This window comes from Tachysurus vachellii, chromosome 1, assembly GCF_030014155.1.
Source record: "Tachysurus vachellii isolate PV-2020 chromosome 1, HZAU_Pvac_v1, whole genome shotgun sequence".
NCBI classification, from domain to species: domain Eukaryota; kingdom Metazoa; phylum Chordata; class Actinopteri; order Siluriformes; family Bagridae; genus Tachysurus; species Tachysurus vachellii.
In genome coordinates this window covers 13,631,593-13,703,681 of record NC_083460.1, presented here as the reverse complement: position 1 = coordinate 13,703,681, position 72,089 = coordinate 13,631,593, and the positions used below count along the sequence as shown (strand labels likewise).

The following is a 72,089-nucleotide window of genomic DNA, read 5'->3' as shown; positions in this document are numbered from 1 at the left end:
CCAGATCAGCTCCGAGGACTGGTTTGTGACGATCGACCTCAAAGATGCTTATTTTCACATAAGCATTCTGCCAGAGCACAGGAAGTTCCTCAGGTTCGCTTTCGGGGGCGAAGCGTACCAGTATTGTGTCCTTCTTTTTGGCCTAGCCATTTCACCACGCACGTTTTTGAAGTGCATGGATGCTGCCCTGACACCGTTGCGTCTCCAGTGCACAACGTTCTTGGCCTTGGGTCCGATTCTAGGGGCGTGTCACCGTCGCAGGACTCTTTCGACGGATGCCTCGCTCTCGGGCTGGGGCGTGACCTTGGATGGCCACCCTGCCCAGGGCCTATGGGAGGGCCCCTGTCTCTCGTGGCACATAAATTGCCTGGAGATGAGGGCTGTGTTTCTAGCATTGAAACACTTTCTCCCACACCTCAAAGGCTGCCATGTCGTAGTGCGGACAGACAGCACTGCGGTGGTGTCCTATATCAATCATCAGGGCGGTCTGTGTTCACGCCCCCTGTTCAGGTTGGCACGGCAGATTCTACTCTGGGCAGAGACCAGGTTTCTTTCGCTGAGAGCGGTTTTTAACCCAGGGCGTGTAAATCGGGAGGCAGACTTCCTGTCGAGGCAGGCTCTGAGGCCCGGGGAGTGGCGTCTTCACCCCCAGGTGGTGGAGCGTATCTGGCAGATTTTCGGCCGGGCGGAAGTGGATTTGTTCGCCTCCGAGGAGTCGACCCACTGTCCGCTGTGGTTCTCCCTCTCTCATCCGGCACCGTTGGGGCTGGATGCCCTGGTATGGATGTGGCCGAGGCTCTGTCTGTATTCCTTTCCCCCGGTAGCTCTGCAAGCTTTGGGTCTGGCCCCTGAGGGGGACCAGCTTCTAGACGCAGGCCTCTCAACTGAGGTGACAGAGACTCTGCTGAATTCTAGGGCTCCCTCCACTAGGAAGCTGTATGCTCTGAAGTGGAGGCTTTTTCGCCTCTGGTGTGACAAGCACTCTCAGGATCCAGTCCACTGCCCGGTTGGTACAGTGCTGGAGTTCCTGCAGTCTTGCTTCTCTCGGGGCCTGTCCCTGTCTACTCTAAAGGTGTACGTGGCCGCGGTCGCCGCAAACCATGAACCTGTCCTTGGGGCCTCCTTGGGTAGGCACCCTCAGGTCTCACTTGCTGCGTGGTGTCAGATGGCTGAGGCCTTCCTCTAGACCACGCCTTCCTTCCTGGGACCTCTCTGTGGTCCTGGAGGGGCTGCTGGAAGCCCCCTTTGAGCCCATGGAGTCAGCCTCCGAGAAGTTTCTGACCAAGAAGTTGGCGCTGCTTCTAGCCTTGGCCTCTTTCAGGAGAGTCGCCGATTTGCAGGCGCTGTTGATTGCCCCCGTCTGCATGGAATTTTCCCCCGGCATGTCCAAGGCTATCTTGCACACCAGGCCGGGATACGTCCCTAAGGTGCCCAGGATGGCGGGTTGTCCAATCATCCTGCAGGCCTACTGTCCCCCGCCCCATGAGTCGGCGGAACAGGAGAGGCTGCACTTGCTTTGCCCTGTAAGGGCCTTGAGGGTTTGCGTCCACCGCTTTAGCTCGTGACGTAACTCCTCCACCCTTTTTGTCTGTTTGGGGGCCTGGAATAGGGGTAATCCGGTTTCCAAACAGCACCTGGTGCACTGGGTGGTGGAGGCCATTACTCAGGCCTATGAGGTGCGTGGTCATGCCTCACCTCTCGGCATCAGGGCTCACTCCACTAGGGGCATCGCCTCGTCCAGTGCCTTGGCCAGGGGTGTCCCCATTGAAGATATTTGTGCTGCGGCAGGATGGTCCTCTCCGCACACCTTTATCAGATTCTATGACCTGGACTTGGACCCCACTCCAGGGTCCCAGGTACTGCGGGGCCTGTGATGTTCTGTTCCCAGTCTGCTTGTGCTCTTTCACGGCCTCTGGCACAGTCATCGAACGGTGCATGGCGGCGTGGGTATTGCCATTCCCATAGCGTCAGCTCTGACGCAGCGTCGAGTTCCCTCGAAAGGGAACTACACCAGGTTACGTATCTAACCCGGTTCCCTGAGAAGGGAACGAGACGCTGCGTCGTTGGCCACGCCCTGGGCATCCGTTCGCGCTTCCTTCAGACAAATAGAAGCTGGAGCAGTGTGACATAGATGCCCTTATATGGACTTACTGGCGAGTAATTACTCCATCACGTGTCCTTTCCGAGCCATTAAAATGGCGTGTGTGCACACAGAGCTTCAGATACAACTTCCTCAAAGAAGCATTCCCATAGCGTCAGCTCTGACGCAGCGTCTCGTTCCCTTCTCAGGGAACCGGGTTACATACGTAACCTGGTGTAGTTTCTCTACACTCTAATAAAAATTAGAAAATCATTTTTTTTAGAGCTGCCTTGAGAACTTTAAAGGTTTTGTGTAGAACCTTACAACCTTATCCAGAGCACCTTATGGCAACTGTGGGTTAAGGGCTTTGCCCAGGGCAGGAGTATGGTGGACCTGAGATTCAAACTCACAACCTTCTGACCAGTAGCCAAGCACCTTATCCTCTAGGCTACCATGTTCTTCTTCACTCTCTATAGAATAAGTGGTTAGGGGTTTTATGGAGAACCGCACAATTAAAGGTCTCCTTATGAAGCGTTTGACTCTGGATCCCACATTCAGAGGGACTGCTCAGAAAATTAATGGTCCTTAGGATTCTAATAAAACGTTCTGCTTTGATCCTGTTCTGGAAACCCACTGCTCTCGGGTTTTACATACGCCCTTAATGGTTCAGTCTTCAAACCCAACAACAAAAAAAGCTTAAATGCATTACTATTAGTCCACCTGATGTTAGCTAGAATACTAACAAACTTTGTACTATGTAACATCAGATAGCTACTGCTAGTCTGTTAGGCCTGCAGTTAACTGAGTTAAGGGTTAACAATTCAAGCTTTTAAAAAACTCCCTCTGTTGTAGGATAAGAGAGTGTGTGTGCTTATTCAGTTTCAGAAATCTCACAGCACTCGTGAACAGCGAATGTGTCGTGTGTGAAAAATGCTTTGGTGGAATCAGGTAAGTGAAAAGATAATTAATTTTACTAATTGATGAGTCATTTAGCATTCTCTTATTATTAAGTACTGCCCTCAGGTGGAAGAATCAATTACTACAAATTTAGTTTAGAGTCTGACACATGATGAGGAAGCCAAAGTGTGTGTTTGGAGCTGAGGGATGAGGGAGTGTATGCCAGGTTCCTGCGGTTAGACTCCAAGACTCTGTACACTACCTGAATTCAGATTTAGAGTTAAGAAAAAACTTTCACCTCAAACTCGATATAAAAATGACCACGGAAATGCACCACACATTTTTAATTTGCTATTATTAAAGAAATACTTTTTATTGATACATACATACATTGTTCTGAAAGGTCTAGAAAATATCACAATAAGTTTCTCTGTCCTGAAGATGTCGGAAATGTTCCGGAAACGTTTCCTTCTCAATCACAATCTCTCTATCTCTTTCTCTCTCTCTTTGTTCCAAACCACTAACACTGGAATCTCCTTCTATAAACATATCCTTACAAAAAATTCACAATCTTAATTATTACACTGGTCATTTCATGCCATTTATATGAAGTGTTCAGGTGACTGTAAAGAAGCCTAGCAGGTTTGCTAATGTGAAAAAATTCTTAAAGTATCGGTTTGTATCAGTGTCAAAAATCTGAAAATCTTTATTCCCAGAGCACCAAACTGACATAAAACCACACTGCACCTGCTGAAAGAAAATTTTCAGCAATGTTACTGAGATGCGACTGGAGCATGTCGGAGATTAAGGCACAGATCCCCTCAGATCAACGGAACACAGCTTTAGCACGTATGTGGTTTAGCTTAGCATTACCTGAGAGTTTTATATAAATCTTTATAAAATGTCAAAGATGCAGGAGTGTCAGGTGTGAAGTCAGCACATTCTCAGCTCATCATCAAGCCCATACTTTACGGCAGACGATCAAAAGCGAGGAACCAGATGCTGACGCCTCATTTAATATGTCATCTGTGACAGTAAGTGTGTTACGCTAGCGTAGCTTGTCAGAAAAACTCTCATTCAGCCTGATGCTTTTATAGTGCACATCATCGCCTGTGAGGCTTTTCAGTATGGCCTGCCGGGTGTTTTCTGCATCTGGAGAGTGTGTGAGCCTTTGACTGGGATCACAAAGGGTCAGTGATGTTTTTCTTAAAGCTAAAGAAGCGACATAGCAGTGTGGAGAAATACATACAGCCCAGAATTATGTATTCTTCTGCACTGAACCATTGTTTGATGTTGACCTTGCCATGTGGTTATTTATCCTGCAGTAGCTTTGTTTTTAACTGCAAATTGCTGGAGCAAAGTTAGCAAGCTGGAAATCCTTAGCGTAATATTTCAAGGACAGCAGCTTTTTAATTATATATTTTTTAAATTTTTGTTTAGATTTTGAATATAACTGAAAAACTGAATAAGGCACTAAATGATGAGACTGAAACAAAAGTTCACACAGACTTCAAACTATGCAAAACTCACATGAAATAATGATTCTAAATATACTAAGACACTAGATAATAATGCTAATAAACATACTAAGACAAAATTTAACGTCAAAACAATAAGATTCTAACAAAAAAAAAATAACAAGATAACCATGAGCTACTAAGCCAAAATAATGAGATACAAACTTAAAAATGAGAACTCGGAACAATGAAATAGTATCTCATTAATTTGATTTAGTAAGACAATTTTGGTTATCAAAAATAGATCTAAAAAGGACTGAGATATTTACTCAAATTAATGATACAAACTTAAAAATGAGATAACAGCACAATGAGATACAAAATCAAAATAATGCTAAAACTTAACTTAATTAACTCAGAGCCATGAGATACTATTTGTCATGTATGGCAGTTTCAGAAGCACAGGCTTGAACCCAGGTCCTTGTTTAATAACAGAATAGAAGAACACATCGAACGATACAGGAACCATAAGCATGAAACGATGCATGAACACTCAAAACATAATCAAATACAAACCACAACCTGGCAGACTGAACACAACAGCAGACAACGACTCACAAAGACAGACACAAAAGGTCAGGTATAAATAAAGCTACACATTAAAGAATAATTACAAACAGGTGAACACTATCACACGACATTAAAAAAGGATTACCAAACCCCTGCCATCACCCCCTCTGGTGGACTGGCAGTGAATTGTCAAAAGATATCAACTAAAATCAATGAATACGAAGTCAAGAATAATGAGATACTTGCTTAATATAATGAGCTAATAAGTCAAAGCAGCTTTACAGAACATAAGAAATATTGCAAAAAGTACAACATTTTTAATATTATACAAAGAATATACAAGGATTCAAGATTGACTGAGGTGACTGTGGCAAAGAAAACTTCCGTTCTCACTTCCGTTCTAGCAGCTATAAACACTCCTCCCCTCTCTTTATCTCTTACTGACCAATCAGAATCCAGAATTCATGTCATTCAGCTACTCTGTACCTTCAGATTATACAGTAAAGATGGCATTTTAAGCCATTAAGCCATCACAACATTGTATCAACTTAGGAGAAAACTATATTTTTTTCTTTCAGGTTGAGTATTTTTGAGGCATCCGGAGATTAAAAGATGGACGGTGGATTCAGATGACACCAAAACTCACTAATTGGAACATTACCTGCAACCAACTGTTTATAATAATAAAATAAATGCATTAGATGAATGGCTTATATTTCACTGGATACAACAATGAACCAGGATATATGTATCCCCTTCAGACCAAATGGGATAGGGGATTGATAAGATATTAATAATTGAGATGGGAAAAAGTTTTCACACCCTTATTAAATGTGATGGAGATAGCCATTATTTTATAACGCTAATCAGACATAGGGGGGCACGGTGGCTTAGTGGTTAGCTTGTTCGCCTCACACCTCCAGGGTTGGGGGTTTGATTCCCGCCTCCGCCTTGTGTGTGTGGAGTTTGCATGTTCTCCCTGTGCCTCGGGGGTTTCCTCCGGGTACTCCGGTTTCCTCCCCCGGTCCAAAGACATGCATGGTAGGTTGATTGGCATCTCTGGAAAATTGTCCGTAGTGTGTGATTGCGTGAGTGAATGGGAGTGTGTGTGTGTGCCCTGTGATGGGTTGGCACTCCGTCCAGGGTGTATCCTGCCTTGATGCCCGATGGCGCCCCGTGACCCGAGGTAGTTCGGATAAGCGGTAGAAAATGAATGAATGAATGAATGAATAATCAAACATAGATGATCTCAGAGGTTTCTTTACATGGAATAAATGTACATTTGAGTAACACTTCAATACCTGGTACATTAACTTTTTTTTTTTTCACATTAAACTCATCCTGAAAATATTTCCTGTTAATTCTGTCTTAGGTTTTAGTTCACTGCCTTAGACAGTGACATTTAATCAATTATGTGCTTTATTAGCAAAATTTGTAAATTTGTAGATTTTACCTTTTTATTTTTGATAAAAAAAACGAATCGATTGCCCTTGAATTTGTTTCCTTCAAGGATCACTGAATAGTAGCAGGGTTTTGTGAGTCATGTGAGTTATGGAAGCTGCACCAACAGCAGTATTTTGTAAAACATACTGGAAAAATGTTCATTAAAAATAATTGAGAAAATAACCTGACAGGTGAAGCCACTGTTCTGTAGTTAGCAAAAATCTCCAAATTTCCCTCAGGCATTAAAAAATAATAAATAAATAAAATCCTCTTGAAACTTCAGAGACTCCCACCAGATGCTGCCTCCCCAGTGGACGTCCTATCCCATATGGCTAAAATTTGATGCCTTTTAAAATTCAAGGTGATGAAAATAAAATATTAATCTATATAATTGCATACATCGAGTCAAAAAGACTGGAGTTAGCGGAGATGAGTAGAGATTTTGAACATCTGTGCATTAAATAGGCTTCTATTTGGAAAAGCAGGTATGCGCATATTTAAATATCTACATCATTCATCTGCAATGAACCAGTCTTATACTATCACATATCTCATATACCGTACGGTACATTAAACACATTTGCAGTTTAAAAATTTTTCTCGCTGCTATGGTGGTACACATAAAGTCTAAGCTTCAGATTTTTCAGATATTGCAATTATTGGAATAGGTGAATAATTTTCTCTCTGCCATAAAGCCAGTTTACTGAAGGGGAAATGATGTGAGATGTCTGTCTATGTGACTTCTGCCAATACATAAAAAGGGAAGAGATGCTTATTTCTAAAAAAAAAAAAAATTAAAAAAAATTAACATTAACTCACCAGCATTAACTCAGTACACAAAGAGGTGGTCCTTTATGTTGTCTTATTCGGGGATGTGATTCCTGTAGGGTTTCTAAATATTTAGTCTTGTTTTCTTGGTGTGCTGCTTTTTTCTAGTCGGCGATACATTTGTGTTTTGTTGTGTTTTTTCCACTTACAGGCCACCGTTAAGCCATTCCTTACAATCCCTAGCGTAATTCTCACTCCGGTTCACCCTGCATATCGATTCCCTTTGACATTTTATGACCTTCACACCTGAGTGTATAGTCTGCACTCACAACCGAAAACATACAAACAACAATAGGAGGGATGAATACGTTGGTTCTCCTCTGCAGTTTTTGATGAAGGTCTTTTATACGCGTCAATGCCGTTGCCAGAATGATTTCTTCCATCCAACTGGCAGAGTTTGTTCACTAGAAGCAACCTGATGAGCGGAATCAAGAGCATCCAAAAGCACCTGAGGCAATGACGCTCGCCTGCTGAGGATGTACAACACCAAGCTGGCGGTGGAGACACCTGAGCCGGAGGCAATATGACCCACTTCTAATAACAGACGATGTTTCACCACCATTTACACCAAGGTTCTAGCTGTGATCATCGTCAAAGAGTGAGAGCTGGAATCTTGACAATTCCATAGCTGTCTATGGGCAGGAGGCCAAGAACATATGCTAATCCTGTTGTGTTTGTGTGTGGGAAGGCATTCTTTTTTCCCTGTTGATCAGAATAACACTCAAAGTGATGTAGACGCTAATGTCTATGATGAAGCACGTTTAAGTTCCTCAATATACCACAGCGCTGGACTCTAACTGGTCAGATGGAAGGTCTTGATTCATTTCCTATAACTGCAGCTCTTATCACAGGTTTATATTAATGCACCCGGTATAACACGTTATCGTTTCTATAGTAACAGCCTGTTACTATAATGAGGTGTTTGAACACAGGTCATTTTTGATCAATTGTGAGGGACGAATTGCTTCGTTCATAGGTAGACCAGCAAGCAGTGAGTTGCAGTAGTAAAGTCGAAATGAACAAGTACCTGAGCAGCCTAATGTGGACAAAAATGGTCGAAACCCACATGAAAATGTCACGGTAGTGACCTGTGAGGAAAAGGACAATTAATTGTCCATGGTGACTACAAGGTTGTGAGCTATGGCCAAAGGGGAGATCACGTTGTCGTGAGAGATCAGATAATGCAAGATCCTGACCTGGGGATGAATCATCAGGAATGACCAGGAGTTCAATTTTGCTGGAAATGAGTTTCAACCATGATGATATGTCCGTCAGACATGCTGAGATCTGAGCAGAAGCTGTAGTATCTGGGGGAGGAAAGAAGAAAATAAGTTGAGTGTCATCAGCATAGCAGAATACATAAATAATCAAAGATTTGAATTTGCATACTGGATGGTGATTGGCTCTTATATAATGATGTAATAACAGAGCTTTCTTTTTTTTTCTGAATCATGATGTTGAAGAAGTTCTTTTTCCCACTGGTGTAATAAATGAATATATTTTTAGAAACATGATCATTGAAAATGGAATATTTTGTAAATCTTATGGTAATTTTGAGGCTTGAAGACATGTAATGCATCAAGTTAATCGCATCACGAATTTCTATACGATAAGAAAAGTCCACAACTTTATTTTTGATGTACAGTACAAGCACCAGCCAGTTCTAAAGCTTGTTCTGTCTCAGGGACCAGCGTGTTCTCGTGATAAGCTACAGAAGTGTAAAAAGTTCCCATAAGAGCGTATTTTTTTTTTCTGTCTTTTTATTCGCAACTCCTTTTATTTTCCCAGAAGCTTCTGTGCTGCTGCTGCTTCTCAGGAACGCTAATTGCCTGTAGAAGTCGGCTTTAGAAGAGCGTGAGTGATGGAAGCAGCATGCATAATTCAGCCAGAGATGGAGATGTAGTTGGAGATATGAAGAACGATTGCAGTTAACAGAAGTGTGAGAGTCTTAATGTGTGTGTGTGTGTGTGTGTGTGTGTGTGTGTGTGTGTGTGTGGTCTAAAAAAAAGTACAGCACCGTCTGAGGAAAAAAAGGCGGCGTAATGAATTTGGTGCGGGCGTCGCCGCCGGGGCGAGATTATTAGCGTAGTAGACTGGAAGATGACGGCTGCAGAAAGACACACATGCTTTTTTCTTTCACGGCAGACGTTTGATTAGCCGCCTGAGACCCCGAGGGCTCCAGAAAGAAAACTCCTCGACAGGAGAGAAAAAAGGTCAGAGCAGCCTCCTCGTTTAGAAGCCTCCCGCCGTGTAGAGGAGCTGCACAGGAAATAGCCGAGTGTATACCGCACGACGCCTACATGAGTTCCTGCTAATTGGCTCCGCAGTCACTTTTGCGAAAGTGTGAGCGAGACAATGGCCACCAGCACTGAAGGATGTAATCGCTACAAATCCATTTTTCATTCTTGAACTCTTCCAGATCTTCAAAACTATTCTTGCAATTTTTTTTGATTAATCGTGATTTTAAATAATGCAGGCAGTCTGCTGCTCCGGGATTAACGCAGGATTTAAAAAAGCAAGAGTGGGGAAATTTCACCCGTTTATAGTGTTTGTTTATGTTCAAGACTGAATCCATGATCTTACTGCACGTTTGCAGCGAAAAAGAAGTGACTTTAGATTTTGGAATTAAATTTAAGGTTTACTGCAATATTTACTGTGTAGTTAACTGCTTAGTTAAGGAATAGATGTAAAAGTTTGAAAGTTTGAAAAAAAAAAAACGGCTGCTTGTTTGGTCCGAAACTTTGAAACCATCAAAGTTTTTAAAAGAAACATTGTGTTCTTTAAGACTGTGCCAATACAATCACTGTCTAGGGAAATAAAAACTCTCAGAGTTGTGCTGTTACAAAGCAGAGTTAATCAGTTAATTTTTATTTACTAAACAAATACACAAAGATTTAATCTATTTATATTTACATTCGTCCATGAAAAGAGCCCTCTGGTTGAATCTAAGAACCCTTAATTATCCACAGGTCCCCTAAAAAACCATTTCTTTCTAAAAGTATGTGTTAAACTGTAGAAGTGTTTGGCACAGACTCCTTATTTTCTTTTTAAAAGCTAGAACCTGTCACTGTCCTGCTACTTGGATCTTTAATAGTTCTTTTAGGGTTCTCCTAGAACTGATATAGAAACACCTTCTGTTGTAGGGAGCTACATAGAGTTATTAATTGGTTCTCGGAATTACAGGGACAACCAAAGAACCTGTATTGAAGTGCTGTTGTAAGTTCGATGTGAAATTAAACTTTGAAATTTATTTTGCACCAAAAGTTTGTTAATATATCAGATTTTAAGGAAAAAAGTTTTGGCCTCAAGGTTTAACAAGCAGAACCATCTGATCCATCGAGTCGGATCTGCGTCGTCTTTTACGCTTCATACTCGAGTGAGTGTCCTGAGCGTGTAATTTTGTTTGAGGAAAAAAAAAATCATCTAGTGAAATGATATGAGTTTTTCATAATTGATGAGAACTAAATTATTGATTGCGCACTCAGAGTTTTGGGTTAATGTGGTTGATTTTCTCGAAATAAATCAGACTCCGCTGTCGTTTCCCTGCTGTTTGAGATCTCGGATCCGTTTCGTCTCAACGCGGCCCCGGATTAAATTTTTAAATGTGGTCAAGACAAAAACGTAGTCATAGTTTGTATTAATGCGCTAGCTGTTATACGATACTGTTTCTATAGCAACAGCTCGTTCGGACGGATTTGAAGGTTTCTGTATTTGAAGGGGTTTGATGGCGTTTATGGAATGAGTCTCCAGTGTTGTAAGAGTCAGCGGTGGAGCTGTAACTTCAAAACAGAGGAGTTTACCCTTCTTTGTGCTTTGTATCTATTTAGAGTTACATTTCCTTCCTTCCTTTATCAGTCCTCAAGCTTTTTCCACATTTCCAGACGAAATCACCAGGCCGTGTGGCTCCTTTGTGATCTCCCGCTTGCTCATTTGAAGGTTTTAAGCTTTGCTAAATACCGTTGTGATGTTTTAAGGCTGGATGAAGTAGAACCCACACTACTTCTTCCTCTTCCTCTTCCTCACATCCTTTAACAGGTACAATATTCCTCCATGTCGTCCGACTCGCTGTCACCGTGACAGACATGTGTATTTTTAGCTCGTTGCCTCAGGAGCAGTGTTTTACTCTCGCAGGGGTTTACACAGAGGCTGTGTGACTGCAGGTGTGTGAGGATACACATCTCATTACATGTGAAATATCCTCATCGTTGCTGTCCAGGTTGTGTGTGTAGATGTGTGATGTGGCTAATTGACTGGCTCTCTGTCTCCAAGCAATTTATGAAGCACAATAAGAAGGGGAAAAAGAAAGTCAATGTAGTGTCAATGTGTGTGTACCTGTATATGTGTGTGTATGTGTGTGTGGGTGTGTGTTTAATGCACAAGGTATAATTGGCTTCGATCCCAGAATGTTTGTCAATATCAAGAACAAAGCGTTCTCACAGCAGTGGTGCTGACATGTTATCATCTCTCACCTGCAGACTGAGCGATAAAAGAGGAGGAAATACAGCTCAGGTTTCAGAGATCCGGAGAAGAAACTCGCCGTTTGTTTGTGTTGTGCAGTAAGATTAATTTTTCCACTCGATCATCAGTCCGACTCGATGATTACAGCTTGTGGTTATTTAGCAGATCCTCGTTTTATTTAGAAGATAATCCAGTGTGGAAATGAGTGATTAATGGTTCTTTAAGTGGTTAAGTGTGTGTGGATCTTGAGGACTCATGAATTTTTTTTACTGGTCCTGGGATTTCACCTTATGACCTTCACAACTAACATAGCTTGAATTAAATACTGAAATTTCACAGTTTTCAGACATCGGTCAAAACTACAGACCTAACAATGGTTCAGAAATGACAGGAGAGTATGATTCCTTCTCCGGTCCTTATTTTCCATCCCTGTTTTTTTTTTTTAACAGGAGGACATGTGTTTAAAGCTCTGTGGGATTGACACTGTTGAAAATATTCAACCTCAAGCTCAAGCTTCAAACTACACTTGGCTCAGAAAGTCAATGTAATTGGCTGCGGAACTCGACACTGAACACGCAATACTTTCTAGAGTGCAGCAGGCAGGAAGATGTATAATAAAGATCCTTAGAAAGGATTTTGCAAAGGTCAGTATGGCTTTGATTTGTTTCTGATTGTCTAAAGGTAAGTCCACTAATAAACATCTCATAACCCAAACAGGTGGAGTTTGTGAAACAGAGAATGTATGACAGAGTTTCTTATTTACATGCTTTGGTCCTATGGCCTCTATGGAAAATACTGAACCTTATTTTAACAGCAAAGTAGTGAGTGTCATGCTAGCAGGAGTGTTGTAATACAAATTCATTCTGGATTTTCGCATGGTTCCAGAGGTGTTTGCAGATTCTGCAAAGATCATCAGACTGTCACGGACGCGGGGATAAAAGACCCTGATGCAGGATAGCTAAACTAAAATGGGATTTATTAACCAAAAAAGAACATGGAACAGACACTAAGACACCTACAGTACTAGACAGGATGAAGACAACAGGAGAAAACAAAAAGCAACAGAACAAAACAAAAGACAACAGAGGATTCAACTAAATAAACAGGACAATCAGAAACATGAGGAACAGGTGTGCAGAAGCGAGCAGGAAGAGACAAGTGCGGGGCAGACACATGACACAAAACATAAACATTATGCTAATTTCTCTGATGCTAACATGTGTAATGCAGCAGGAAGTGAAATTTACAGCAAGTAGCTTTAAAAGCTCAAGTTCAGTAGTGTTTTTATTTGTTTTTGTTTGGTGAAAAGAGACACAAAAACCCCGCCGATGGCTTCGACTCGCCTGAGCGTACTTCTCTGAAGGTAATATACGAAGGTGCTCGGCACTTAGTCACACTTTTTTATTTTCTTGGAATAAATACTGCACAAACAATTTCACTACTTTTATTTATTTATATATATATATATTTGTTAAGGAAATCAAAGCTCGTGAGGAAACAGTCATGAGCGAATAAAATGAAAAGCGAAGCTTTCTCCACAGCCGAACTCACCCCGCTCACTTCAATCTCTCTCCACTGGAATTCTCTCTCCACCAATTACCTCATGGCTTCTGATAGCGGAATGGAATTCAGCGTCTCTGTACCAGTTTACACAACGATCCTCCAGGTGGGAAGAGACAGGAAAGAGTGCGTCAGCTATATTAGCAGAGTATTTATATAGAACACGTCTGTCACTGTTTGTTTAACTGCGTCGTTCATCACTGTGTAGAAGAGAAGACGTTCAGGACAGAGCTGCATCGTGGTGTTGAGATAATATCCAGTCACAGCTGCTAGGGAAATCATATTAACTCATATTAACTACAGCCTTAAAGAAGGGAAAGATGCGGAATGAACTTTTTTTTTTACCTGAACACTGTATACATACACAATGTTACTGAGAATAAGACTCGTTTACAGCTTTGTGTTTAACAAACTTCCACGGTTTGTCCTGCTGACAGAATTCCAGACATCATCTCAACCACTGTTACCTTTCTGGACAGGACTGCAGCAGGCAAGGAAGGGGTTGAGAGACCAGGCCACAAGGACTCACACTGTCTCAAAGCAGCTTTATGTAAGTATAGAAACAAAAAATTACTATATATCTCTAACATCTATCGCTAATTAGTAAGCCGGAGGTGACGGTGGCGAGGAAAAACTCCCCGAGATGATATGAAGAAGAAACATTAAGAGGAACCAGGCTCAGAAGGTAACCCATTCTCATTTGGTGACACTGAACAAGAAATAATGTCATTGTAAATAATGTCCTTTTTTACAACAGTTTATAGTCGAGTGGTGTGTTGGACCAATGATCGGAAGGTTGTGAGTTCGAATCCCTGGTCTACCAATTTCCCACTTCTGGACCCTTGAGCAAGCCCTTTAAACCTCAGTTGAGTGGAAATGTAATCGATCGGCATAATTTCCGAGTTTGCCACACACCCAACACCAAGTCCTTCCTGACGAAGTCTTCAAATGATCGATGATGAAGAAAGCAGACCGACACAACAGTAGCTCAACGATAGTAAGACAGTCTCCAGGCAGCTCCATCCACAGCAATCCCATGTGTCATGGACTGTCCATGCAGATCTATCCCCAACAGAGTGCACATCAGGCGACTCAAACCATTGTCGTCAGGATTGATAAAGTATGCAGCCTTCAGGAGCAGAACTTCCATATATGTTTATCGGTTTAGTCAAATTTGTGCCTGAAGTTTGCCAAAAAGGTTTCAAACTCAATCTTTTAATAAACAGGTTTGGAAAAATTAGATTTTATGTCAAATTCCGGTTCTGATTTTCAGATACCTGTACATCTGCAGTTTTAAGCAAATCAACAGAGCACAGATTCTCACAGATTACAAATACACTGCTTAATATTTCTTATTCATTTCTAGATTTTATTCATTCATATATTTACACAGTCTAAGCAGGAGCAGACCATGTCTCCTTTTACTACAAGTGACAACATCATAAATATTAAGCCAATAAATCTGAAGTTTAATTGATTTTTTTTTCTTTTTTGAGAATTTGGATATAAAAGAATTCGATTTGAAATCCAAGTTAATCACAAATCCATGAAGCCACAAACTTTGTACGCAATTTCAATCTGATCTAGCAAACTTCAGCTGTACAACTTCATTTATATTTCATACAAATAAAAACTATATTCAGATCTGCTCATGATTCATATATTTAAAAGCAGTACTTTCTACTTGCTAGCTAGTAACAATTGGGAAATGAGCCTCTCACTTCCTTCAGAAGCAAGAGTGACGCACTTCTGAATCATAGAGGCAAATAAACAAAATGAAACAACTACTGTATGTCCTTGAGGAAGTACAAAGAATAGGATTAATTTTTGTAGATTTTATATTTTTCTGTACACAAAGGAAGCTGTGCACACACACACACACACACATATGCACACACAAATGCACACACACACAACCACACACACACACACACAATCATGAGTCCTAAGGATGGTTTCAGGCCACGCTGTATTTTACATTGTCCATGCTCTGCTAGCTAATAGCTAATGGCTAATGCTTCACTATCTTCACCTTGCTCATACCGATTTTTTTCTCAGGCAGAAGTAAAATATGATAAAATCGTGACATGCCGTTAGAAGAAAAACATTGGAGCTGTTACCATTTCTGGGTGGATTCCTTACTGTACTTTCCTTTCCTTTACTTTCCTAGGAAATTTGCTATTTTTTTTATCATGTTTTGTGGAACGTCTCCTCATGGCGGGTCCCAGCGCAGTTTGTCGTGTGCGTTTCTTTGATCGCTAATCAGGAAATACGTCCAGGATCAGTATGGATGCTTCTGGTGTATTGTTTGAGAGGCTGCTGGATTATTATCACATATTAGCATTAGCACTGCTAGCATTGTTAGATTTCTTTTTGAAGTGGAAACAGTGGATCTGTTTGTGTGGTTTTTCCTCCGGTGACTCATTGTAAATGATTTGCTCTTCAGTTCATTACAATCCTTATGAATCTCTCAGTGTGTGTGTGTGTGTGTGTGTATGCACCTGCGTGTGAATTTGTGTGCGTGTGTGTGTGAGGAGGAGTGTGTGTGTGATCCATTCGCTATGAGCTTTACGCAGGTATGTAATCACCTTTGACCATCTGTATGTTAATCCCAGCAGAACACCACCCAGAACTGGCTGGAACACCACCCAGAAAATTTGAACAAGAGAGAAACTTCTCTTACTTGATTTCTATGGTAATCCAATCTGAGAGATCTTTGACGCCCCTACTCCTCCAGGACATGCTAAACATTTTTGTATTTGTTTGTGTTGCAGATATCACCATTTCACTGTGTAACATGACAGAAATCTCCGATTATCAGTGTAAATGAAACAGAGTGACCTTGACTCTAGAAGCTGACTAAATTCCAGGACATAACCGTCATGTTTAGGAGCCGTTGTGCATGTGTACATCTAACACAAGTTGAATGTCAGGTAAAGGTGAGCATGGAAACTTTTCTCTGAGCTTTCCAGGTTTGTGTTTAGCCTCAAATCCTATTTCTTTTCCCTCTGAAATGCAATTACAGCAGCATCGCTTTCATTTTCCCCGGTGGCTAATATTTGTGTCCTTCAGACGTCGGTCAAAAGGTCTGATCAAAACATCGCTTAGCCTTGAATCGCTTAAAAAAACCTACTCCATCCAAATCTCACTGAATGACTTCTATCTGTCAGATGCTTTATTTATTCAAACATAAAGTGCTTTATTGCTCAAAATGGCACACACACACGCTGCTCAGAAGCAACGACGGGTCACATTGAGGAGACAAAAGCAACAGATGAGAGTAAATAAGAGCCGTCCTGCCACAAACAATAAATAATACGAGTGCTTCAATGTTGTACCGTGACTGTACTATGGTCGTTAAAGTCGGAAAAATAATAAACGAACCTCCAGGAAATTAACTTGAAGCATCTCTACACATGAGACCTGTCCTTCGGGCGCTTTATGTCAAATTGACAAAAATGTTGAAGAGAAAATAGAAAGAAAGAAAGAAAGAAAGAAAGAAAGAAAGAAAGAAAGAAAGAAAGAAAGAAAAGACTTTCACAACTGTGGAAGGTGTCGAGATAAAACTGCGCTCTGCTCCAGGCTTTTAAAACGATTTTACTTCTACAAAAGATTCCTCTGAATCTTTTCATTCGTAGGGCGTGAATTTAAAACATACATTCGTTTTAGTTCCCTAATCTCGCCACCTAAACGCCTTCATTAGCAGACAGCAGATGTTTTTTTTTTTCAATCTTTTATTATGTGGGTTTATATTAATGCGCTCCTTCTGGAACGTTATCGTTCCTATGAAAACAGCCGGCTCGCTGGGATCTCGTGTTCAGACAAAAAATCGTTTGTTTTACAGAAGGAGTCTCCCAACAAATCAGACTTGAGCTGTTGGTGGAAGTTATGATGAGTAAAGTGAACATTATAACAGGTTCTGATCGTTTTTGTAGGTTCTTCAATGTTTGCCATTTCATAGACGATATTATCAAATGTCATAAAAATAGTTGGAAATGATGAAACTGTGTTATAAAAGGAATAAATGAATAATAATAATATAATAACATGAAGAGATGTTAGACCTGTCCTGTCCATGGGGCACATTTTGTGATTCCTTTGTTACAAAGAAAAAAAAAACAAAAATGGGAAAACAAAGCTTGGGGATGTGGCGCGAGCGTCACGGCGGCATGCTAGTGAGTGCTCCCTGGGATCCTGAGCATTTCGGGGATAAAGCTGCGTTCAGCTTTGGGCTTTTTCCACTTCATGCACATCTCCTGAGGGGAAACTCAGCGTGGGACGCAGCTGGTGGGATTTCCATGTGCAATATCTAAAATTCAGATAAGGCCAGGAAAAACAAACTTTTCTTAACAAATAGTTCGAGGGCCAAGCTTTTCTCAATCCTCCGTCCTTTCATCTGCTTGTAATATTTTCAAGCTGTTAGAGTTTCCCACTGAGACTCTTCGTCGAATCCTGTTTTGTTAAAACATAAAGAAAAAAAAACATCAATTTAACGTTCACATAGTTTATGATGGCGGCTTCTTGTTGAATGTTGATCAGCTACGACTCCTCTCCAGGCTTCTAAAGGACAGAAATTATTATTATTATTATCATTATTATTATTATTATTATTATTATTATTATTATTATTATTATTATTATTATTATTATTTCCTCAATTAATTAATTAATTACTTTTATTTATTTTATTTTTTTATCAACTTTTGAGCTTATTACTCATCACACAATACAACATCCTGATAAAATCTTTACCGTTATTCACGTCAGATGATATGACTAAGATCCTCTACCAACAGACCTGTGATTTGCTTACATCACAATAATCCAGAAAACTTGCCTTTTCACCAAACTCTTTCCCCAGAGGCAAAGAAATGCAGTTTGTCCCTGTTTTATCACGTTCATGTTGATCATTGAGTGTCTTTGTCATGTCTCACTCCACAGTGGTGTTAATATGAAGCTCAGATGAAATTAGACACTCTGGATTTTAAAAATTTGTAGTGTTTCATCAGTATTTCTGTTTTTCTCTAGAATACTAGGGACAAGCTTTATATTCATAGAAAAGTAAATCCATGCAAATGTTTGTATCATCAGAATAAATGTTGATATCAAACCCATTTCTGCTCTTTTAGATGCTCCAAGTGCTTGTTCATCTAAAAAGCAGCTCAAGTTTGATCTTTAAATGTATTTAAAAAAGGGTTTGAAAAAAATATAGCTTGGATGGGAGAAGTACAGATTGTTGTATTGTACTGTATGTAGCTAGAACTGCTAGCTCACTATTGCAAAGTATCTGACCACAAAGCTAGCACAAAGCCAGACTTTTCATATTTGTATTAAAAAACAACATTGACTAGTGTGTTATTTCATTTGCATAATTAGCATTAGTAGCTATGTGTATCTGCTATGGCCACTGCTTGTCGGCTCGATGTACAGGCCACGCCCACAAGACACAAACTACAGTAGAAGCGATACATCTGACATGTCTCTTGCTATAATAAACATAAGGTTGTGTTTCTATTTGACGCCTACTGCATTTGTAGCTGTTTTGGAAGTTTGCTGTGCTTCTTTTGGTGGATTTTTGATTTTAGATCTATTTAAAATGTATTACGCTGTCAGATGTCGTCAGCCGTCAGATAACGAGAGCACGTAGTAACACACGCTCTCTCTGCTGAAAAATTGCTGCTAAGTTTCGATAATTTAAAAGTTAAAAAAACTTGTTTAATGCTAAAGTTGTTTAATGCATAAGTATTCACCCAACTGTTTATACAATCCATTACAGTTCCAGGTTGTTAGACTAGAAAATATGTGAAAAAGGGGGTGAATACTTATGCAGAGCTCTGTATCATAAAGAACTGATCTGCTTTTATGATTCTACAGGACTGAAAACAAACAATTTCCTACGTGCAATGTTTCGTGCAAAGAGTCGTCCCGGTGCAAACCTCAGCCCCAATTAAATCTAACGAGAAAATAAACAGAGGCTTCTGCATTGGTATTTGAATGCATTAAGTATCCGGAAAGCTCTCGCTCGATGCTCAGGAGGACCTAATCACACACTTACAGCGCTGAGGTTACTAAGCAACCAATGGAAGAAAACAATTCGCCGCCCATGGCATTTCTACATGGCATTAATGTTGGCTCGGACTTAAACGTGTTTTGAATGGTAAGTCGAGAGCCAGCTACAGAGGTTGAGGTGTTTTTTTTTCTCTTTACTTGAAATTCATTGTGAACTGCAGCTCATATTTTAAGCAAATTAGGAATTCATTAGGAACAAATGGAAATGACTGAAATGTGTGTGTTTCTCCGTATGAGTGGTCGCTGTTGGGTATCTGTGAGACGGCTGTGGAGGCAGATGATTATAGCTGCGATTACATGCCGGATTAGAGGATGAAAGACCACGAGGTTGTGAGTTTTTAAGTCGGGACTGAAGGAAAGCCACATCGACCTCGGAGAACAACTCCGGAGAAAAGCTGGGCTCGGATTCTGACTCGCATTATATGCCGTCAATGATGAACGCACCGTACGTCTTTACATAGTCAGAGCTCCATAAATCGCTTACACCATATGGTAGAGTACAGCTGCAGAATCCATCAATTGATACAGATAACACGAATGAATAAACAAATACAGCTGTAAGTCCATAAACAAACAAATAGATAGATAGATAGATAGATAGATAGATAGATAGATAGATAGATAGATAGATAGATAGATAGATAGATGAGTGCATAAGCGAAAAATAAACAAAATAGGCCATATAAATAAATTAATTATAAAATATAAGTACATCACACACAGAAAATAACAGAATAAATAAATTAATAAATAAATAAATTTTAAGTCTTTTTTAAGTCTTCATTTCACTCTGGCTAAGATACAATCCTCTGATATCTCATTTAGTAGATCATCTGTAACCTCAAACACAACTGGTGGCTCCTCATCCTGTACAATCTCCTGCTCTGGTGGTCAGATGGGTCCAGATGGGTCGACTTTGGCTCCTCCAGCCCTAAAGACGGTGTAAGAGCTGTCAATCTCAATGAAGGTAGAACTGGTGGCCACAGCTGGTGGACAGCTTCTCATCTCCATGTAACGATTGAGGCTCGCAGTTCTCACCTGACACACTGGGCCAAGCGTGATCGAGTGATTAGAAACATGGACACCTTTCGACAAACCTGTCACATGCCAGTCCAGCTCTAACATCATCACTAGAAGTCTCAGAGAGAGAGAGAGAGAGAGAGAGAGAGAGAGAGAGAGAGAGAGAGAGAGAGAGACCTGAATTTAAAGTTCTATGTAGTTCCCTCTCAGAACAGTTTGTAAGGAAAACCCTTATAGAAGTCTATTTGCATTAACATTTTAAAAGTATCTTAAACTCTTAATAAATGTAGAAACATTTAGAGTTCTCTCGTTGACTATCTGGATTTCTCTCAAAAAACTGTATTTTTCTTTTTAAGGTTTTTTAAATGTTTACTGGATAATTAAGGTTTTGGGGTTTGTCATCTTCTAAAATGGACAGACTCTGTTGGATGGTTTGATATAGAACCTTTCCATGTTCCCCAGGGGGTGATAGGGTTTTTTCTGTCCCTTAACTCAAGCAGTATATGTATTACTATCCTGTTACTGCTAACTGCTTGTTCTTTAAAACTGGATAATGAAGGTTTCTTCTGAAATGGTTCTAATGTCTAAGAGGTAAATGCTGTTTGGCTTGATATAGAACATCTCCCCAAAAGGGAAAAGAAGAGAACCCATAAGGGTTCTACACTCATTTTCTGGCCATTTTTCCTTGTCAGTAAAATCTACTAAATGAAAGGGATGAAACTGTTTTAAGTTTCTTAATTGTCTAAATGGTCAGATTTCAGACTCGTGGAACCTCCACTATGTAGTAACCTAATTAAATTGCAGAGTTCTCCTGGAGCTGGCCTTGAGCTGGGCATGACATCGGAACAAATTGCACTTGCTAGTGACCTAAAGGTGGCAAAAAAAAAAAAGTGGTACAGACCCCAGGGAATAAAGATGGTACAGGCCCTGGGAAGACAGTGGTAATGTTCTCATCACCAAGATTCTATGATCTCCTGCAGAACCTGTGGTCCTGGCTTTGCCCTGTTACATAACATTTCCTATTCACACGCTCAGAACACTTTAGTAGATCTGCTTTGAAGAAAAAAAAAGCATGGCAGGAGGGAAGAAAAAATCACATTTGTGGAAAATGGAAATGGAAAATTTGCGAAACGCTTCTGGCAAGCCACTTGCACAGATCCCACTTTCCTGGGAGGCCTTTGTGCAGACAGCATGGGATTCATGGTTCTGCCTGTTCTTTAGTCTGATCTGGCTCTTGTTTTCCTTTTCAAACCATCTGCAGGGTGACGCAGCAGTCGGTTCCACCGCTGACCGAATCGTATAGCACAAAAGACTCTGTGCTCATTTAAACCCCCTCCATGGTTCACTTTAAATCTCTAATCGACAGCAGTTGTTTTGTCAAAGTGTTCCCATCAAGTGCTGACACCTTGGGCGGCTAAAAACGACAGAACCCCTGTGCGCCTGCTCGCATAAACAGTCCACGACCTGAATGAAGGTCATCTCGCTAGAACACGCTCTAATCAATAATGCAGCAGCCATAAGTCATAAACCGCGAGAAGTACCATTGGTTCTGGCAGGAATCCATCAGGGCGAGCAGCTTGAGACTCAGAGTTGATCGAAGTAGTAAAAATAGTCAAATTGTTTTAAAGTGATTTATTTGAGTATCCTGGATGAATCTAGAACCACTCATTTACAATCTCAGACAATATTCTACGCAGGCTTCTTCATCAGAAATACCTTTATCAGCATTCACATGAGTTCTTTAAGGGTTCAGAGCACAATTAAGAGTTCCTAGCCTACTTTTTGTCAGGGAAGGTTCTATGAGAAATACTATAACCGCTTCCTTAACATAAAGGAATCTCAGTTATTAGCATAACACCAACTATAATCTTATGAATAAAATGGTGTTCTTTAAAGGTTTATTAATTAGTTAAGTGTTCTTAACCTACTTTCCAACAGGGAACCCTTTAAAGGTTCTGTCTAGAACTCTACAACAAGATTTTACCATTCTGTATAAGGATAATCACTGTTTGTTGGGGTAATTAAGGGTTCTTACCTTCCATTATGTCAGATTTATCCACTCTGCTCTGGTGTTCTAGTTAGTATTTAGAACCTTTAAGGGTTCTGACTCACACTTTCAGAAAGGATGCTAAAATCATCAAGGACTCAATTCACCCCAGTAACCATCTTTTCACTTTGCTGCCATCCCAGGCCATCAGGCTCCTAAACTCAAAACCAGCCTCTTAACATCTTCATGTCTCCACTTAATACTCACTTTATCAGTAAGATATTCATCATTCACTACCTTACATTGACATACTGAAAGTGTCAACCTGTTTGCACATTTGCCTCTTGTACATTCCTATGTATCTTAATATTTAAGACTACAGTTGTCATGAACGCGGGAATAAAACGGACCCAAACGCAGGACAGCTAAACAAAAACAGGATTTATTGACTAAAAGAACACTAAACAGGACAAAGACAAAACCAGACGAAGACAACAGTAGAGTCCGCGCTGCACAAGGCAACACGGCTCAACTAAATACTAATGATAATCATGACACAGGTGTGCAGAGGCGGGGAGGAAAAGACAAGGGCAGGGCAGACACGTGAACAAAGAACATAAACACAAAGCACATGGCCAAAGTCCAGGCTGAGTCCTGACAGTACCCCCCCCTTGAAGCGCGGCTCCCGACGCTCCAATCAGTCCTGTCAGTCCCAACGGGTTCCAGGTGGGGGGAGCAAAGCACACGGCAAGGCAGGTGGGGAGAGCGAGGCACACGGCAAGGCAGGTGGGGGGAGCGAGGCACACGGCAAGGCAGGTGGGGGGAGCAAGGCACACGGCAAGGCAGGTGGGGGGGGCGAGGCACACGGCAAGGCAGGTGGGGGGGAGCGAGGCAGAGGGGGGAAGCGAGGCACACGGCAGCGCAGCCAGAGAGGGCCGAGCGACGTCCACACCCGAGCTGAAGGCAACGAGTGAAGTCCACAGCCGAGCAGGGGGCCCAAGCGCAACCCCCGTCGCACCACAGCCAGACCCACCGCAACCAGGAAGTGAGGCAGCGCCCCCGCGGAGAAACCGGAAGCGGAGCGGCGTCCCTCACCGGAAAAATGCGGACCGATGCTCACACCATGCCGGTCCAGGCTGCAGCTATCCTGCTGGGTCCTAAAGTGGCGGAATCTTCTGTCATGAACGTGGGAATAAAACGGACCCAAACGCAGGACAGCTAAACAAAAACAGAATTTATTGACTAAAAGAACACTAAACAGGACAAAGACAAAACCAGACGAAGACAACAGTAGAGTCCACGCTGCACAAGGCAACACGGCTCAACTAAATACTAATGATAATCATGACACATGAGGGACAGGTGTGCAGAGGCGGGGAGGAAAAGACAAGGGCAGGGCAGACACGTGAACAAAGAACATAAACACAAAGCACATGGCCAAAGTCCGGGCTGAGTCCTGACAACAGTACAGTATAATGCACATATGCACATTGCCTCTTGTACATACCTGTGTATCTTAATAATTAAGACTACAGTTTACTTTCATGCACATTATTTTCCATTCTATATTTAATTCTACAGTATACATCTTTTTTATATTTTATTCTTATATTTTTATTGTTTACTTTTACATTCTTACTGTGTTGTATTTTTTAATAATTGCACTGTCCATGGTGCGGACCTGACTCACATTTCACTGCTGGTTATATATGCTCTATATAATTGTGTATGTGACAAATAAAAATCTTGAATCTTGAATCTTAATAACTGATTATTAGCATCTTAGCATCTATCAAAAACTATGCACTTAATGGATAACTGGGCAATTAAGTTTCTCTTGAATGCTATCTGGTAGGGAACTTTTGAAAGGTTCTACAACACCCAGAAGCATTCACATCAATGATTAGTAAAAGTTTTAAAACGAGGTTAAGAGGGTTTTTTGTGAAAACTTAATGTTTCCTATCTTCCTTATTTACATAGAATCACACAATCTCACAAAGGTTCCACAGAAACACAGCAAACTGTTGTGATTTTTTTAGGGGTTGATTAGATATTTAAAGGTTTAAGGCCTTCTTTGCTGTTTTTGATTGTTGTTGGGTTCTTCATAAATCCTTCAGATTTTCCTTCATGAGGAATAAGGATAAGCCAGATTATTTTCCATGCTCTAGATTGAACCTGTTGTGTTTTGAAGAGTGCCTCTTCACTTGTTCTTCTGAAATTTAGGAGAACAGAAGAAGACTTAACAGTTTTACATTTTCCACAAGTGTACCCTTGGTGCTTTTTCCTCAAATGGCCAGTTAAATGCTGAAGAGAAAAAAAGTTTTTATTACAAATCCTTGAGCTAAAGATCTCGGGATGGTGTCCAGAAGCTCAGTGGTGAAGCGTCTCTGTGTTGGCCGCTCAGTCTGTACGGAGGCCAAAGCCATCTGTTGCTAGAGTATTGATAATTTCCCCAGCAGGCCCGTCAGCTGCAGCGCAGGCTTGATTGGGCAATTCTCAATCTCACAGCGAAGCAGCAGGACATCTCTGCACCTGGGCTCGTTCTGCAAACACACAATTATACTTCCAATCAGCGCGAAGATGAGAACCTGGCGGGGGATCCGTTGTGGAGAGAGGTTATGTCTCACGATTTCAGACGTTATGATTGAAGTTCCGTTTGAGATGTCATGCTTAACGATTGATCAGCGCGTAATCTTCTTTGCTTCGGAAATGACTTTGTGAATATCAATATGTCAGTGGCAGGCCATTTAACTAGAACGTGAATCCCACTGTTTGTATATCAGGATAGAAACCTTTAGCACCTGTAGAACTGGATATGTTTCATCTAAGTTACAAGGCAGATGTGGTAATGTAAATGAGTAAGCACTTTTAGAAAAAGTTTCTTAAAGGTTTTTTTGGATTATTTAAAATCTAACACATTTGGAATAGGAAGCCCTCTGGATTAGGGTTCTACATAGAATCTTTTAAAGATGGAAAAACTGGAGAACATTTTAGAATGCTAGATCTTCAAATAATTTAGTCAAGAACCCGGAAGAAGTCTAAACACTCAACTGCAGAACATTGAAACCCTTCTCTGAAGTTTTGTTCGTTTGGTTCTTCGAAAGATCCATTGCGTCATTCAGGAATGAAATCCAACCTTAGCACCTGTAGAACCTTCTATTTTTTATATCGGTGAAGTGATGTGACATTATTTATTCCAAATTTACATTAGGAATCGCTTTTAGAATAAGTCCCTCACAAGTACTTTTGGATTCTATGAAGTCAAATACATTTTAAATGGGAAGCCTTTTGGATTATGGTTTAATCTATGAAATCCAACTTGAGATCCTGAAGAATCGGGCATTTGTAATTCTGGGGGATGTTACAGTGCAGACATATACCCCTTTTCCACCGGAAAGAACCAGGTGCTGGTTCAAAGTTGGTTCCACTGGCGAACCTTCTAAGAATCGGTTTGCCTTTCCATCGGTTAGCGAGCCATCACAGAGCCGAGTCTGACGTCACTGTATACGTGTGTCATGATTCAGCCCGGACTTTTGGCCATGTGCTATTGTTGTTGTCACGTGTCTGCCCCGCCTTCGTCTGCTCCTCCCTGTTTCATCACCTGTTCCTAATGTAGTCATTGTATTTAAGTGAGCTGTGTTGCTGAATGCAGCGCGGAATCATTAGTTACGTTTACCTCTCGTCATGTCTAGCCTCTGTTAAATGTCATCAGTTGTATTGTTTTAGTTATCGTCATTTTGTCTATGTCTTCTTTATTTATTAAACCCCTTCATTTGAAGCTATCCTGCATACGGGTCTGTCCCCTTCCAATCCAGGTTGTGACAGAATGATTCCGCCTTAAAAGAGGATAGCTTCTAGCTCGGACCGGCTTTTTATCTTCTTCCCTTGGACTGTTCCGCCAGTCCTTCGAGCCCTTTTCTTTTTTTGCTGACATCGCTCCGCCCTTTTTCTGGTGAGGGACGCCGCTCCAGTTTTCGGTTCCGTCCGAGGCGGACGTCGCCTCACTTCCGTCGCGGAGGATGTCACCATCCCGTTTTTGCTCCTTTTTTGTTTTTTGGTGTCCTGCGGCATCGCCCTGCCCTTTTTCCGGTGAAGGACGCCGCTCCAGTACCGGTTCCGTCCGAGGAGGGTGTCGCTTCACTTCGACGTCATGTCTAGTCTCTGTTAAATGTCATCAGTTGTATTGTTTTAGTTATCGTCATTTTGTCTATGTCTTCTTTATTTATTAAACCCCCTTCATTTTAAGCTATCCTGCGTACGGGTCTGTCCCCTTCCAATCCAGGTTGTGACAACGTGTCATGTTTCCCAGCAACTTTAGCGCAGCAGCGGCAAACACAAACACAACATCAACAATGGCTGTTTGTTGGAACAATTGCTGTTCATGCTCATGGCTTTGTGAACCTACATTGGCATCCAAACTCGGCGAATCCAATGTGTACATGCAGTTTCATGTAATTTTTTATAAACTGAGGTTGTAATCGAGAAAGTACAAAATTATTTTGTCATTAACACAGAAAAAAGTTAGCCTTAGCATGTAGCTACCTACTATCATGTGTGCTGATAACTGATCATATTGCAGTAAAGTGAAAGTGTATTAAACATTAGTATACTTAAGGTACATTATCTAACAGTAGCCCCGCCCCAGCTCCTGACGCAAGCGGTTCTTAAGTCTAGACCAACAACGTTTTGGAGCTACTTAAGAACCACTTTTCCGGGTTCTGCCGGTGCTTTGGCTGTCGAAAAAGAAAGAACTGGTTCTAAATTAGGCTCTGGCTCCGAACCAGCACTCAAACTGCCTCGATGGAAAAGGGGCAATAGAGGCACATGATGTAAAGCTGTGCAAAGTTTCTCAGTTTGTCCACTCCAGGTAAAATAGTTCAGCGGTTCTTTAGCTGTTTAAAGATTCCTAAATGAATCCCTTCTGTTGTGAAGGGTTCTGTACAGAATCTTTAAGAATTTGCCTGAAAAGTTCTAGATTTACTTATCCATCCTCAGGAATCCCTCTGGGGTAAGGTTCTGTCCAGAGGTTCACACTGAAGAATGGTAGTTTAATCAAGATGCCTGGACAAATCTAGAACTGTTTATTTGGAAAATTTTAACTGCTGAACATCACAAATATCTCTGCAGATTTGTTTACCAGAAATAACGCTTACCAGTGTTTATTACCATCTAGGCATCCATAGTCTTAAAAAATGGTTCATCAAAGGTTTTTTAATTTTACAGTTTATGGTTCTTTCCTGATAGGAAATCCTGTACATGTTCTGTGTAGTGGCTAATTATCTACAGGCTTGGGTTATATGGTTCCTCAGTGGTTCTTTAAGAGTTTACTGCTTCATTTAGGACAACACACACAGTATATTTTGTTTATGGGTCTTTCTGGTGGAACATTTTGCTGTCATGTTCAACAGAGATGCCTGCAATAAATGCACAGTGAAATGAAAAAAATATATAACACTTCAGGATTTCTGCACAGATGTTTAGTCCAGCAGCTGTGACGATTTCAGACAGATGCAGCATTAGGCCAGAGGAATCCCCAGGGACCAATCTGGCCACATTCCCGTCTCCCACATCCCCAGATATGGAGCAACACCACCTCACAGGCTGTAAGATGATGGCATAGTCATGTGACCGGGTCGCAGACTCTTGTACTTTCGCTGACCGGTGACTCGTTTGGTGTATTAGGGAGAAAATGTGCAGAAAATCAACGAAACCCTGAAGGAAATCAGAAGCAGTCGGAGCAGGAAGAGAGAAAATGATGTTTGTAATGAAATGGTGAAGTGTGATGATATTCATATCCAGAAAACTGACCAGAAAAGTGAATGTCATTTTAATTTCCTCAAAAATGTATGCTGTAAGAAGTAAAAAGTAACTGCTCACATTTTTACGCAAGATGAATCCCACTAAACAGCAGCATTGTTAGCTCGAAATTCTTCTTTTTAAAGAATTGTAAAAGATGTGTTGTTTTTAATAATGTAAAAGTAACTTTTTTCATTAATCTAAATGTGAAGCTAAGCAATGCTTTACCTAGGTGAAAAAATAAAGTATTATTGAAGGGAGTTTTTTTAAAAGCTAAAGCTAAATAAAGGCTATAGATGGAAGAATCACAAATAAGGACATGAATCACAGCTGAATTTTGTTACTGATGGCGTAAACAGAAGCGAGCTAATCTAAACTTTAAGACGTAAACTATGATGACGATAATTTGGACAGTACAAACTAGCCTGCATGCTAACAGCAAGTTGTAATTACACTGTAATTATGGACATGGACAGATGAAAAGCTAAAAACAGACATTTGGTGGAAACATTAGCCAGCTAATGAACAGTAGTCGCTTGATAAAAGTTTAAATACAGTTACACTTCACGCTGCTCCAGAGTGGGAGGAGTTACGAGGCAGCCACTGATGACATCACACTCGGCTTTAAGAAAGGTTGTCGCGTGAACATGTTCCTCTGGGTGAAGTTCATCGACTATGAAGCGCACAACCGGAACTTTCCTGAGATCCTGTCAGCTATTATTTATTTATTTTCCACACATCACCTTGAGAACGTTCTCCATCATTTCTTGCGTGTCTCTGTATTCTGACCTCCATCGACGCCGTGTTCCGTGGTCGTGATTATAGCTGACGTTTGCACTCTAATCGCTATTGAGTGGCATCCAGCCAGGACGGCGGCAATTTGAATCCATTAACATTTCATGCAGCCTTCACTTCACTTCACTTCACCTGCCGCCGACGCGCCACGCCATCTTCCATACGACGACACACTCGGCAGGAAAGTTAAAAGACCTGACTGTAAAAAAAACATCAGAGTTCTCGTTCAAACGGAGGATTATACTTCTGGAATTTTTCCTGCTGCCTGTTGAACTGTATGGGAAGTGAAGAGGAAATCATTTGCACCACACAGACACATACACACACTGACACACACAAAGTGGCTACTGTACCTTTCAGTCAAAATAAAGGAGGCGTGGCTTCTGTACCTGTCACTCACAGTTTGATTTCACATTTACACAACTGAAAAAATGCCTGAAAAATGTTTGTTTGATTGTTTGTTGTTTTTTCCCAGATGTTTATCGCTGAAATGCTTTGCTGCTCTGCCAGTGGACTAATGTAGAGAGAAAGAGGAGTAAGGGTTGTTGAGGTATACGAGTGTTTATAGCTGCTAGAACATGAGCAAGAACTCGCTTCATGGACGTCCCACAATGTAACTAGAAATGGATAAAAATCCATGATGTGTAAAAATCCATGATGTTTTGTCTTATTTAGCATCTCTTTAATATCTTTCTAACTTGCTTTCCTCTTTTTTGGTGCCTCAGTCAGCTGCCAGCTTTGCTAACATACCCCCCACCAGCCCACCCCTCCCTACCACAGCCTTATGAATGGCAGCCAATCAGCAGCAGCACCCCAACCCCCCCTCCCACCACCTACACCCACCCTTTTGCAAACTGCATCCTTGTCTAGCAGAGCGAGAGAAGAAAGGATAGAGCTCAGAGAGACATAGCAAGAGAGAGAGAGAGAGAGAAGAGAGAGCACAGAGAGTGAGTGAGAGGGAGAGAGGGGGTAGGCAGCTGGAGTCTTCTGCACAACTGTAGCCAGTCTCGGAGCCTGAGCACTGCCAAGAGGCGAAGACAGGAGCCAGTGTCGCACTTCAATAAGAACGACACGCGCCCAAAAGAGCGAAGGAACCTTCTATTGAGGTAAGAAGCTTTGTTTTCTTTTTGCTTTTGTTTTTTTGTTTTTTTGTTTTTGTTTTTTTTGCTTTTTTCCCAGCTGTGCAACATGCTTCTGCATATAAGGAGCTGTTAATATTTTATATCCATGCCCATGAAGGAGTGTTTGTTTCCTTTCAATGCAAATGAATACCATATTTATATCATAATAATATCCTAATTATATTATATGATAAATATTCATGCCTTTTAAACAAGAGGTGAGGATCTCTGGATGGAACTATTACCAACATCACCATAAATATCAGAATATGATTGATTTCTTCACTTCTGTACAAGTTACACTAAAGCTAGTCTAGTGCTGCGTTATGATTGATGATGATGATGATGATGATGATGATGATGATGTGATCAGACCAGTTTGTTATGAATTCATTCGTTTTATATTTTGGTTAAAAAAATGTTACAATAACTGACTCCATAGTTAATGATCTGATCTCCATCGTGATGCAGGTGTCTAATGAACCCTTAGCTTTGAAGGTTGTCCTTATTTTTGCTCCTGTTGCTTTCGCTCCTAATTCCTGAAAGTGTGTGTCAGTTGGACCTGTTTGATAGCCATTGATATTACTTCCATGCGTCAAACACAAACACACACACACGCTCTCTCTCTGTCTGTCTTTGTCTTATATGTCTTATAGTGAGTCCCTCAGGGTCGTATCTTGGGTCCTGTAAAATATTCCGATCCTGACTTTAAACAACGTTAACGCAGAATGTGAAACCGAGCATAATTCGAGTCCCAATTTCGCATGTCGCATATACTTGACATATGTTTTGGTATTAGTAAAGAAGAGTAAAGAAAATATGAAAAAATGTAAAAGATGTGATGTGAGATTTAGACTCTGCAGTGGCTGTAACCCAGGAGGCTCCTCAATGCTGCGTGACTTCTACATGAAATCTATGTCAGGAAATTAAACCCCTGTATAATTTTTAGAAATAATATCGTTGTGGTTAGTTTGGGTCGAGTTTGACATTTTGATTTGGCTCTCTCTGGGATGTGCCGTGCGAGTCTCAGAGTGATTTATACATCTGAGCCGGACACATAATGGCACGACTGTTTGGTGCAAATTAAAGTGCGCATTTCCTCCGAGCCGGGGTCACATGTATAATTGCCTTTCAACGCAGACATGAATTATGAGACTTGCGTTTTGCACTTTGATTCCGGATTCATTTTTCCTCTATCTCGCTCCTTCTCTCTCCTTCTCTCTCTCTCTCTCTCTCTCTCTCTTTATTTCTTATGAAGAGGGGATTAGAGTGGATGCAATTTGCCTCATAATGAGATAAAAGTCAGAGACAATCAATTTATTTCCATGGAGAGGATGTAATAATATGAATGCCTCTGTCCTAGGGTGCACGTTCTATGTCTCTCAGCCTGGTAATTAATCCGTCTCTAGAAAGAAAGACACGTGCGTGGAAAATAATCATCTAGGGAGCCTGAGCAACTGCACTGATTCATCATACACAAAGATTCCGCCATAAAACAGCACAACACATCAGCGATGCACTAATCACAATGACGGTTCTGTATTAAACGTCCTGATCGTGGCTACGTTAAAGATTCCTCGAGACCACCGCAGAGGACGGCCTTCCAAAAAAATAAAAAACCCTGAACGGTTCATTAATTCCTGGCGGCGTAATGGAATCACAGGAAGTGTCGTCTGTAATAACGCACAGCTCGCACGATTGCCTTGATTCTGTGAACCTGGCCGTATCAAAGCCTGATCCTCCGGGCAACCAATCATCGAGCCAGAGATTTGATCTGTATCAAAGTTTCAAAACAAAGACGACAGGGCATTAATATTACAGAGGAGACGGCAGCTGTGAAAATTGTCCAAAGTGAGAGATAGATAAAGAGAGAGGCACACACACACACACAGAGAGAGAGAGAGAGAGAGAGAGAGAGAGAGAGAGAGAGAGAGAGAGATGGAGGTGTAGAAAAGCTCGGGGGCTCCACCATGTGTCCAAAAGCGAAATGTCATTTTTATCTATAAACCAACATGATTTTTCTTCTTTTTTCCTTTTTTTTTGTTGCCCAGTAATTTGTCACGTTATTCATGTGTTTCTCCCATAATGCTCGGTTTCTATTTCAATTTATTTCTATTTCTTTTTTCTCCATTTATTCACATTTCTCTCACTCAACAGCCTCAATGTGACCTCAGATTGAAGCCCTCACAAAATCAGAAGCTGTAACTTCTCAAGTTCTGCATCCATCCATCTCTCTCTCTCTCTCTCTCTCTCTCTCTCTCTCTCTCTCTCTCTCTCTCTCTCTCTCTCTCTCCTTTTCCCTTTCTCACTTCAGAAGCATGTCACAGGGTTCCGACAGAGGGTCGCTCATGTCCGGCGTTTTAAAATTACATTTCTAATTAGAACGTTCGATCATAATAATAAGAAGAACAATTATCCAAGACGTTTTAATTGTTACAAAAGGGAGTCCATTTATCTCTCTCTCTCACACACACACACGCAAGCATGCACGCATGAAGCCCGAGGGCCTCGACGAGATTAACATCAGAGCTGCGGCAGGATTACGTGCGAGAAGCGTTTGCACTCTACAGAAAGCCATTAGCGGACTTGCTCGGTTTTTCAATTACAAAAGCAATCTCGGACTAATTTTCGGAAGGGCTTCTATTACACCATCCTTCATTTTTAGCAGAACGCTTACTTTCAAAACGTTGGACGATGTTATTGGAAATCTTTGCAGATAGATACAGTACGTCGTTCTCGGATGTAGGTGGAGGTCTGTTTGTGCTCGGTGTTTGGAGACGGTGGAAGCCACGGCATGCGATTATGACAAATGTGTCGAGGCTTCTGCAGGTTTTTTTTGCACTAGAGAGGAGCTGTTGCTACGAGACACCACATCCAAAAAGTCTAGAGTGTACACTCCTGTTGGTTTTAGTTGGGTTGGGTTTAGTTTAACCCGGTGGTGGAAACACGCTTTACTTTAATTTATGATGCTGAATATCCTTGTACACCTCTACACCTCTAACTCAGCTCCTCTCCACCTGTCTGCTCTCGTTTCTTTGAACACATCAGCTGCTTTTCTGACACACACTCACTCATCTTCCCTCATTAAAGGCTCCTTAATCTGTAAGAATGGCTTTTAAATGAGCTGTGGGCTTGTGTTTTTCACATACGTTGATGTTCACGTGTGATTTTTACATGATTCGTTTAGTTTTGTGTGATTTTATTCACATGTGATTTTCGTGTGATGATTCATTCTTCATGTGATTCTTTTCTGGTCATATGATTGATGAAACATTTGATTCTTTTTAGCATGATTCATTTATTTTTACATCACTGTACACATGATTCACTTTAAAAATATTGGATTCATTTCTGTTCACATGATTTTTCATGATTTTCATGTGATTTTACATATGATTCCATTCGTTTAACTTTTTTTATATCTATTTCACTACTCTATGATGTGACTTTTATAGATGATTCATTTATTTCCACACGTAATATTTTGACATGATTCGTTTAGTTCACACGTGATTTTCACACACGGTCATTTAGTTCCCAGGGGATATTGGGCCCCATGACCCATTTACGCTCATGTGTGATTATATCATTCATCACACTTAGATTTACCAGTGATTCATTTGTCAACACGATTCATTTACATCAACATGTTATTTTGTTTACACGTGCGATTCGTAGCGTGCTCTTACATGGTTTATTTAATTCCCTGTGTGATCAGGAATAGGAAAACATTGCTATTGCAAACTTTTTTCCGTTACGGAGGAACAGGAGAAAGAACTTAAAAGAACCATTAAAGGTGATGTAAGTTCCCGTTTCCTCCGAGTCAAGTGAAAGTTTCCTGTCAGTCTGCAAGCCGAAGAAACAAACTTAGGCCTCTCAGCTAAAGGCAATTACTACACAAGGCAACAAGCTGAGAGGGATTTGAATCCGACCCCAGACGAGCTGCTACACTTAATCAAAGTCGAGCGTATCGATTCGCTTTATATGAGCGGCTTTGGTGCACCCTCGTGCATTTATGCACCTGTGCTTTACTTTCGGCAGCTTAATCCGCGCATGAAAAACTGGTGAGCGTAAACAGATTTGACATTGTGAAAGGGAGGACGGCCCGACGCTTCGTGAATAAGATTTGCTGCGCCGCTTTATTGAGTTGCTGCCCTTGTTTTCCTGGATTATTCATTGTTAGCGCTGGCTCCAGCACGAGGGAGACAATATCATCTCGATCGATACCTCTGACACATAATGAGGAGGAGAGCATTTAAAAAAAAAATGGATTTAACAATGAGAAAAGTGACTTGTGCAATCAGGTGTCTGTAATGGTGTCATTCTGTTTGGCAGAGATCATCCGCCGTGTTCCTGCAGACCTCCACATCCTCCACATACAGAAAGTGCAGTGCAGTAATTATCTAAAGTTCTGGATTATGTTAGCAGAGGGATCCCTCGTGATAAATATTTATAGTGAACAGGCTTCTTCTTGTGTTATCATGGTGTTTCCTGACGTTAGCTGATGATGTATCTGCTAAATTCTGCATTCTGATTGGTCAGAAGGTGCTGATGGATTTACTCTAATTGCAATGATGCTGCAAATCACGGATTTATATTAATGACGTTACGGTTTCTATAGGAACAGCTAGTTGTAGCTCGCAGGGATTCGTTTGGTGTTGCTATGGTGATGCTTTCTGTACAGAAGCATTTATTTAACATCATCAGGGTCAAGAGTCAGAGGTGGAGTTTTCCGACTTCCATATTCTATTTTTTCTGACTTTTGTCTTATTACCTTAATAGAAAATTAACTGATCAGGATCTGACCTGTGTTCTGGTTTCTGTGTTGTTCTTTAACACGCTGCTGTAGTAAAAGGGGAATAAAACACAAACTCAGGTCATCACTGTTATTTCAGCACAGTCGCAGTAATCCCACAGTGACAGAATTATAGAATAATAATAACAATATCATAAAGCTTTTAAATTCATTCCGAGTTCCATCCCTGTTGGAATGATGGATGAAAACCATGATGAAAAGATATTGAGTTTTCATTTCATATCAAAAGCCTGGCATGGCATGTAATGAATTTTTCTTCTTCGACAGAAAGTTGGCATGCAAACGCACTCACTTTTCTCTGCTTTTTCATTTTTCCAGGGATTCAAAGGAAGATCAAAGCCAGCATCTACGATGCCGGAGTTGCTGATCCAAGCGTTTAGATCGTTCCCCATTCAGCGCCGCCTTCCTTATTAGATTATTCATCCGGGATCAAGCCCAAGCTCGAGGATCAATCGGAAACAGCCGAGCGATGAATCCCTTCTTCTGGCTGTTTGTGCTGCTTTCCCTCCTCCCTTTGGTTTCCGCAGCGAGGGGTCGGGGGATCGTTCTTCGTGTGCAGCAGCCGGACGGACGACCGCTGCACAGGTCCAAGCGTGACTGGATGTGGAGGCAGTTCTTCCTGTCGGAGGAATACACAGGAAGTAACTATCAGTATGTGGGCAAGGTGAGAGACGGCACACAGTTTCGTTGCATCCCTCATCCCCATTTTCATCCCTATCACCACCAGCAATCTTCTCAAATTGGAACCGACTTCCAAACAAGGCCTTGAGGGGGAAATTGTGAAGGAATGAAAAATCTACTTTGAGGTTTATGTGGCGTGACACGCCGATGTTTGAATACGGGTGCGTAGAAAGGCCGCTATCAAAGCACGGAAAAATAAAGCCGCAGAAATGTGAATTACACAGTTGCAGAGGCATGAATATTCACAGATGAGCTAAAAAGAGAGCAGGAAAAGGGGTGAAGGAGAAAAAAAGACGTGGGCCGAGGGGTGGGCGTCTGATACAGAGGGAGAGTATTTTGTACCAAGCGTTGTGCTGGTTTTACTGTTCTCATTTCTAGGACAAAGTGGCTCACAAGGGACCTGACAGGAATCGACAATTACGGGCTATTTCATTCTCTTTCTCGTTGTGCTCTCTCTCTATCTCTCCCGCTCTCTCTCTCTCTCTTTCTTTTTTTCATCCTCTGACTTCCTACCCATCTGCAGCACCCGTATAAAAGGAGGATTTGCAATTCATCAAGCTGCAATTCAGAGGCGATGCCAAATTTATGCCACATTAACCAAGAAAGAGGAGCCCACACCAGCACTCATCAGCACGTTCTCTGTTCCTGACATGGCGTGATCACAATGTATAATTTGCAACACTAAAAATATATTGCACGTTTTCCCTACTGTCACCAAAAGCAACAGTTAGAAGAGAGCCGCTCAGCCGAGTTCAAGGAGGATTTCAGGTCAACACTTCAAGGGTTTTGTCATGCTGGAAAAGGGTCTGATGGCTAATCTGAGCCGTTAGTACACTTTCAATTCCTGGCCTTCCGTATGACCACCTCATTTTGAAGGAAAAAAGGTCTCATTTTGTCTGTTTAAGGCTAATTAAATACTCTAATTCAATCAAAAACACTAATCTGGTTAGCAAAGAATGAGCGCTAACAGCGGCGGTCATGTTAGCATATAACCCCTGCTCAGCTTTTGCCTGATTGAAATCCCACTTTCAGTTAATTAAAAGGCTAATAGGGTTAGCTTTAAATGTCAGTTAGCGTCAGCGTTATTTGCTAACGTCAGCAAAGTTCGCATATTACATTTCAATCTCGTTTAAAAAGTGACTAGCAAGCTCTTTTTAAGAACAAGTCTGCTTTCTGTTGTCAGTTCTAAAATGGTCACTGGGATATCTTAAAGGCTTTCATGCTACGAATGCTTTGTAGATTTTTATTCAGATGAGCACTTTTTTCTTGCATATTATGTCCCGAGGTTATGGAAAGCTTAAAGTTACAGAAAGTTACAGAAAGCTTTACTGCTGACTTTTATGAAGCAAGTACACAGGAGACTGCATCCAAAAACGTTAAATGAATATCTCTTTATTAGACTGCATATACACTAGATATCCACTTTCATAGGTTACTTGTACACCTCATCAGCTGGTGTTATCTGATCAGCCAATCACGTGGTGACAGCACAACGCATAAAATCATTCAGCTACATGTCAAGAGCTTCTGTTTTCGATCACATCAAAATGTCAGTGTGAGGACGTCTGATCATGGTCGTTGGTGTCACATGGGCTGGGCATGGGTTCTGTGGGTGGAAACACCTTGTTCGTGAGAGAGATCAGAGCTGCAAGGACGTCTAGTGTAACGCAAATAATCACAACCGTAGTGAGCAGAAAAGCATCTCAGAACACACAACACATCAAAACTTTGAGATGGATGAGCTACAACAGCAGACGAGTACATCAGGTTCCTCTCCCTTTAGGAACAGGAGTCTGAGGCTACCATGAGCAGTGACTCACCCAAACACTGAAAAAAAGGTGACGTCTGGCTTGGTGATAGCATCAGATTCCTGGTCTTGTCTGACAGCAGAGGAACCTGATATGGTCTTCAGCTGATGTATCTCATTCACCTTAAGTTCGATGTGTTTCTGAAAAGCAGACTTCTACCATACAAATCTGACTGAATTAACCCTCTGTTACTATAGAAACGATAATGTATTAGTAAAAACCCATTAATAGAAACATGATACATGACGCTGAAATGCATAACAGGGTCAGAGTTGTATTTTAGCCAGATGTTAGAAGCACGGATAAAATCATGGAGATTCCTACACTTCATTTTACAAGCAAAAACCTACGCATTAATTATATCACAGTCATTAATGATGGAAATCTCTTCTCTCAGACAAATTGGTTTGGATCAAATTAAAGAGGTTGCTGTATGAAAACACTGACGTCTTAAAATCAACTGCAACAAGGACATGCTGCGATGTAACTATGGAGTTCTCATGTAACTATAATTTACAGCAAAGATTTAAAAGTGATCCATTATCAGATAACCTGAACAAGTATTATAACCATAAGTTGGCACTACAGGGCCACATTAACTAGAGTTTATTTATTGTCACCAATTTATTGTCTGCATTGAGACAAGCGGAACTCGACTCTAAATACACTGAACTTTTGAATACACAGTGCTTTAATATTGATGTGACTTTTGGACTTAAATCCCAAAATGTCAATAAAAAAATTACAAAAAAGTTTTTTTTTTTTTCAAAGTTTGAGATAAGAAAGAACAACAGAGGAAGTGTGCGGTACAGGACACATTTCATCCAGTTCACTGAAAACACAATCCATAAAAAGACCAGGTGGACAGCGAGAACATGATCTCCCTCGAGGAAAAGAGAGTTGTCTGGTCTTTCTGTCTGTTACTTTTCTTTAAACAATCTAGCAGGATGTTTTCTTTACACTGACAGCTGCAGGATTATAAATCACATCCCACCGTCTCAACACCGTAACATGCACTTTCTTAAAACTGGGCCAGAGATGTGTGAATTCTGAGTGTGCTGCTAGTTTTTAGGTTTTTCTTATAACTTGTTCTATTTCAGAATAGTTCTGCGTTTCACTTTGTCAGGAAGCTACGACGTTAAATCACCTTTCCATTTAGTCGACTTTTACCTTGGCGTAATTGTGCTGGAGGTCAACTTCAATTTAGGTGGCAGATGTGATGATTTAAGTGATGTTCTTCACAATCAAGTCAGGTGATTTATGCTGCATTACTGTATGTCAAACACTTTAGCAGTCAGTGTTAAAATGAGTGAAGGTGCATATTGCTTTCTTTATGGAAAAATATTTCATTCTGACTTTGATAACCAAATGACATTCCTGCTTCTGTCACACCCAGTGAAGGATGCGATGCCTTTTTGTCTGTCACACCCAGTAAAAAAGCCATGGCCAATTGGCTAGTCCCAGTGAAAGACACGTTGACAAAAAAGATATGCGTTTTTGCTAGTCCCAGTGAAGGAGGCGTGTCATTTGTGTCTGTCACACCAAGTGAAGAAGGTGTGGCCTCTTCACTAGTCCCAGTGAAGGAGGCGTGTCATTTGTGTCTGTCACACCAAGTGAAGAAGGTGTGGCCTCTTCACTAGTCCCAGTGAAGGAGGCGTGTCCTTTGTGTCTGTCACACCAAGTGAAGAAGGTGTGGCCTCTTCACTAGTCCCAGTGAAGGAGGCGTGTCCTTTGTGTCTGTCACACCAAGTGAAGGAGGCGTGTCATTTGTGTCTGTCACACCAAGTGAAGAAGGTGTGGCCTCTTCACTAGTCCCAGTGAAGGAGGCGTGTCATTTGTGTCTGTCACACCAAGTGAAGAAGGTGTGGCCTCTTCACTAGTCCCAGTGAAGGAGGCGTGTCCTTTGTGTCTGTCACACCAAGTGAAGAAGGTGTGGCCTCTTCACTAGTCCCAGTGAAGGAGGCGTGTCCTTTGTGTCTGTCACACCAAGTGAAGAAGGTGTGGCCTCTTCACTAGTCCCAGTGAAGGAGGCGTGTCCTTTGTGTCTGTCACACCAAGTGAAGAAGGTGTGGCCTCTTCACTAGTCCCAGTGAAGGAGGCGTGTCCTTTGTGTCTGTCACACCAAGTGAAGAAGGTGTGGCCTCTTCACTAGTCCCAGTGAAGGAGGCGTGTCCTTTGTGTCTGTCACACCAAGTGAAGAAGGTGTGGCCTCTTCACTAGTCCCAGTGAAGGAGGTGTGTCCTTTGTGTCTGTCACACAAAGTGAAGAAGGTGTTTGTGGTGTCTGACTACTCGAGAGCAACACTTTCTTTAAATAAGCTCTAAATGATGTAAATAAAATCTAAACGACCTTCTGCTGGAGGCAAAGCTCTAAATTATTTGCTATTGAATCACTGGCTGCTTGAAACTTATCCTTCATACATCTGAAGCACATATCATCACCGAATTAGTTACACCCCCTCAGGTCTTGACTATATATAGAAGTCAAATGCTCTGAATTTCCAGTAATGAGACTGTGCTGGAATTTTGCAGATTTCCTCTCTACATTTCCGAGGTGAAAGGAATCTGTAGAGCTGAATTTATATATTTATTTCACAAAAAATAAAATCACAGAAAAACTGTCAGCATATAAAGAGGAACATTGCTGTAGCACAGCAGAGGTTTTGGCACCAATGGAATCTTGGCAACTCTTCATGTCCAACACCCCTGTGTGAAAATTTTATCATGCATCAGTGGAGAGAATGTGGTGATTTGTGGAGGGTGAATGATCTCCTATGGGTGGAGAATCAGGACCACAGTGAGAATTTCATATATAATATACACATTAAACAAGACACCATCTTGTACAAGAAAATATTGAGCTGTTCCTGTAGGGCAAATTTCAGAAGACTTATTTATAATGCATAAATAAACATGGATCTGATGAACTGTTTCATCTATAATCATTAAGTCAGGATGCTAACAAAAGAAAATTGGAGAAGCAAAATTTACAGTTCAACCCCTGTGACAAGCAAAGTTGGTACTGAGACAGAAAGCAGGAATTCAGTTCTATTACAAACAGTAATGCAGCTAAAGCATACAGAGAGACAGCGAGAGAAAGTGAAAAAAAATTCTAAATCAAAACGGACTAAAAGCCTCATTAGTGTTTAATGGAATAAGTCCCGAAGGCGTGAGCTCTGAAAACTCTCTCTGTGGTGCTTATTAGCTGCTTTTGTCCCCGGAGAGCTTCCTTTCTGAAAGCTTTTGCTGATATGCTGCAATTCATAGTTGAAAATCCATCAGTAAGAGAACATAAAATTAGTGGTTTCAACACCAACACACATGGTACTGTAACTCATGGTCTTAAGATTAAAACTTTGTGAGAAGAAACATTGTGTCCTAGAATGGACATTAATGTGATCCAGGGTGCACATCAGTGTGATCCAGTGTGGGTGACGATGTGAGTCCCAGGGTCAGGATCCAGATTGTTTCATAACCTGTCTGTATTTCTGTGTCTTTACAGCTTCGCTCGGATAAAGACAGAGGAGATGGCACAGCACGCTACATTCTCTCCGGAGAAGGAGCAGGGACCATTTTCCGCATCGATGAAAAGTCAGGTGATCTCCATGCCACTCAGAGACTCGACAGAGAAGAAAAAGCGTCCTACACCCTCCAAGCACAGGCCTTCAACAAGTACACTGGCCTTCCCCTGGAACCGGCCACAGAGTTTATCGTCAAGATTCACGACATCAACGACAACGAGCCCAAGTTCACGCAAGCCATCTACACTGCTAGTGTCCCTGAGATGTCTGACGTTGGTGAGGAAGCTCATATCGAATTCTGCATGTTTTCTTGTTTTCCCGCGGTGCATTTAATATCACGCTGGGAGATTGCTCTCAGGCGTGATGCTTCTGTGAATCTGTCGTCCGAGAGCCTTTAAGGTCAAGGATGGCTCAGTGCCTTTGTTTTTTTTTTTTTCCAGACTTTTATTTTTTTGACAAGTTGCTGGAGCATGAAGAATGTCAGCGAGTGTTGAATTGGGACTGAAGTATGATGCGGGAGCCATTTTTTTTTTTATTTTTTCCCCTCCTGGTAACCAGTTTTACTTCTCCTGTGAGCACAGGGATATATGTACCTATTTTGTTTCTGGAAATTGAGCCACAGTTGAGTGGTGATGCAACCAAGGCACGAAATAGAAAGGCTGTTACAGCTCTGCTGTGTCATATTTATATATAACAGCATGCCCACAAGCATTTCCTCTTAATGCTATGCCTCCAGAATTTCCAACTGTGCACTGCTGGAGTAAAACGTAATGGGAATTAGCGGGATAATTAATGGGAACACTTCATCATGCCCTTAAATAACTGGTTCCAACTTCAGTGCTATAAGTAATCAATGTGGATTTGCTAAACAACATTATAACCTGTGGTTAAAAGGCTAAAAGTTTCAAATGACAGGGGACTCAGTATTCCGCCCTGTGGGATGCCGCATATCCATCTTGGAAAAAAATCAGATGCACCAGTTAGTTAGCTTTCCTATTAATGTAATCATCTAATTAAAGTCTAATCAGACTTAGAATAATTAAACATTAGAGCAATCCTCCAATATTATTAAGTCAAATTTCCTACTTCATTAATTCCAGACAGCTTACTGTAGTCTTTCATCAACCATTTTACAATTAAACAGATGCGCAGAAATTTGCCATAATAAGAACATTTTGGTTGGTTTGACATTAACTCGCATTAGCAATCAATGATTATTTTCATTTACAACTTTGCATACTGCCTAATCACTGCTGAGATCTGGACTGTTATTGGTCAGAAGGAATGTGCTGATCTAGTTTTCTATAAGAGCAGCTTAGACATGCACTCGTTCTAATACGCCATCGTTTCAATAGCAACAGCTCATTCACAATGTCCTGGAGCTTCCATATAAACTGATTTAAAAGCAAGTAATTGTTTTTGACTTCCTTTATTTGTTTATTGCTGTTTATTTTTAAATAAATTGCTTTTCTGACACGTTACTTAAAGTTTTCTGACATCTTTAGGACAGAAGAGTTTACACTTTGCTGGTTTGTGGAAAACATGACAAGTTGTGTTTTTTCGGCTTAAAGAAATTAAAGAGGTGTGAGAACGACTGTATAACAAGAGAACAAGATCTCATTTGTTTTGCAGGCATTACACTGCACTAAATGCAACTATTAATTGATAAAAAGTAAATAAAAAAAAACTCTGTTCCTTAAGAAACACATATGTATTAAGTTGGCATATTAATGTGGTGTAAAAGGAATAAAACTCTTTGTTGCATTGTTATAGGAAGAAACTTAAAACACACATAACTTCATAGACAAGTTCAGTCCATCCGTTCATCTTTAATCCAAAGCTACTCACACATGACATGTGAGACTGAATCCAGTGTAAGCACAGAGCTGAGGAAATTAAAGTTTAAAGATTTACTGCTCAAAGCCCCAAAAGTGCCTTTCTGATAGTCTTGGGAATTGAACTTGAAACCTTGTGTTCAGTAACGCAGAACTGAAGCTCCTCCAGTCATCAGAGTGTGTTGATGCCAGAGCAGGAAAAGTAAAGGAGAGGGCAGACTGAAGAAGAAGATGAAGAAGTGCTACAGCTTCATTGGGATTCTGCTAGAGAGAAAGTAAAATAACTCCAACTTAGTAGTTTTAAAAAAGCAAGAAAAAGAGAGAAAGAGAGAGCGAGAGAGATGTTTTTGCATTTCTAAACCATCTGTAGTTATTTTTTACTTCCTGAAAGATGAGATATCACATTAACAGCGTGGTGCACTGCACCAAAACTAATGCTAAACTGATAACTGCTGTACTGTGGATTGCATTTCTATTTCTGGACTCGAAGCCGTAGGTGGGTGTGATGATACCCAAAACGAAGTTGTCATAGTGCGCGGAAACATTAAACTGCGCCGTGGGTGGCCAATGACATGTAAGTGTATCCTACGGTCTCCATAAAAGAAAATAGCAGGGGAGTGAGATGTCAAATATTATCTTTAAATTAAATCCAAACTTTTTATGTTACACAATACTTTTTTAGATTTTAGGGAGTAAAGTTGATCTGGAACTAACTAGGTGATTAAAGTTTGACTATATATGAAGTTTGTGATTCTAATAAAGTTTACGATTCTAATGTAGAAACACTGTTGAATGTAGCTTAAAATTAGCTTAGCCAACTAGCAATATAAGAAATTTCTAAACAGTTATGAAGATTCCTCATAGAAATTCTGTCACATTAGTATAGCTAGCTAACAAAATTAAAAAGTTACCAAGCAACGGGTCCTGATCTGCAGATCTGTCGGTTTCTATACCTAAAACAAGGGTTAATACTCTGCTTTTCAAGTAGATCTACAATAACTGTATTATATGATGCAAATTCATGCAAATGTATGTATGGGTACCAGTAAAAGTGACCTTCTGGGTTCTATATGAATCTGAGACGATTTTCCATTTGCACATGGCCCATTTTATGCACATGGCCCATCTCATTTTAATTCTGTCTTTATCACTGAGTTGTCACACAATCAGGAAGGATGGTTTTGTGGTGACAAAGAACTCAGGGAAAATGACTCTGATATGTGGCAGATTATACATATTCATGAGCGCTGCTACTGCTGCTGCTGCTGCTGCTGATGGCCCCTGTACCCAGGACAGTCCCAATCCTCAAGAACAGGAGACGTCTTTATCCTGAGATTAATCAGCTGATACTTTGCTCTAACAGCAGTGTAAGAGCTTGTGTTTAGGGGGAAGAATCTTACCTAAAGAACATAATGTTAGCACAAAGTCACTTGTTCGCTCGGTCACAGACTAATTTTTGCCATCCATCATTTATCACCAGAGGCTGGCAGGAAGTCCAATTACAAAAATCGCACACTCTAACAGCTCTTTGACTCGGTTATTATACCACAGTGCTGAATTCACGATTCTGGAGCTGACACTACAACAGCTGCAAATCGAAGGTTTATATTAATGTGTTTATTCTAATATGCTGTCGTTTCTATAGTAACATATGGATAAAAACCTGTGTAAGCATTGCTATTGCTATGGTGAATTGTTCTGTTTTTTTTTTCAACATTAATGGAAGGAGTCTCCAGTGTCAGTGCTTTGTAACAGTCAGAGGTAAAGGGGGTTGCATATACGAGAGTGTTTCATTTGTTTAAGGGAACCCTTAAACCCTACAACAGAAGGTAGGATTATTAGTAGAACCCTATTAGAAATTGAACAAACCCTAACTAACACAAAGTTTCTGAGAGACCTCTTATCTAAACGTGTACTTTTATTGGGTTTGAGGAAAGAATTTTAAAAATCCATTAAAAATGTAGAAGTTCTAAGTAGAACTCCTAGCAACAACCATTAAGGACACTTTTTCCCTTGCAGGTTATTTGGACTGTCATTCGGGGAACACTCTTAAGTTTCTATGTAGCGCTTTGTATTTATAAACAACAGAAAGTTTGAGAACTTCTTCAGCAAGCCAAATAACTCCAGCTAATAACTTTCTAAGGATATCTCTCATTCTCTTAGAGTTCATTTGATCTGTTGGAACCCTTGACTAAAGGTTTCCCTTTCACAGTAAAAATTCTTTAGCAAATTAACAAACCTTAACTACCCCAAAGTCCTTGAAGAGGTCTTTTTTCTAATTACCTTTGGTTTCTAAGGTTTCTTTGAATTATCCGTCCTTAACGTTACCCTAGGTTAACTCTATTTGATGACTAAATTTGCAAAATATGTTTTTAGCCATGTGCCTTGACTGACCTCACATCCTTTTTCCTTTATTCTCAGGTACTTTCGTGATAGAAGTCAATGCCACGGATGCAGATGACGCCTCGTACGGGAACAGCGCGAAGCTTGTCTACAGCATATTACAAGGGCAACCGTATTTCTCAGTGGAACCAGAGACAGGTGTGTCCTTTCAACATATGGTTAAAAGTGTCATTTCCAAAGCTGTTTTTTAAAGAAGTCTGATATCTATGTAAACTAAACAAGGCTGCAGATCACAGCATGCGTTCAAATTTATATGCATGGTGCTACAAACAACATTCAAAGGCATCATTTTAAACCAGACAAAATTTAAATATTAACACAGACCTGCTAGGCTATGTATATTTTTTGTCATTTTTTATTTATACTTCTATAAATGCACAAAATTCCCCTGGACCCTTCCCTCACTCTGAGTGTTCCCGTTATGTCCATTAAGAAGACATTTTACCCCATGGGGGTGCTGCAATATGGTGCCCCTCCCTGCTGCTGCCCCATTTTCCCCAAACAAGATGTGATTTTCCAAAGACTTTGCGGCACACCGACCGCCTTTATATAGAAGAGCAAATTCTGCTTTGAATATTCTCCCGTCTTTATTTGAAACACAAAAAACAATTTAGCATTTAATTTAAGTATGTAGCAAGTCTATGTCTGGTGTGTACCTTGCCTATTAAATATAAAGGCTTCACAGCAGTACTTGGAGCTACAGTGCAATAATTACATGGATGAGTGCACACCAGTTGGAAATATAAGTGTGTGGAGAAGAAAAAAAACTTGTACCGCAGTATTTGGACACAAGAGTAATAAGGTTGTGTAGATACAGCATCCAGCATCCAATACAGGTATTGAATCCAAATGTACATAAAAGCAACTAGTGGAAGAGACTATTTTGGACTACTAGTTCTGCAAAGATACACAGTAACAGGAAATGAAAGTGGAACCAGAGTAAATGCATTTATAACTGGACAAAACAAAACAAGAATGCTACACATACGGAAAAGTAGATTTGTAATTGGAAGGGATTTAATAAAGTCTGTAGTCCAAACCACAGCGGTGAAAAAGAACAAATTCAAAGAACTTTGCTGACAGAAGCAGTTATGCCAATTGATGGTAATAGCTTTAGTAAGGGACCTAAAAAATGGCAGTTTGAATGGGAAACTTGAGAAAAAACTTGCATCTTGTAGCAGAGTGAAAGATGCAAACAGGAGGCAGAAGCAATTTTGTGTATGTATAATACCAGGAACTGGAAGAGAAAGTGGGGCAAATGCAGAAGTTTTAAAGTAGAAATTAAAGTAAATCCTTTACCTACAGTAACAATCATAGCTGTGATGACTAGATCAAGTCGAACAGGGGCGCTCCGCTCCATATCAGAGTGGAGCAGGAAATAGATTTGATGGCAGATCATATCAAAAAGGAAGGAATCTCAATATATGAAGTACTGACTAGGGTAGTCCCAGTGATGATAAAACATTCAGGGTTTTGGCCATTAATTCGATCAATTAAACAAGGCTTGAAAATAAAGTATATTTAAGGTTATTTTGAGCTAGATAATAGGGACAGATTTGTAATTCAAGCCGGACGATTAACTAGAATAAAGGTAAAAAATAAGACTACAAACCAAGGTAGTCCTGAAGATGATAGATCAGACAAAACCCAACATGCAAACCCTGAGTAGCATGATCAAATATTTGCAGCGACACAATGCATTTTGAACTATCATATTTGTCCATGAGCAATAGCAACCCAAGCAGATGTAGAACTAATAGGTAAAGAGAATGAAATGCAATTGATGTAAGACAAATTAGACAAAAATCTAGAACGTTCCATTGGTAGGGTTGTACTTCATGTTGGGAGACCTTACCCACAAAAAAGGGTCCAGATTCCAGAAATGCCAACAGGGACAGAGTTAACTTTAAAAGGCTGAGCCAACTCCCAGATCTCTAGTGAGAAAGTGAAGTCCCCAGACATGCGACCAAATGTTTTTTCTAAGTTAGTTGTCTGACTTTTATTCCAGTTGTATGAGGATTGCAAATGCTGTCCTTGATGGTACATGCTGTTTTTCAGAGCAATCAGAATACATGACTGCATAATAAAAATCAAAGTGTGTTTTGTTGTGCAGGAATTGTGAGAATAGCCCTGTCTAACATGGACCGCGAAGTACGGAAGGACTACCAGGTGGTTATTCAGGCCAAAGACATGGCAGGACAGATGGGGGGTCTGTCTGGAACCACTGTGGTCAATGTGACCCTTACGGACGTTAACGACAGCCCGCCACGCTTTGCCTACAGTAAGACACTGACATATTATTAACATTTCAAGAGCAAGGATTTATTTTAAAGCATCACACACTTAAGTCACTCGCAAATTGACAATGAAAACGCCATCGGTTTTGAATAACTGGCTTGTCCTTACTATATTAGATCCAGGTCATATAACTTTGTCTCCTAATTTTAATGCCGTCTTCACGCTCACTTTTACACATGAAACTAATTGTGCTTTTGATGGTAATTTAGGCTCCTATCATTTGAGCACTTATGAGTCGGCAGAAATTGGCTCCACGGTGGGTCGAATTAAAGCCAATGACGGGGACGAGGGAGAGAACGCAGAGATGAAGTACAGGATCCTGGAAGGAGACGGGAAAGACTCACTTGACATCATTACTGATGAGATATCCCAAGAGGGAATAATCGTGGTCAAAAAGGTAAAGCTTTAAGAGGTGTGAGGCTTTCCCTACTTTTTCCTCTGCTGGAATGTGGTGTTCATGATTAAGCTGTGAAATATTTATTCTGTAACCATCACCAACCTAAAAAAAAAAAACCCTAACTTTTTTCAGAATCTATGCATGTGTTTGTGCTAAGTGAAGCGACCCTGTTGTAGGATGTTGTGCTTTTTTTACAGTAGCCTTGCTTCTTTAGCAAGTCCCTGTTCCACTTGCATTAGGGACACAAGGACACAAGTCCCTATTCTACTTGTATTAAAGAAGCTATAAACAGATAATAATAAATTAAAAAAAAACTAATAAATTAAGTTCCAGCTTCATCTGTATCCTGACTGTTACGAGACAAGGCAGTGGCACTGAAGACTCCTTCCATGTTAAATAAACTCCTAGTGAAAAGTTCACAAGAACAGTGAGAATATGTTTTTAATATTCTCATACAAGACCCTGCAAATGAGCTGTTACTATAGAAACAACAACGTACTAGAAAGAACAAGTTAATATAAAGCTTTGATTAGATGGTGTTAATCATTACATTCTGACTTATCAGAATGAACCACATCCTAATCTTTGGTCAAATTTAAATTTCTTAACACTTTCTGTATTTTCTATAAGAAACTGGATTATGAGAGCAGGCGTGTCTACACCATCAAAGTGGAAGTGAGTAACACACACACAGACCCCGGTTTCCTGCATCTGGGGCCGTTCTCCGACACAGCCATCGTTAAAGTGACGGCAAAGGACGTGGACGAGCCACCGGTGTTCAGTCGGCCACATTTCATTATTGAGGTCAATGAGGACACACCGAAGGGAAGCATCATTGGGACGGTTACTGCCTGGGATCCTGACGCAACCGACTATCCTGTTCAGTAAGGGGCATGAATTTTGTTAATAAAAGATTTTTGATAAAATACTCTGAAATTGGCTTAAGCTGTTAAAAGGAAATGGCATTGAGTGCAAATGTACACCACAGTAGATCAGATCTGAGCATGTTATTCTATTGTTATTCTTTTTTTACCATTTAAAATTAGTTAACAACTAGGAAAGACAATACAACTATTCTTTAAGCTAAGAATGATTGAGCGTTGAGCTCCACATGGTCTTTTCTTGTATTAAATGTTAGTGCATCATTGAAATTAAAAGAGTATTCTGTTTTATAGATTTGGCTTCACTCATGCCTTTTAAAGAAGTAAAATGAGTCAGATACTGTACCAGCACCGGGCTGCAAGCTGAATAGGCCTCTATTATCACATCAATACTCCTACATAAAATATAAAAGCACACGACAGACACCAGAGTAATTTCAGCCTAACAATTGTTCACAGGTTCGCAATAGACGAGCACACGGATCCCGACAGACTGTTTCACATCGACCTCAGAAATGGCTCCATTACAACCCTGAAGTCTCTTGACAGAGAGGTGTCGAAGTGGCACAACATCTCTGTGCTTGCCAGTGAAATAAGTAAGTTCACTCTGGAGAACAGAGCTAACATTTACATCACGAATCTTAAGCATGTTTCACGACGCTGCTTATTTCGCCATGGTTACAGATAATCCTCGTCAGAGAAGCCGCGTTCCCGTCCTGATCAAGGTGCTGGATGTGAACGATAACGCACCCGAGTTCGCCATGTTTTACGAAACATTAGTGTGTGAGAACGTCAGAGCTGGACAGGTATTTACCATTTTGTTTTTGCTAAACATGTATTTGTGTGTTTTTTATCCATTAAATAATAATTATAGAAAAAAAGTCAATTTTGCTTTGTGAATATTAGATATGTATAAATATCGAGCCAGCAAGAATAGAGTAATAAGGCTTATTAAACACTTTATTAATGACTCATAGTGGCCAGAGAGGCCACACCCACTCAAATATGAGTGACAGGCACAGAAAACATGACTTAATTTTACTTTGACTCCCAGGTACAATGGCCACACTGCCTACACTATGATTGACAGGCACAGAGGACACACCTACTTTTTATAAAGCCTTTTTGCAGATCAAAATGCCACACTTCCTTCAATATGATGAAGACAATCATATGCCACACCTTCTGCATTATTCTTCTTTTTTATACAGATAATGGCCACACCTCCTTATCCACCATTTTCTGAGACTGATTATTAATAATTATTTGATTTAAAATTTGTGACCAAAAGTGTGTTTATTTTCAGTTAATCCAAACCATCAGTGCCATCGATACGGATGAGCCTCTCGTCGGACACAAGTTCGTCTTCAGTTTAAGCTCCAGCAATCCCAACTTCACTATCTTTGACAACGAAGGTGAATCTGGTGAATTCAGAATGCATGTAGCGTAATGTTTTTACTCTATTCTGCATTGTCCTTGGATTGAAACCCTGGAGATTTATCACATGGGGTTGACTGGTTACAGATAACACAGCGAGGATTTTGACCAGGCGGAGCGGCTTTAACAGGCAGGAGATGAACACATACTACCTGCCCATCGTCATCTCGGACTCGGATTATCCCATCCAGAGCAGCACCAGCACGCTGACCGTACGTGTGTGTGGATGTGACAGAACGGGGAACCTGAGCTCGTGCAGCGTTGACGCTCTGCTACTCTCCACACGGCTCAGCACCGCCGCCCTGGTGGCCATCCTGCTCTGCATTGTCATCCTGCTCAGTACGCAGTTCACATTAACATTAGTAACCCTTTATTAGGAACCCTCCGAAGTTCCATTCTCAAATCTGATCGGTCGGGATGTACTGATTCATTTTATACAACAGCACCTTGTTCTAATATGTTAGCGTTTCTATGACAACAGCTTGTTCACCGCAGGCTTTGATGTAAGGAGATGTTAATGCAACACTTATGGAAGGAGTCTCCATTGCCAGCAGTCAGTTGTATAACCATATAGCTTTAATTAGGTTTTCAGTTAGTTAAGGTTTCCTGAGGAAACAAGAAAAGCTGTAGGATTGTTCGTTGTTTTTTCGAAGGAACTTTTTCTGCAGATGTTCTGCAAGAGATATAACAACAAACAGATAAAAATATATGACGTGTTGTGCCTATTACTTAACACTAATATGTAATTGTTGAAAACATCTTGTTTGTTTGTTGGCTTTATTGTTGCAGTGATTGTGGTGTTGTTCTCGGCCCTGAGGAAGCAGCGACGTAAGGAACCTCTGATCATCTCCAAAGAGGATGTCAGGGACAATGTGGTGAGCTACAACGACGAGGGCGGCGGCGAGGAGGACACACAGGCCTTCGACATCGGAGCTTTGCGTCACCCGGAGGTCATGGAGGAGAGCAACCAGCTGCGGCGTGACATCATCCCGGACGTCCTGTTTCCATACCGCACACGCTCACCTGTCAACGAGTGCAGTGACCTCAGAGACTTCCTTATCAACAGACTGAAGGAGACAGACACCGACCCCTCCGCTCCGCCGTATGACTCCCTCGCCACGTACGCTTACGAGGGCAACGGCTCCATCGCCGAGTCTCTGAGCTCACTGGAGTCATCGGTGAATGAAGGAGATCATGAGTATGACTTCCTGGGTACCTGGGGTCCGGAGTTTAAAAAGCTAGCCGACATGTACATGCCCAAAGAGCCCACGTCGACTAGCTAAAGGATTCTGCTCATATCGTTGTTATGTATATGGCGGACTATGAGCTCCAGAAGGTCTCTCCAGAAGGATTTTCTACTGACACTAACAGACATTCACTTTTTTGCTAAAAAAAACAAAAAAAAAAGATTTTTTTCCATTCATGGTCTCGTGGCAGTTTTTGTGCTGATGAGATGAGTGTGTAGTGATTTTGTGGATGCTGTTTGTTCATTAGAAAGAAAAAAAGGAACATTTGACCTCAACTTCATTTGCTTGTGCGAAAGGTTTTATTCATGTCGTCATTTTGCCAAACTGTGGATATAATCACTGAGCTCAAATCCAGCAGTGTTGTAGAAGCACTGCAGCAACACACACAGGCTCGTTTCTGAATGTTGTGTTTTATATCCATATTTTTTATGAATATATTTTAATAAAAAATAATGAATGGTTCGTTGTCTTTGATGTGTTCTGTAGATATTTGCAAAACACATGTGTCTAGCATTCTATTTGCTCACACTTTAGACATGATGTACGCACATATGAAGAAGTGATAAGAAATCAGAAAGAAGTGGGCAGATTTGACTATTTGTACACAAAACATTAAACAATTAAAAGGAAACAGAAGCAAAAAATCTGAAAAACAAATTAACTGGAACAGCTAGCATAAAATGATTTGAAAGAACATTGAATCAATATCCTGTCCTCATTAACTTCATGCTTCTCTCAGTTCTTAGTTCTCTCTCTCACTCTCTCTCTCTCTCTCTCTCTCTCACACACTCTCTCTCTTTTTAAACATCCCCCACATCAACATCCTTCTACACATCCACACGCTATGTGTGATTGTGATTTGGCTCCTCAGTAAACGAAAACCAAAGGGGAACATGGTGGAAGGCAGGCATTTCAGGAATGCACTCATATACCGAACTGTGTTTCACACGTGTTAAACAAACTGCAGAAATGCTGGAGTTTAATATCCTGAACAATTCTACACTTCGCAGCCATTGCACATAAAAAGACCAAATTAGCGCTCCTTCGTTCTGTCCTGAGGGAGACATTTTACAGCCACTAATGAAACCAAAATTAAAAAATAAATAATAAAAAGAGCGTGACACAAACGTAACACTGCAACATGGCAAATTATCGTCTGTGCTTCTGTTTGATTCTGAACGAGAGAATAAATGACTGTAAGGACCGATAATGAATTCCACTTGCAAATATTGAAAACTTGGCATGTTGTAAAAACGTGGGTGGAAATCATTTTGGTGGGAAATATGAAGCATTAATGAAGCTCTTCAGGAGGTTGGATGTGGAGAGTTCTCTAAAAATACAGAGAGAGAGAGAGAGAGAGAGAGAGAGAGAGAGAGAGAGATAGCATCCCCAGTAAGAGTTGGTGATTGGTCAAGAGCTCTCTGGAGAAAGCACAGATGAAGGTGATGGAGTGTATGTGAGTGTGTATTTGAGTGTATTTGAGTGTGTATTGGAGTGTGTGTTGGAGTGTGTGTTGGAGTGTGTGAGTTTTGGTCATTTACACAATCCATCAATGTTTTAAGTGCCTGGAATTCTCTAAAGCAGGTGTGAAGTGTGTAGCGTGAGACAGAAACCTGCAGTGTCCCTGAAACAGCTCGCTTAAGTTTATTATCACATCCTTATCATTTACTTTCTCATGGACATCTTCAGAGAATGAGAAGTTTGACGGAACCCCTGAAGGGACATTTGTGGGGAAAGAAAGAAAGAAAGTAAGAAAGAAAGAAAGAAAAACATTTCTTACTCTTTTTGGTCAAAGATACAAAAGTACAAAACATAAAATGTGTCTGTTTTTAATTCTGAACACACCAATAAAATACACTGTAATATTCTAAAGACACTGAGCTGAGCGAAACTGTACAGAAACTGTAATGATGTTAAGTTGTGGTGTTTATATTAAGCTTGATCTGCCTTCTGTTTATTTATTAAAAAAGAGATTTTCACCTGAAAACATGGATTTTAACAGATGAACATCATTATTATTTCACTTTGATAAATTTCCAATATTAGATTTTGGATTTTTAGTGTAAAATATAAATAAAAAGTGACCCATGCATTTTACATATATATGTACCGCCACCAATCTGAAACTCTTAACAAGTCTCTAATTTATTAAATAAGAAGTCATGCTATTTATGCATTTTTATTCGTCATGAATAACATACATTTTGTTTTTTATAAATTACATAAAAGCATAAATTTTATTTGGAAAAATATTTTTAAACATATTTTAGGATTGAACTAACTAGTTATTATGAATACAGTCAGTTTAAATAAAGCTGATTGTGATGCACATTTGAATCTATTATATATTATTTAATAATAATACATTAGTAATATAAATCATAAAGCTGAAAAGTATTCATTAAAAAAACACGATTCCTGATTCCTGGCAATGTCTAATTTTTTTTTTAGCTTTATTATCGTTATGATTATTGAAGTTGTACTGTTCGGTTTTGACCAGCAGATGGAGTGAACGAGCAATAGAAGAATTTCATAGAGCATTACAGTAAACTGAGAGACGATCATCATTTGGATTGTTTATAGTCTAAACACAACATTTTCAGTTTCTATTGAAAATGAACTGAAGTTACAAGTAGTTAAAATTTATTTTAAATATTTTAAAATTACAGCTCTGATTGGATCTCACAACATAGAGAACATCACTGTGATATCAGGCTTCAGAAACAGTACTCATTTCGCAGAAAAATACATAAACAGATAGACAAGTTCAATAAAGCAAATGTAAATAAATAAATCTATACATAATTAAAAAAAAGTTTGAAAATAGAGGTGGGGTATCACATGTAAATTATGAAATTGTGAACAAAAAAAATCATAAGAAACATATTTTATAATGAATATTGTAAAAATCAAGATGTATTCATTTCCAATAAAAAAGTCACATACACATGAATCAGTTGTAATGAAAATAGTTAGAAAATAAATATGTAAAAAAAAGGAAGCTTGTTCAAAAATAAATTGTGTAAAATTCAAATAAAATGTATTCATTGCACATAAAACAAACAAATAAATAAATAATATTATGCACACTTGAGATTTGTGTGACTTTTCTCTAAGCATAGAACTTTATTCTGAAATTTGATAGAAAACAATCCTTCTGGTTCTAGGTCAAGTGAACTGATGAAAGGGAGGTCGATGTGAAGCGGTGTGTGAGATCAGCTCTGGGTTAAAGCGACGCCTCGTGTCTCTTTGTGCTGTGACAAGTCACTCAGCAGATGGACTCAGCTGGTGAAACACTAAAATTAACAACCAAACTCTAAAAAAACATTTCTTTTTAGACTGATGAGCTGCGCAGTGACTCAGAGTTTGTTCGTTATTACAAGTTGAGCAATCAGTTTTTATCTCACCATATGGTGGAATTTCCAAACTTCAAACTTTTCAAACTTCACTATCAGTAAATGCATATGTATTAGGAGTCCTGAATTTTTCTGAAATGTGGTGTATGTATCGTGTACTATGTAGAGTCCTATCTCTTGTACTGTATGTTTTTGTGTATAGTCCTGTCTTCTGTTATTATCTCATGCAGCTGCATGTGATCCTTTGTCCTGGGCAAATGTCCGATGAATATGTATATGTATGTTACACTATATTTCATCTGTCTTGAATTACTGTACCTTTTAAAGCGTCCTTGAGCTTGGGAAAGGCGCTTTATAAATTAAACATATTATTATTATTATTATTATAATTTCTGCTCTCATCTCATTCAGAAGCACATCAGGCACGTTTGCTGTCTGGGGAGAAGAATGCTTAGAGTCTGAGGAGATCATTCTGTCACCACACTGTACCAGGCATATGGACATTTAACAACATTTTAAACAAAACTTGATGGTAAAATCATCCAGAACAGACAGGTGTGATGAAGTAGAGTCACATCATCTCCCTGAAGAATGACACTTTGTACGTTTTATCCATTTATACTTCTCATTAAAAGAGTTAGCGCTTCTATTCTAGTAGATATTAACTGGAACCTCTCTTCTTCCATCATTTGTTGCTTCACAAAAGTTATTATAATTTTTTTTAAATGACTGACTTAGAAATAAGCTTTCACATTGAAAAAAAAATTATATTAGGTCGATATGGTCTCACAATTATCTCTCATATTAAATTTGTTAATGATAGAGAAGTGGGCGTGGCCAGACAGTCTGACCGAAGCTGCTTACGAGTCAACTGTAGTTAAAATCACTAGCTCTTATTACTATAAATTTAAATAACTATTATGGTATTAATACCAAACAGATTCATGATAAACACAAAGCACCAGAGATATAAACCACAGCAACTCTGTAAAAATATCTGTGTGGATTTAAACTCTATTTCCACTCAAGTGCTCGAGATGGAAGAGTCAACAGGAAAGTCGCTCACCAGAGAAAACACTTCAGATATGATTTCAATTTGAATTCACTCTGTTTGTAATTTATCACCAGGAAATAAAGTCTAGGATTTTCTTCTAGTTCTTGCTCCTAAACTAAAACACTGAGCTTTTTGTCACAGTACCGTGGGTTCTCTACAGCATTTGTGGCATGCTGTTTATTTTAACGTCTATCTTGTTGTACAGATATTCAAACTGAAGCCAATCTAGAGTGAGTGAACGAAGCAAAGCAGACGCTAGCTAAATTTCAGGTTTTAAGTTGTTGATTGTATAAAAGAGAGCACTTCTCTAACCAGAGGAGTAACTTTTGGAGAGAAGAGACTTTACATTAGTGACAATACATTACTTTTACAACAATCAGCTAGCCAGAAAATGAAGGCTCAGTCAGTCACGACTCAAAACTTTCGATGAATCGGCTAAGGTTGGTAAGAAAGAGGGATGCACTGATCAACCTGTAACTGCTTAGAAGTCACCTTTATTACTTTCAGATCTTCTCCTAAAGCTCCTGAAGTCTCAGCCTCAGATATCATGCCATGAAGCGTTGGCTGAACGTGTACAGCACACATAACTGGTATCACTTCAGGAGTTTGGAAGCTGTCATTCTACATTACTTCCCTGGGGTTATATTTATGGTCCTTCTGGAAAAAACAAGGAAGCTGTTTCCCTCTTGGAAAGAGGAAGCCATTCTGTTTACATCTTTGATAGTGAGGGCTTATGAGGATGTCAAGTTCACAGAGTTGTCTTGAAAATTTGCATCGCTGTCTTAAGCGAACGTCTTTAGGAACATCGACTTTACATTTTTACTCCACTAAACATTGAAGCCATGCTAACATTTAAAGCAGATACGCATTTCACCTGCAACCATGATGGATGTAGTCACCTGGTGTTAGAGGTGATTATTGATTATACTGATTATAATTTAATGTAATCTTTTTAAAGTGAATCTTCACTGTAGTTTGGAGGAATAATCTGTTCTCCAGTGCATTAGGCACTCACAATATTTATGATTTTCTTCTCTGGTAACAAATAAGTGATAAAGTTGCTGTAGAAAAAAAACAGGTGCATTTGGTTCTACATGTGGAGCTGTTGGTTAGAGAAAGGTTTCATTTTCTGCTTTAAAATTTTTAAATCGGGGATTAGATTATCACAATATATGAGATAATAATCATTTTTAAATTCAATTTGTAAATCCCTAATTTAAAAAAAAAACTATTATTGAAAATATCTTAGTCTCTAAAACTGGTTACTGAAGTTAGAAGAAAAACGTGCTGAAACTTTAATTTACAGCATTTATTATTTTTTTTTTCCTTTAAAAAAAAATAAATCCTTAATCCTTCGTGAACTTGATGAACTTGGTGAACTTGAATCTCCTGTAAAATTAGTGAATTCAACTCAACAACAAAATAAAATCTTCAGAATTTGTTATAAAAAAGTGCATTTTGGTTTAAATAAATGTTTATCAAAATAAATGTAACAAAATTTAAGTTTTAAAATATACTGTACATATATATATATATATATATATATATATATATATATATATATATATATATATATATATATATACTGTATATAGAGAGAAATAATGGTTCAGCATCACCTTTTAATACCATCACTTCCCACAAGATGGCGGTGTCTCGACAGGTGTGCTGCAACGGAATTCAAACGCTTCTTCTCCTCCTTATGCTAACATTTTCTCTTTCATTTTCGTCTACATCTTGTACAGCAGGTGGCGCACATATCTAACGTCAAACAGCGCCACCTACCCTCAAATTCATTACATTGCTTTGTGATGGGAAGGTCGCTACTTGGTCGCTATCTGCCACACGTATGCGTTAACGTGTTAGGACGCTTGCGCAAACAACAGCACACTTTACAACCGCCATTTTGAATATTGATATGCTCCATGTCCACATTTATTTTTCTTTTGTTTTACTTTTGTACACTAATGTTACAACCACACGTTCCAATAAAGTCCAGTAGTTTATTAAATATAATTTACATGACAAAATATTAATGATAATGTAACTATGATTAGCACCTGATGATTAATACGACTGACATAACTTTACATAGCAACAGCTATGTAATAAATAATGTCCTTTCATTCTGTGTAACATTTATGTATTTATTTGTATTTCATGCCTCTTATTATGTTGGCTTTGTAGAAGCCAACATTCTGTTTTCCTATTTAAGCTTAGACAAAATTTTACTTTTCTAAAAAAGTAATTTTTTAAAAAATTTTATTACTTTTCTAAGCGATTCGAGTACCGTTACTTCCGGTACCGGGTCTCAAATTGGCCTTTTTTCCCATAGACTCCCATTATAAATTTTGGAGGTTTATAACTTGGCAAGCTTTCGAACTATCTACACAAAACTCGGCCAGCTCCTTTAGGGTGCTACTCTGAACAAACTTTTAAATTGGTGTACCGACTGGCCTTTCGGTTGTGCTGCAGCCCCGCCCCCAAAATATGCAAAATCAAAAAATTGTTTACAACATCGACATGTGACATATCAAAACACTCGAGGGGAACAATGAGGGGAACTTCCTCACATGTATTCTGATGACGTCACGTGACCCTATCATCCTATCGTCACGAGGCACCCTATCTTTCTTACCCTAACTTTACAAATCTAGTTGGTTCTTCAGATTCACACCTAATCTTTATCTATCAGATTTCAGTGTTTTGCATCATTTCAGATGCCTGGCATTGAACCTGGAAAGATGAAAGAAGCTGAAATGCAGCGTAGCATGAAGAGCGAATGGGGACGGCGAATGATGACAGCGTCTCTGCGTGAGTAATGACGGCCTTCTGCACCGTGTGTCCACAAGAATCATTAGCATGGTGGTGATAATGTTAAAGGTTACACTACTGTGTGTGTGTGCACATGTGTGTACGAGTGTGTGTGTGTGTGTGTGGACATTTCAAACTCTCCCGTCTGTGCTCTGAGAACTTCCTCATGCGTGAGATCACGTGTTGGAATTTAGAAAGTGTTACTCGGCTGCCTCGAGGGATTCGCTGACGCTCAGTGGGTTTAGATTTTACGGTCTTAAAGCATTAACATCACTTGGTCTACAAACATTTATAACAAACAATAATGTATAGAAAATCTTTGAACCTTTAGAACCTTTAGAGTTTTAATCTTGAGTTCTCGGTTTAATATTTTTGCAATAATGCCCTGAAAGCTGTAAAACATATAAAGAATGTACTGTGGTTTCTCTGCTGGAGTTCTAGTCATGTGGGAAGGGTCTCTATTTATGGGAATTAGTCAAGCGGGTGTGGCCTAAATACTTTATTTGCAGTGAAGGAGGTGTGGCCTCTATGTATGAGATACAGTGAAGGAGGTGTGGCCTGTATGTATGAGATACAGTGAAGGAGGTGTGGCCTCTGTGTGTGAGATATAGTACAGGAGGTGTGGCCTATGTGTATGAGATACTATAAAAGAGGTGTGGCCTCTATGTATGAGATACAGAGAAGGAGGTGTAGCCTTTATGTATGAGATACAGTAAAGGAGGTGTGGCCTGTATGTATAAGACCCAGTGAGGGAGGCATGGCTTTTATGTGTGGAAAACTAGTAAAGGAAGCGTGGCTTCTATGCATGAGATCCACCCTCTTTAGTTAGTCTTATTGAAGTAGGTGTGATGTCTGTACCTGTCACCCTCAGTGAAATGGGCATAGCCCTTGTACCTGTCAGTGTCAGTTAAGTGGGTGTAGCCTCTGCATCAGTCAGGAAAGTGGCTGTGACCTCTGTCAGTGGTCTTTGTGCCACACTCAACAAAGGGGGAGTGGTCATTGTGTCAGTTTCAGTGAAGTCAGTGTGATCTCAGTGACACTCTCTGTAAAGTGGGAGTGGTCATTGTTTCAGTCTCATTGAAGTGGGTGTGATCTGTGTTCCACTCTCTGTAAAGTGGGAGTAGGCTTTGTGTCAGTTTCATTGAGGTGTGTGTAATCTGTGTGACACTCTCTGTAAAGTGGGAGTGGGCTTTGTGTCAGTTTCATTGAGGTGTGTGTAATCTGTGTGACACTCTCTGTAAAGTGGGAGTGGGCTTTGTGACAAAAATAACAAAGTGGGTGTGGTCATTGTGTAAGTTTCTGTGAAGTGGGTGTGGCCTCTGTCAGTCAGAGCAGTGGGCATGGTCTGTGTAACACTCAGGAGATGTGGGTTTGATATTCTTTGCTCGATATTATGTCTTTTGTCACGACATCAACAAAATAAATCATGTGCCATTCTCAGAAGTGGAAATGTCAGCGTGTGTCTCACTGCTCACTGCCTGTAAATATCTTCTCCACAAACACACTTTATATCTGAAGCCATTTTTCATAAACTGCTACATGACTCACCTTTATGCTCCACTTGTAGGATAATTCCTCTAACAGCGGAGTAACCCAGCATCCTGTGGGGGAATTCATTCAGAGCTTAAATCTCGCTTTTTTTTATTATTACGAATTTTGTAATATTTAATTATAAGCTCACTTTCTTCCTGTCTGCTACATTTTCATTCTTTCTTCTGTTCTGTCCTGCGGTACGTAGCAACATGGGTTCAGTTTCCTGTGATCTAAACAAAATGAAATAATCATGAAAAATGAAGAAAAAAAAAAAAAAAAAACTCATGTAATTACATTAAGGCAAAATATACACTTTACAGAATCATGTTTATTCCAGTCTGCTCAATGTATTTCAATCAGTGGACAATAGATCAACTTAAAGCAGCACTAAAGGATATTAAATTTCCAGGATCAGCAGTAAACACGAGGAAGATGACGGTGTGATTCCTCTACAACATCTGCCAGTGACAGACACACACAGTGCTCACTCGGGTAAGAGCAGGCCTGGAATCCTGAGTAAACTTCCCGGATTTGTTTGATAGAAAATGAGAGAATAGACAAGACATGAGAGACATGGTGTTTAACATAAACAGGAAGTAAAGTGAACTTAATGATATCAAGTGGGTGGGGCATGTGAAATTGCTTAGAGTTCAACTTTATACATGTGAAGTGTTGTTAATGATTGAAAACATGACGTATCATTGATAAATATACAAAATATTCTTTTGTGTGTTTGTGTAAGAAGAAAATAAAATACACTAATCACGTCTTCTGTGGAAACAGTAACTCCGCCTCCACATACCAGCCTGCTGTCGATTATTTTCCTCTAACAGCACAACGCTGTAGATATTAAATCAGTGTTTCAACAAAGATGATTTATTACCATGCATCTGTCAGCTGAACAATCTAATGAGGATTTAATGAAAGCGGGTAAAAGTGTAGTTTCACGGACGTTTAATATAACTATGAACGCATAAATAATTAGGTATCATGTGTGGGTTGTTTTTAAGGTGGTGAAATGCTGTGGTGTAAGAGAAATAAAACACTTGGGGACGTGCTGTTATTGAAAATGAATCCACTTCAGTACAGTACACACAAACACACACACACACACACTATGCTGGAGAGGAGAAAGTGTGATTTAAAGCTACTCCAGTAGCTCATATGAAGCTGAAAGTGCTGCAGGTTGTAATTGAAGTGTAAAAACTGCCAACAGGGAAGCTGAAATTACCCACATAAAATATGCAGACAAAACTTGGATATTCTTCTGTCTTGTTTTCAGAGAAGGGAGCGGTTCAGGTCCAGTGGGAGTTCATGTTTTCTGCCAGGACCCAGACTGACCCGGAATCCCTGTAGACCCAATACAAGTTGCCTGGTGAGGAGAAAAAATCATGAGCGCTGTCGCGCTGCTCTTCACTTATTCACCCCACTGACGGGAGAAAGTTATAAATATACATTTTCACACCTTGCTAATCTCCATACGCACCACTGATAGCGTCCTCAGAATAAAAGTCTTACATACTAATGCAGCTGTGTGAGAAGTCTGGGGAAGAGCTCATGTGGAGATTACAGCAGGAAGACTAACGAGCCAGAACGAGTTTCGTAGAATTTACAAGTAAAGCTTGAAATCGTAAGAAATTTGTATTTAGGACTTTACAATGGAATTAGGTGCAGAATGAATGAGGATAGATCAAAATGGAAATATTCACTAGAGTGAATATTCACTATTTTAATTTTGTGCTCTAATTAATTAATCAAATATTGCTCTAAATATTTGAATTTTTTTCTCCTGTTTTTGCCTTTTATTCCTTTTTTTGTTGTTGTTTAATCTCCCTTTCTGTTTATTATAAATAAATAAATAAATAAATATTGTCCTTTAGAGATATATTTGGGGTTATTATTATTATTATTATTATTATTATTATTATTATTATTATTATTATTATTATCGCTTTTAATATTATCTTTTCTATTTAATGTCACTATATTATGCAACATATGATTTTAAATGAAGTACATCGCCATCATCCTCATCATCATCATCATCATCATCAGGAAGAGAAATCTGCTATATAATCATCCTGATGATCCTCTAATGTGTCCTGGGCTTTATCTCTCTAAATGAGTTTTACATTAAACCCTGCAGTGTATGTGTGTGTGTGTGTGTGTAACCCTGCAGAACCCTGAGGAATTCTGTTATGAAGAGGAAGAGATGCATCACGGCTACTCTGATCTGTTCATCATCATAAACACGGCTAATGGAGAAGGAGAGTAGCACAGAATAAATTTTTACACACTGCAGAACGCATCAGGCTTTTAATCATTAACACACAGGACCATGCAAGACATTCTATCTATCTATCTCTTTATCTATCTATCTATCTATCTATCTATCTATCAGTTAAATAGGATAGAGAACAATAGCGACTGCAATACTTTTTTAAACATATCCATCAACAAGCAAAGCAACAAACAAATGAATAACGCAACCATAAATGTGTCAGCAAATAGAGCTCAAAGTGAATAAAGACAGTTACACATCCACAAACAAATAAACAAACAATCAAATCCATCAGTAGCTGAAGATATCTGTTGTTAAACTTATCATTAGACAGACGAACAGACACAGAGACCAACAGATATATATATATATATATATATATATATATATATATATATATATATATATATATATATGTATATATATATATATATATATATACATATACATATGTATATATATATATATATATATATATATATATATATATATATATATAGATAGATAGATAGATAGATAGATAGATAGGTACAGTACATAGATGGATGGATTGGGTGGGTGCATGGATAGATGGACAGACAGACAGACAGACAGACAGACAGAGAGACAGGAAGATAACTGAAGTGAGTGATTATCTCAGTTCAGTTATCAGACAGACAGACAGACAGGAAGATAACTGAAGTGAGTGATTATCTCAGTTCTGATGAATGGAAAGAAGACTGGATCAGTTCTCACAGATTAGCGAGAGTATTTGTTAAGCAAAAGCTATTTATTTCCTTGTAAAGATTCCCAGGAGCTGGAGCATGTGAGCATTCAGACGGAGCTGGTGGTGGAAGATCACTTACACAAAGATGGGAGTGGAATATTTGCCGCATTATTGCTCAGGCTGCATGGTAATTGCCGGCTGGCAGCAGCTGGGCCGAGTGAAGAGCAATGAACAAGATGAAGTGTATTTCCAAAGACATGACGAAATGTCACATATTTCCTGTGAATTTATTTCTCTATCCTGCATGATGAGCAGTATGGGAATATCACTGCCACTGGAATTAGGGGATGTTGTAGCATTTAATGACAGGTTTATATCACCGTGCCATGTTAAATTGGAGATGTTTTCAAGCTCTTAGGAGAAGGTTTGGAAGATTTTTTTTTGCATGCACCATCTGTGTGTCGCTGACAGGTTGGAAGAAATGAAGGAAGAAAGGAAGGAAGGAAAGAAGGAAGAACCTGAAGGATTTCCAAAGATAATGGCTTTATCAAATTAAATTAAAATGTAATTAAATTTGCACAGAACAAGAATGTTGTCAATGAGATATTTTGGTTTAATAACGATGAAGAAGCTCACACACCTTCACAGCTAAACATGCAGGTACAAGGAAAAAAATCTGAAATCCAGTGAAAGGCTTATCGTCAATCATCACACGATGATAGAGAGAAAATAGAATTGTTATTTAGAACTGAATATATTTTACCTGTGATCTGAAATGCAAAGTCAGGAAAGTATCTCACACCTAAAACGTTCACCAACCACTTGCAGGCTTTTGATAGAGGGTGCCAAAACTTACGCCACAAGATCATATGGCTGTATTAGTTAATTACTGCACTTAGCTAGATGGCACTTTTTAGCCTTGATCTTTAGATTTCTAGGCAACAGTACTATGGAGTTTGGAAGATTACAGAATTATATAAATATGAATTTCATATAATTAAATATATGAGGAAAATGCTTTTTTTCTGTGAAGGATTACAAATGTCTTCAAATTACAGACATGGTACGAGTAATTAAAGATTTTGACTTAAAATCCAAAGAGTTCTTGAGGCTTTTGATAATGATGGAGATGTCCAGGATATGACCTCTAAGAAGGTCCATCTCCCATGAGACTTGGGATTTGACCAGTAAGTTCAATCTCCATTAGTGTATAATGAGAAGACAAAAGGGCTGAATACTGAGCCCTGAGGAACACCTAGAGTGAAGTGATGAAATAAATCTTCTCCAGTAAAGGTCAGTTCAGTGAATATGACGAACGTGAAGCCAGAGTGCAGAGTAAAAGTGCTTCACAGAATTAAAACGCTTAGAAAAAGAGTGTTAATAATCATTTTTTTATAACTAACAGCTAATTTGTGCAATGAAAGATAGTATGTAATGTTCTGATGGAGCTGAAAATGATCTTATAGATCTTGTGAAGGCCCAAGGACAGAAAGGTTCAGTTCGATAAATCCTTGTGTTTTCTCTGAAGGATAACGGCTTTCAGAAGTGGCTATTAGCGTCCCTTGTAAAGCTGAAGGATGTGTATCACATTCATGGTCTGAGTTTTCATTCGTGAACTTATTGCAATCCTACGTGGAGAAGAAGCCATACACAGTGAGACAAAGTACACAAGTCTATAAAGAAGTTGTTAAAGCGTCTTGTCAAGTACACAAGCGTAGTTGTGAGCCATATGTAACATAATTGCGCAGGTGTTTGACACCAGATTGCACTTGAAGAGCAGCCGTTATGATAAATATAGGAACGTGTGATTGTACAAAAGGCCCATAATGAGCAGGTACCTTCAGTAGGTGTCAGTCAAATCCTGGATAAAATGGCAGCTTAAAACAGCAGAAAGAACAACAAGAAACTTTTCAGAAGCAAAAGAATTTTTTAAATATATTCGGACATTATTATTGTTCATATATCCGCTTCAAAAAGCTGCATGATAACGTCAGAGGAACCGTTAACCTTCTCTGTGGAATAGCGCTCCTCAGGAAAAAATCGTTAGCATGCCTTTAATCTACGCTAATTGGATTGATCTTCAGAGCAGCGGAGGAGGCGCCGGGAGAGGAGTCTCCGACCTTGACGGGTGTGCTGCTTGTCCATCCGTATTCCGTGACGTCTGCGTTCCTACTTCACACTGACGAGCATCGATCACGCTTAAAACTCCGACCGCTAATGCTGCTGCTTTCGCAAATCAGTACAGACTACTGAGAGCTGTGTTTGTGCTTAAGTATTTAATAATGAATTCTAAATAATTGAATGCAGTTATAAACCATCACTGGTCACTTTATTAGTAATATTAAAGAACAGCTGCACATTTGATATAAAATAAAATAACAATTTTTTTTTTTTTTTAAGAAATATGCCAAATTATCTAAAAAAAACAAAGAATAGATTTACCCTTGAATTGTCACACCTGATAGAGCAGAAAGTGGTTTTTATTATTTTTTTTTGTAACAGACACTGGTTTGAATATGTGATGGTTTCTATGGTAACAATGCTACAGATATAGGCCTATCTGATTGAAATGTATATGAAATGTAAAATGACTTTCTGAGATTAGTGCAGAATTAATCTGTGAATTTACTTGCCACGCAGAGAAGCAGCAAGTGCTCAGCATGGGGTACCTTTCTCTCTACTGTTGGAATGGCAGCAAAGCATCTCGACACACAGCTCGACATGGAGAGGCTGCTGAGAAACACCGAGCTGTCAGGCTAACTTTAGAATCCAACATGCTGTTTTTTTGGCCACTGTATAATGCACATCTCATTCACACACACACACATACACACACACACACACACACATACACTCTGCCTGATCCTAGTCATCATCACACACCACATGTACTGTAAATAATAAATCAAACACTGTGTGGGTCTTTCCTTTTGCTAAAGAAGTCTATCCATCTATCTATCTATCTATCTATCTATCTATCTATCTATCTATCTATCTATCTATCTATCTATCTATGACGCTTTTAACTTATATATACTTATATACTTATAATATATATTGTTAATGAGCAAGCTGAAGGGGGTGAGGAAAATCTCTCTGAGATGATATGAGGAAGAAACCTTGAGAGGAACCAGGCTCAGAAGGGAACTGATCCTCATGTGGGTGACACTGGACAGTAAATAATGTAAATGTAAATAATGTCCTTTCTACAACAGTTTATAGTCTAACTATAAGTCAGCGTAATCTCTGAGTTCACCATGGACCCAAAACTAATTCCTCCCTGCCAAAGTCTTTAAATGTTGGCTGATGAAGAACGGACCATAAAGCTCAACAATGGTTCAAAGAAGGTGTGACAGTTTACTGGCGGCCCCATCCACAGCAATCACATGAGTCACTGGCTGACCAGGCAGATCAATCTCCAGCAGAGTGACCACCAGGCAACGAGATGCCAACCAGGGGTAGAGCTTCAGGATTGATGAAGTAGGTCCAGGAAGAAGAGGCGATCAGACTAGGAATTCGGAACACTGGGAGCTTGGGAGTGGCATGTAGAGCTCGACAGAGTGGGGGAGGGGTTTTAGGTATGATTGCAATCATGTGATGGACAATGTACATTATATGCAAAGTGCAGGCAGGGACTCCGGCAAGACTAACTATGACAGCATAACTAATAGGGAGAGCCAGAAGGTGACACAGATATAAGGGATGTAAAGAGTCCCATCACTCCACAGTAGCAAACCTGACTGACTTGCGAGAGTGATAAGCTGACAGCATCCAGACACACCAGCCCACCAAACACTCTATGACCATGAACCCTCCAGATCTGCTCCTTTACCTAAGAAAGGCTATTCATAATAAGCTAGACTAAAAAAGTGTTTTTAAGCCTGGACTGTTAGAAACACTGAGACTGTGTCTGAGTCCCAAACACTAATTGGAAGGCTGTTCCATAACTGTGGGGCTCTGAAAGAAAAGTGTCTGCCCTCTGTTTTAGCCATTTGTATTTGAGGTACTACCAAATAGCCTGCACTTTTTGATCAAAGTCGTCGTGACGGATCATAAAAAAACAAAAGATTGCTCAAGTACTGTCTTGCAAGACCATTAAGTGCTTTATAGGTTAGTAATAGTATTTTATAAACAATGCGTAATTTGACTGGAAGCCAATGCAATGTACAGTATACAGTATAAGATAGTGGTGATGCGTTCATATCTTCTGGTTCTTGTTAGGACTAGAAGCTGCTGCGTTCTGGACTAACTGGAGCTTGTTTATGCTCCTAATAGAACATCCACACATTAAGGCATTGCAATAATCCAACCTAAAGGTAACATATGCATGAACTACTGTGTCTGCATCATGTAATGACATTGTATTTCTTATCTTAACAATATTTCTGAGATGAAAGATGACGACCCTTGTGATATTATCTTTGTGAGCTCCAAATAAGAGACCGTATCAATAATCACACCAAGTTCTTTTACTGCTGCACATGATGTAATAGAAATGCCATCCAGACTTACTCTGTAATCAGAAAGCTCACATCTGGCTGTGTTTGGTCCTAGTACAAGCACTTCTGTCTTGTCAGAGTTAAGCTGAAGGAAGTTAGTAAGCATCCACTGTCTAATGTCCTTAACACAATCTTCAATCTTATTAAGCTGGTGTCTCAAATCTAACTTGGCTGAAACATATCGCTGCGTGTCATCAGCACAATAGTGGAAGCCAATACTATCTTTTTGTATAATTTCACCAAAGGTGTAGCATATATAGAGAGAAAAGCAATGGGCCTAAAACAGAGCCTTGTGGAACACTGAACATAACATTAGTATTTATAGAGCCGTCACCATTTAGATCTATGAACTGATAGCTGTCACACCTAGCCTATCAAATAAAATAGCATGGACAATGGTATCAAAAGCTGCACTAAGATCAAGCAATATCAGCAAAGAAACACAATCCTGATCAGAGGCCAGTTACAGGTCATTTACAACTTTAACCAGCGCTGTCTCTGAGCTATGATGAGGCCTAAATCCTGACTGACACATTTCATGAATATTATTCCTATGTAGGTATGAGCATAATGGCTGTGCTGCAACCCGTGGAAAAAAGTTGAGGTTTAACATTTTCCTATAGTTAAACAGAGGTCTTGGTTCAAGGTCAGTTTTTTTAATCAGAGGTTTGATAACCGCTAGCTTAAAAGATTTCATCACCATATTCCATTTATTCTGTCTATTCCATTTTTTTTTGTTTGCTATATCTATCTATCTATCTATCTATCTATCTATCTATCTATCTATCTATCTATCTACACAGCTATCCATTCATCCATCCATCCACCATATTCCATTCCATTTATTCCATTATTTGTTTATCTGTCTATCTATGTATTTTAGCTATTTATTGTATTCTTTATTAATTTATTTTTACATTTTTAATTCTTTATTAATGTGAGTAATCTACCATTGTTAATTTCTTTCTTATATCAGACATTTTATTCTGCTTCCATATCATTTGCTTCTTTCTAGAAATAAATGTTGAACTCAGCAGAATGTTCTTCCAGTAGAAGACAGTTGTTTGCGTGGTGCTGAATCAGTGACGGAGTGGGTCACAGTGAGAAAGCTGTATTTATTTTAGAAATGTTAGTGAAGTGGTTGATGGCGCAGTGTTAATGTTGTATATCTAACATCCTACATTACTGTCACACTCTGATTACAGCAGCTTCTCATCCCCAGTATTAATGTGATCAGATATCAGAGTCAGGCTTTTATTGTTTATTATGCAGGCCTTGGCGTGGCACAAAGATGATAACACACAGCGCATCATATCTGAGGAGCCCCTTTCCTCATCGACTATTAATCAAACTCACAAGCGCCAGATTGTTCAACGATTTTCATGCCCTTTCTCCAAAATAAGATGATGATGGATGATTTTATGTGTTTGCTCGCTTTTTGAGAGAGAGAGAGAGAGAGAGAGAGAGAGAGAGAGAGAGAGAGAGAGAGAGAGGAAACAGAGAGCGATGGGGGAGTGGTTAGTGGTGGTCTTCACTGTTAGAATGGTTGGAAAACCGAGGGGGGTGAGATGGAAGAATGGTTAAAAGACAGAGAGAATCAAACGAGGGGGTAAGGTTTTGGTTGTGGTCTTCACTGTGAGAAGAGAAGGAAAGTGAAGGAAGACAGGTTAGAAGACAGAACACATGAGAGAGAGAGAGAGAGAGAGAGAGAGAGAGAGAGAGGGAATGGGGATGTGAGCAGTAGACAGACAGGTGGAGGTGTTCAGGTGTTATGGAGTATGGGCTGAGACGCCTACATGACAGGTGAACTCATGCTTGGCCACAGACATGCCGCATCACGGTACGGATGACGAGGCCGCTTTGTGCTGCTCGAAATACAAATGATTCCTCACACACAAACACACACAGTGTAACAACTGAAGCAACACAACCTCAGAAAACAGCAGACATTAAAAAGTGGGACTGTAGTGTAGTAATGTACCAAAGGTTTCAGATTTTTGCGCTCAGAATCCGTGATCACACTTCTTCCACATTGCATGTCTGCTGCATCATCCGTAATCCTGCCTACGAGCTGCAGCAACCATGATAACAGCAAATGACACGGCTGTAGCGAAGTAGGCTGTAGGCTGTAGTAACTGTCCTGTGGGTCTTTTAGCCTCACTGCTCAATGCTAGGCTACATTTAAAACACGCAACGCCTGTTAGTTTAACTACGTCATCACACCATAGATGGAATGTTTCATAATTTAAACATTACAGTTAAGCTTAAGTTTATTTGTTTATAATTAGTCAGTCAAGTTAGTTCCTGTTCTTGCTTCTGTTATAGCAGCTATAATAAACACTCAAAGCTTGTCATGTTACCATTACAAGTCCCTGTAAGGGAGCTGTTGCTATAGAAACTGTAGCATAGCAGCATATTTCAACCAGTGAATTAACATTAATATAAATACAGCGTATTAGCAGTTTTAGCTAATAAGCAATATTAATCTTTATTAACTAAGCCATATTTCCATTGATTAGCTAGCTAGTCTGATTGTTTATGTAAGAATATGAACGTTTGCTATGAAACGAATCTCAGCGCAGGATTTGAATAAAGTCATACAACCCTGCAAGTTGTTGTTTTTTTTTTTTCTCATAATAATTAGGCTACACAATAAAGCTTTTGCTATGTTGTGAAATGGAGAACAGAGAGAATGTGGTTTGTCCCTCAGATGTCGTTTCAGCACCTTGCCAGTTTTTCCTCAAAGCTTCTCTTTTCACAAAATCAATCATTAATATTCATTAAACCGTCGTCCCCATGCCGAGGCTCGTACTTTGATGGCGTAATCAGAATGCATAGGACAAGTAGATCACATCACAGATGGGCATCGAGGGGTCTCGTTTCCATGGCAATAAGCCCCCCTGTTCACGTTGTGTCAGTGAAGGTCTCGAGTGGCAGTGGCCTTCAGGCTTGGTCACATTCCACTTCTCCAGTTTTGAGGGTTTTTCTTTAATTGGGAAGCCAACAACATTGTTCAAAAAACATTCACAACACAGTGAAGGTCATCACCTTCATCATCATCAGAGTTACTACGCACCATAGTTGCACCAATGGTTACTACAGTGTACTCAACAATACATCAAAAGTGCAGTTTCTTTTCCCCACAAATATGGCAAACCACATATGAATCTGGAATGATTGACATTTATGTTATACTGCTTTCCCCTGGAAGCTCCCCCTTCTCCATATCTTTCAACAGTTATGTTTACTGTTATTTCACCAGTAAAATGAAGTGATATGTAGCAATGTGTGTTTAACTTTGCTAACATTTGAACAACCTATAACTAATATCAGTTAAAAAATATACTAAGAATTTTTTTCATTTATTTTTATCATTTTTTAAACTTGAATAAAATAGTTAACTATTTATATAATGTTACTATATTTATATATTCTTAATACCCAATGTTTCTTTTAAAATGTTAATGTTTAGCGTTTCTTATACAGCCGATGTTTAAATGAAAAATGAAAATGAAAAATGTTAAAATGAAGTTTGAATTAATCACATACTGTAAATATATATCCAGTGCTAGCTAGCTAACATGTGAGAAAAAAGTTGAGACTTAAACCAAACACTTTTCCCAGTACTTAAAATATATTTGTAATGTTAATTAGTAAGTGAAAAACGTGATTAGCGCAGACATGACGTTAGCAAAGATCATGGGTAAAAATGTCAGCTGTCCATTTTTCTATGAGGAATATTCTATTTAAACCTGTACATTAGCTGTGCTGAGCGGCGGTGAGAATGTTAGCTAAGAGCTTAGCTATCGTTAGCTGTATATATGGGTAATAGCAGTTAAATATATGTATTCAGCTTGCTACAGAGAAAGAGAAAAAAGAGGATGTGGTAACTCAGTGTTTAAAGTGTTGGACTACTGATTGGAAGGTTGTGAGTTTGTATACCAGGTCAAACAAGCTGCCACCACTGCAGGGCCCCTGAGCAAGGCCTTGAAATCTAAATTACGCAATTGTGTAAAATGAGATTAAATGTAAGTCGCTCTGGATATGGACGGCTGCTGGAAATTATTCTTAAAAGGTAAGTTTGTTTTTAATCAGCTTGTACACTACGTGCATTAATAATAGAACATAATGTAATAATTTAATTCTATATTTTTACTCTGTGTTCCAATGAGAACATGATGGTGAAGAAGAAAAACAGAAAGTATCACAAAACCTCCTCGGACTACGGATGACTAGACGGATGACTTAATTGTGTAGTCACTGCAACGTCCCCGCCGCTTAGCTGATGTGTCCTTATTTTGCCGCGAGCCCGAGGCAATTAACTCCTCTTTTAGCCGCTCGCTCAGACCTTTCCGTCCACCGATTTAGTATTCAGGATGTGTCTCCGTATCTCCAGCTCTGCAGCACGCTTTGTCCCAGGATTTGTAAACGTTTCCGTTCAG

The 72,089-nt window shown here is 39.7% G+C and overlaps 1 protein-coding gene and 1 long non-coding RNA gene across 2 annotated transcripts; both read left to right on the top strand.

Annotated features, from left to right (window-relative positions):
- Window positions 1–14,081: 14,081 nt before the first annotated feature.
- Window positions 14,082–19,345, top strand: LOC132838901 (uncharacterized). The gene is made up of 3 exons (XR_009647674.1): window positions 14,082–14,413; window positions 16,068–16,232; window positions 19,168–19,345. It is a non-coding gene; the product is annotated as an uncharacterized LOC132838901 (long non-coding RNA).
- A 10,516-nt stretch (window positions 19,346–29,861) lies between these two features.
- cdh10a (cadherin 10, type 2a (T2-cadherin)) lies at window positions 29,862–51,778 on the top strand. The gene is made up of 12 exons (XM_060859478.1): window positions 29,862–30,066; window positions 35,216–35,561; window positions 40,888–41,182; window positions 45,163–45,282; window positions 47,258–47,425; window positions 47,652–47,839; window positions 48,470–48,723; window positions 49,180–49,316; window positions 49,405–49,526; window positions 50,027–50,135; window positions 50,245–50,496; window positions 50,947–51,778. The coding sequence occupies exons 2-12, from the start codon at window positions 35,367–35,369 to the stop codon at window positions 51,438–51,440; spliced, it is 2,334 nt and encodes a 777-aa protein (XP_060715461.1). The 5' UTR covers window positions 29,862–30,066; window positions 35,216–35,366; the 3' UTR covers window positions 51,441–51,778.
- The last annotated feature ends 20,311 nt before the right edge of the window (window positions 51,779–72,089 follow it).

Coding starts and splice junctions, on each gene's coding strand:
- cdh10a (XM_060859478.1), top strand. CDS start 35,367: ATGAATCCCTTCTTCTGGCTGTTTGTGCTGCTTTCCCTCCTCCCTTTG. Junction 41,183..45,162: donor CCCTGAGATGTCTGACGTTG/GTGAGGAAGCTC, acceptor CTTTATTCTCAG/GTACTTTCGTGATAGAAGTC. Junction 45,283..47,257: donor CTCAGTGGAACCAGAGACAG/GTGTGTCCTTTC, acceptor TTTGTTGTGCAG/GAATTGTGAGAATAGCCCTG.